The sequence below is a fragment of the Coregonus clupeaformis genome, chromosome 31, assembly GCF_020615455.1.
Source record: "Coregonus clupeaformis isolate EN_2021a chromosome 31, ASM2061545v1, whole genome shotgun sequence".
NCBI classification, from domain to species: Eukaryota; Metazoa; Chordata; class Actinopteri; order Salmoniformes; family Salmonidae; genus Coregonus; species Coregonus clupeaformis.
In genome coordinates, this window is record NC_059222.1 from 13,161,982 (window position 1) to 13,222,929 (window position 60,948).

The 60,948-nt window shown below is 45.1% G+C and overlaps 1 protein-coding gene and 1 non-coding gene across 2 annotated transcripts; both read right to left on the bottom strand.

The window, feature by feature from the left end:
- Window positions 1-27,231: 27,231 nt before the first annotated feature.
- Window positions 27,232-27,286, bottom strand: LOC121548120. Its single transcript, XR_005996610.1, has one exon. It is a non-coding gene; the product is annotated as a U7 small nuclear RNA (small nuclear RNA).
- Window positions 27,287-31,213: 3,927 nt separating this feature from the next.
- Window positions 31,214-60,689, bottom strand: hs3st3b1b (heparan sulfate (glucosamine) 3-O-sulfotransferase 3B1b). The gene is made up of 2 exons (XM_041858919.2): window positions 59,800-60,689; window positions 31,214-33,171 (listed from the first exon to the last, which is right to left on the bottom strand). Exons 1-2 carry the CDS (start codon window positions 60,381-60,383, stop codon window positions 32,553-32,555), a joined length of 1,203 nt encoding a protein of 400 aa, XP_041714853.1. The 5' UTR covers window positions 60,384-60,689; the 3' UTR covers window positions 31,214-32,552.
- Between the last annotated feature and the right edge of the window lie 259 nt (window positions 60,690-60,948).

Genomic DNA, 60,948 nt, shown 5'->3' on the forward strand with positions numbered 1-60,948 from the left:
TTTATACTATCCCAGGTATTCCTTAAAGAGGTAGGGATTCAAGTGTCTCCGGAAGGTGGTCAGTGACTCCGCTGTCCTGGCATCGTGGAGGGAGCTTGTTCCACCATTGGGGTGCAACAAGCTCCCAAAGTAATGAATTTGTTCAAAACTGTTCAACTATTGTCTTTCTCTCTCTTTGAGTCAACGACTCACCACACTTTATGCACTGCAGAGCTAGCTAGCTGTAGCTTATGCTTTCAGTACTAGATTCATTCTCTGATCCTTTGATTGGGTGGACAACACGTCAGTTCATGCTGCAAGAGCTCTGATAGGTTGGAGGATGTCCTCCGGAAGTTGTCATAATTACTGTGTAAGTCTATGGAAGGGGTGAACCATGAGCCTCCTAGGTCTCTGTCAACATGAGCCTCCTAGGTTTTGTATTGAAGTCAATGTACCCAGAGGAGCACGAAACTAGCTGTCCTCCGGCTACACCATTGTTCTACCCTTCAGAGTGCTGTTGAGGCTACTGTAGACCTTCATTGCAAAACAGTGTGTTTTAATCAATTATTTGGTGACGTGAATATATTTAGCATAGTTTTATCTAAAAAGGATAACTTTTTTAATGTTCCACTGTACAATAAAATAAATAAAATAACTTAGGAGGATGGCTCTCCCTTCCTCCTCTGAGGAGCCTCCACTGATACTCAGGTAATAGGACCTCATTGGAAGAATGTACTGTAAGTATGGGAAAAGTGTATCTAGCAAACAAAAGTACAATTCAATTGAAGTTAAATAAAAGGTTAGATAATAAATGTGTGTAAATGAAGATTATTTACACTAGATATACAAAAGTATGTGGACACCCCTTAAATTAGTGGATTCGGTTATTTCAGCCACACCTGTATAAAATCGAGCACACAGCCATAAAATCTCCAAAGACAAACATTGGCAGTAGAATGGCCTTAATGAAGAGCTCAGTGACTTTCAACGTGGCACCGTCATAGGATGCCACCTTTCCAACAAATTAGTTCGTCCGAATTTCTGCCCTGCTAGAGCTTCCCGGTCAACTGTAAGTGCTGTTTTTTGTGAAGTGGAAACATCTAGGAGCAACAACGGCTCAGCTGCAAAGTGGTAGGCCACACAAGCTCAATGAACAGGACTGCCGAGTGCTGAAGGCGCATACTCGGTTGCAATACTCACTACCGAGTTCCAAACTGCCTCTAGAAGCAACATCAACACAATAACTGTTTGTTGGGAGCTTCATGAAATGGGTTTCCATGGTCGAGCAGCCGCACACAAGCCTAAGATCACCATGCGCAATACCAAGCGTCAGCTAGAGTGGTGTAAAGCTCACCGCCATTTGACTCTGGAGCAGTGGAAACACGTTCTCTGGAGTGATGAGTCCGAGGGACAAATCTGTATTTGACGGATGCCAGGAGAACGCTACCTGCCCCAATGCATAGTGCCAACTGTAAAGTTTGGTGGATGAGGAATAATGGTCTGGGGATGTTTTTCATGGTTCGGGCTAGGCCCCTTAGTTCCAGTGAAGGGAAATCTTAAAGCTACAGCATACAATAACATTCTAGACAATTATATGCTTCCAAATTTGTTGCAACAGTTTGGGGAAGGCCATTTCTGTTTCAGCATGACAATGCCCCGTGCACTAAGCGAGGTCCATACAGAAATTGATTGTACAGATCTTTGTGGAAGAACTTGACTGGCCTGCACAGAGCCCTGACCTCGACCCCATCGAACACCTTTGGAATGAATTGGAACGCTGACTGCGAACCAGGCCAAATCGCCTAACATCAGTGCCCGACCTCACAAATACTCTTGTGGCTGAATGGAAGCAAGTCCCGGCAGCAATGTTCCAACATCTAGTGGAAAGCCTTCTCAGAAGAGTGGAGGCTGTTATAGCAGCAAAGGGGGGACCAGCTTCATATTAATGCCCATGATTTTGGAATGAGATGTTCGACGAGCATGTGTCCACATACTTTTGATCATGTAGTGTATCTGCTATATACATCCAAGGAGTGTTGTTTTGGTTGGAGCTGGGTCCCCATGCAGCCCTGTCTCTGTCAACATGGGAGTAAATGAAGACACCACTGACTGACGACCAGAGCAACTAAACTAATATTTACAGTGCTTAGGTCCCCCTGGCTCAACCAAGCTTGCCAGCCAGCCGAACCAGGTGAGAGAGAACACCGCCTCCACCGTCTCTCTCCCCAGGAATGCTAGGGGGTACAATCACAATGTTGATCCAGACTGGGCTGTCATTCAAGGGGAAGAGGGTCTGGAAGTCCCGGGTCCTCTGTCCATGTCTTACGTCCCCCGGTCCTCAACAGCTGCTCCCCCCCGTAGCTATGGGACCCCAGTGGTGTTCTTTAAATAGCCTATGCAAAAAGTGTTTTGTTTCATTTTTGTTGGTTAAATTAAGTTTGAACTGTCTTTTACATTTTGTGCTCCGTATGTAGTTTAAGGTTAAAAGTAGGCCTGTTGTAATAGAAATAACATTAGCCTGTTGCTGTCATTTGTTGGGTAGGCCTACGGTATGCAATCGTCTTTGTTGGTCATAGCTGCAATATAAGCCTGTTCAAAACTGTAATGTTGTGTTTGCCGCAATATAATAGAATTGAAGGTAGGCCTGCTATGCTACTCACACTCAAACCATGAATAGTAAAAACCAAAGAGGGCAAGATGCTAAACTTAATTGAATGCTTCAATATAATAACCTGTTCGTATTTTCCCTATAAACAATAACTGTACTTACTTTTGATATTACCCAGTTAAGCAACATTTGTGAAGGTTAGGTGTTGTATGGCTATTATTAAGCTTAGCTAGGCTACTGCAGGCCTATGAAGGCAGTGCGCACCAGCGCTCCAACTGACTCCGACAGTTGAACTTGAGGTGAGGAAGAATGTTTTAGGCCTACCAGAGTTACTCCTTTAATCTAACAATGTAATACTTATCTTTATAAAAAATATTCTGATAGAAACATTTACGAATTATCCTCCTTCTGTACACCTATATCAAATCAAATCAAATTGTATTTGTCACATGCGCCGAATACAACAGGTGTAGACCTTACCGTGAAATGCTTACTTATAAGCCCTTAACCAACAATGCAGTTTTAAGAAAATAGAGTTAAGAAAATATTTGTATAGCAGTAGTAGCCTATCTGACAAGTATAAAGAAATCAATGTTGATGTCGGGAACATGGCACCGGCATATCTCAATCTTTCTCTTGGTCCCTCTAGGGCTAGGACTAAGCTTGTCTCCCTTAACATTCATTTTTTCAATATTAATATCATACAGTGGACACCTAAGCCTATAGGCCTATATGCATGCAATGCCCTGATGCATTTAGCTCTCAAATCTCCTACAGCTAAACCGTGAGGTAGACAACTATTGTTTCAGGAAAGTAAAAACCAATAAAACAGTAGACTCTAAAGTTTTGAAGATGCTACACATCGAAACACAATAAATGTTTTTTTTTTTTATTTCTTATAGGCAGTTTTTAAGGACATGTAGTAACTGTAGATCATTTGGCCAATGTCGCTTGTTTATTGATGGCGCTGGTAGCGCCCAGTTTGAGGTTTCATTCTCTCTCTCTTTCTACTCTCAGATCTGAATGGGTCTTTCCAAATCGAACCAGCACGGGTCTGTTTGGGTCTGTTTTCCACTGTCCATTCGGAACGGGTCTGACTGTCCTTGGGTCCATTCGGAATGGGTCTCCATTAAATAATTGATGCATATCGGGTCGGGTGGGAAAGCCACAGATCCCTTTCGGAATGGGTCCAAAATGTTGAAGACCTCTAGTATACAGTCCATTCAGCCTCAGTGTAGTCACCCTCGGTGTCACGCCCTGGCTCTGGGGACTCTAGTATGTTGAGCCAGGGTGTGAGTTTTCATTTGTTTTTCGTTCTAGGTTAGTATTTGTAGGTTGGCCAGTGTGGTTCTCAATCAGAGGCAACGTGTATCAGCTGTTGCTTGTTGTCTCTGATTGGGAACCATACTTAGGCAGCCAGTTTTCCCACAGTGTTTGTGGGATCTTGTTCCTGTTTAGGTTTGTGTCTGAACCGAGGACGTCACGTTATCGTTTATTGTTTTGTTCGTGGTATTACTCAAATAATAAAGATATGTTCACCTTCCACGCTGCGCCTTGGTCCTCTGTTCCCGACGATCGTGACACTCGGCTTACCTTACACTACGACTTCTGTCACCTCCCTCTCAGGTGTGAGCTGCAGCCTTGGCGTTTTATGCAACTCTTCACTTATTTATTGTCTTATTTATTTATTTATCTATCTGGGCCTGATGATTTCTTCTCTCATCTCTCCGTACTCCCTGTCTGCATCCCAAATGGCACCCTATTCCCTATTATTATAATAAATAGTGCACTACTTTAGACCAGAGAGCAGTGCACTATCTAGGGAAAAGGGTGTCGTTTGGGACGCACTTTCCCTCTCGTCTTCTCTTCTCTCTGTACTCTGCTCTCCTCTTCTGGTTTCACAGCGTTCAGGGATCTCTCTCTCTCTCTATTATATTATTAATGTCTGCTCAGGCTACAGCAGTAATCCTGACTGACACTAAAAGTCTGTCTAGATTTAGCGTCATTAAACTTTTATTATTAAATGTACAGTCGAGCTCTCTCGCCTTCTCCCTCTCACTTTTGTTTTCTTTCTCTCTCTCAGTCTCCAGCTCTCTCTCAGCACTTTTCATCAGGATTCTGCTAGCCCCATTCCCTCATTACCGTACGCACGCACACAGTTCAAGACAAGATGGACATCCTCCTGCCCTCTGGGCTAATGGGAGTGTTTACTGTGATACCTCTAGACTCTGTGCAATACACTGGCCAGGCGGACATGTCGCTCAGGCCAACATGTCAACGGATACAGTAGCTGAGGAGGGAGGTGGGGGAGAAGTCACCCGTTGAACACACATCAGCTGCTGTCCACACTCTGTCCAAGGAACTGTTTTGTCCTCTCTCTTCCTCAGAATCCTGTGGGCCACACATGGGTCTGTGCTATCTGGGATCCTTGGGACATCCCTACCCAATTGAAGTTGAAATGTGAAATGGTTAAGGTAAGGGTTATGCTTTAGGTAAGGGTTATGGTTATTGTTAAGGTTAGGGTTAGGGGAAGGGTATAGGGTTAAGGTTAGGGTTAGGGTAGGGACGTCCCAATGATCCCGGATAGCACTAACCGCCACGTGTCAAGGAGATGACTGTCTGTCTCACTGTCTCCAGGCTGGTAATCACATTTTTATCAATTTAAACAACATGAAAAAAATACAAAACAAAATGACAAAATAATGAACAAGACAAGTAAGATGTGTGGCTGTCTCTATCTCCAGGCTAAGGATTTTAGTCTGATGAGGTCTGTCTGTCTGGGCCCTGGATTACACTGTCAGACTTGATGTTAGTGAGCCGAAAGGACAACAATGGTTTCCTTGTTTCCTTGTCCATTCTGATCAAATCAGTCTTATGGTAAAACATGTCCTATTCATTCACGCAGGATCCCCCTGACATCCTCAAACCTTGTTTAATGATTACGCTATTAGCATGTAGGGACATAAAGCTAGGACTAGCTACCACATCCTGCTGGAGAATATACCACACAAGCAGCTGCCTTGCCCACGGCCAGGACCGACCGGCACAGAGAGGAAAGCCATAATGGAAAACATGAAAATAATCATCATGGCTGTGGGGAGAGCGAGAGAGAGTGAGAGAGAGAGAGAGAGAGAGAGAGAGAGAGAGAGAGAGAGAGAGAGAGAGAGAGAGAGAGAGAGAGAGAGAGAGAGAGAGAGAGAGAGACTAAGGGAAAAATAAAAAAACATCTTGGAGGGAGGCAAAAACACTTTATACAGTACACTCGTCACTCACTCCTACTGCCTCAAACCAGCCATTTGTATGGAGGAAGAACCAGATTATGACTTTGCTATGTGCTCATTATATTTTATGACAGTGCTGGTATTCTTCTTTCCCTGCGGCAATCTTCTTTCATATTTGAGCGACGACACAGAAAACAATCCTTCTCTTTCGATTAAAAACCCACTGAACCATTCTAGTGAGTAATCTGACGATAAGGCGCCTTTGGCATGGCCCAGGCATCTGTATCTGTTCATTCTCTCTGGCTTGATGAGAAAGTAGCAGGGGCAGATTGGAGAGGGGGTTGATCAACTTTCAATGCTCATCGACGTAGATTCATCATGCGTTAAGTGCCAGCCACTGTAGCAGTATTAACAGGCTGTATAAACAACCTTCTTATCAGGGAGAGAGAGAGAAAGGCTCTTTAATTGGCTGTCAGGGTGATTTCTCTGTGAAACTCCTGTAGTATCAAGAAAGGAGGGAGGCAGACAGGAAGGGAGGCGGGCGGTCAGGGAGGCTGGGAGTCAGAGACGGGCTGATAACCCTGTTTACAAGAGCAACCCACCATTTATTACCTTCCTTTATTCCTACACCTTCTCCTCCTCCTCCTCCTCCACCTAATCCTTCTCCACCTCCTCCTCTTCCTCTGCCTCCTCCTCCCCCACTCTAGTGTGCTTCACCAGGGAGAAGTCAACATGAAAATGGCCTGAACCACAGGAAGGAGAACAATACTTACACTAATGGATGGATGGGATATGTTTTTTAAGGCTTCTTCCTCCTTTCTTTTCTCTCAAAAAAATTTTCTCTCTCTTTTTCTTGTTCCACCCTTTCCCTCTTTCTCTCTCTTGCCCCATCCCTCCATCTACAGTAACTCTCTCTTACACCCTCCCTATCTTGTGTTCTCTCTCTCTGCTTCTCTCTGTCTCTCCTCCTTCATCGGACCATCCTTGACTGCTCCAGCTCTATGTGGGACCCTCACCTCCCTGTCCTCCCCTGCCTCCCCCATCCCTCACCTCCCTGTCCTCCCCTGCCTTTCCCATCCCTCACCTCCCTGTCCTCCCCTGCCTCTTCCATCCCTCCCCTCTCTGTCCTTCCCTGCCTCCCCCATCCCTCACCTTCCTGTCCTCCTCTGCCTCCCCCATCCCTCACCTTCCTGTCCTCCCCTGCCTCCCCTATCCCTCACCTCCCTGTCCTCCCCTGCCTCCCCTATCCCTCACCTCCCTGTCCTCCCCTGCCTCCCCTATCCCTCACCTCCCTGTCCTCCCCTACCTCCCCATCACTCACCTCCCTGTCCTCCCCTACCTCCCCCATCCCTCACCTCCCTCATCCTCCCCTGCCTCCCCATCCCTCACCTCCCTGTCCTCCCCTGCCTCCCCCATCCCTCACCTCCCTGTCCTCCCCTACCTCCCCCATCCCTCACCTCCCTCATCCTCCCCTGCCTCCCCCATCACTCACCTCCCTGTCCTCCCCTACCTCCCCCATCCCTCACCTCCCTCATCCTCCCCTGCCTCCCCCATCACTCAACTCCCTGTCCTCCCCTGCCTCCCCCATCACTCACCTCCCTCATCCTCCCCTGCCTCCCCCATCACTCACCTCCCTGTCCTCTCCCTACCAGCCACTTACACTCTTGTAAACTTATTTCCCCTCAACCTGTAAAATATGCATGCCAGCACATCTTCACTCATTGATGTGTGGGCTTTTTCTCTCACAGCGAGACTTTTATACAGGCTACTAACCAACCAACCCTTTGACACCCATGAAAAGCATCAACCTTCTCTCCCATCTCTCCTCCACCCTTGTTAGCCCTGCTTAAAGGGCAGGTTGGCATTTATTGAGATGACTCATCTACTGGAGGCAGCTATGCAGAATGGTCACTAGTTGGCACAGCCACAAAGTAATACAATCTGTTTTTAAACCTAACCCTAACCCTAACCTTAACCGCACTGCTAACCCTAATGCCTAACCCTAACCTTAAATTAAGATCAAAAATATCATTTTTTTTTTCATGAATCTTTACAATATAGACAATTTTGACTTTGCAGCTGGCCCATCTAGTGGAAATGGTTCAGTTCTGCCTCCAGAGCAAGATTCATGACGGTAAACTTCAACCTACGCTTAAAGGACGATGAATGCTGTAACACCATACTGTGCATTTGCTTTAATCGCTCAGTATGTAGAGTACATGCATGTTCACACTACGCTCTTAGTGTGTCTGTGTTTGTCCTTGTCAAGCTCATGTTACTTTAGGGGTCAACTCAGTGCAGACAGTTGCTTGCATTGCAATGCTACATCATACCATACCGTAACACTACCAGATCTAACAGCCATTTCATAATGTCAGACACAGCACTACTGTTTCTCCATTCATACAGTATATGCTGTTGTATATTTGCAGTTGAATTGCATAACACACTGTCTTTAGTTTGAAACCCTGGAATAGAGTAATCATGAAGCCAAGCAATTTCATAAAACAGCATTAACCCATCTGATTGTTGTCTTCCAACAAGCATGACAAAGCCAGAACAAGCCCTAAAGACTGAGATGAACGTTTGAACCAGGTTTGGAAACACTGGACTAATTTTGACTCATGAAGCATTATTGACTCTCTACGACAATCATATAAGGCACATTTTAGCACATCATACTGAATTGGCAGTCACGCTATTGATATGACTTCAGACAGGTAGGACTAGGAATGGGCAAGAGGCTGCTCAATGAATTGAGCTAAGGAGCTCATTTCACTCCCATGTTTACGTTGTGTTCATAGCATGTCACTCACATGCAAACACACACACACATGCAGTGTGTGAGGTGTAGGACACATACACACAGGGCCTCTGCCCCCCATTTGCGGGAGATGAGTCTCGATGGGCAATATACGCTAGACAGATGTCAGCAGCTTATTACCGGGGACAGCCAGCAACCCCCAGGGCTAGAGAAAGGCTATGAATAAAATTATTACACTAATGCACTGACCTTATAACTGTAAGTGACGTTGAACCGTTCAAACGTTGCACTGATGCAGGCAAGTGATTTTTTAAAAGAAAGAAGAAAAATACCGGCAAAATTGCCTCAGTCTTAAAAATCCATCCATCCCCCCCATTCAGAATCACCCACCAGCCACTAGCTACCACCACGGACATGGTTGTGTCTCAAATGACACCCTATCCCCTATATAGAGTGCATTCAGAAAGTATTCAGACCCCTTTACTTTTTCTACATGTTACGTTACAGCCTTATTCTAAAAATCTATTGTGATGTCACGAGAGGCTGTGTCCTGGAGGGACGTTACATCCCCCTGAGGTGGCTGCAAACCCAGACAGCTATGGCTCCATCTGCTGGTATGGTCGGGAACTCCACCCCTCTATGGCCAATCTTCCCACGCAGCTGAAACAAATGAGGAGCTGATGAGCTGAAGGTTTGGGAAGGGAAGAGACACAGTCTCCAACCTGGGCTCTCTGGAGGACAAGAGTGCTGCACGTCCACTTCCATGAGGAATATAAGGATTTTGAGATACTTACCTTTGGGAAATACTCACCTTTGGATATATGCACCTGTGGAAATACGTGAGAGACATTTGGAAGGACTTTTTGCTGGGTTGGCCGCTAGCTGCAACGTGGACTACAGTAAGGCTGGGGAAAAGTTATCTGAGCGAGTGAGATTTATGATTTTGGATGTGGAAGAGACATCCCTGAACTGTTAACCCTTAAAGAGCCACAAGAGAACAGAATTTTGTTATATTTTCGTTAATTTCCCAAGACCTATAATAAAATCCTTGTTTTGTTTGAACCTTGTCTCCTTGCACTACTTGAGCAATCCCGCTGAAAGCTGTGTAGCCTCTCGTGACATCACAGATGGTGGAGAATACAGGCACGCTCAAGCGTTAATAGTGCATGTCAGAGGAGGATACCGAAGGTTTGATCACCCAGTTTTCCAAGTTGGCCGTAGGCTCCCCGCCGACTGAAATGGAGGACATATTGAAAGCCCTTGTTGCTGGCCAGCACGCCCAGATGCAAGCAAACGTGGCTCTCTTGGAGGAGCAAAAGAAAGCCAACCTTCTGAAGGCAGAGGAATTGCAGTTGCAGAGACAGAGGGTGGTCCAAAATACCCGCCCAATAAAGGCAAGTGACTTTATATCTAAGATGGGAGCTACCGATGACATTGAGGCATACCTGCATGCATTTGAGGCCACGGCCACTAGGGAAGCCTGGCCCAAGCAACAGTGGGTTGGTCTGTTAGCCCCCTTTCTAACCGGGAATCGCTGAATGCTGTCCGGGACCTGGGCCCTGACCAGGTTACTGACTATGATGCCCTGAAGTCTGAGATCCTCAGCAGATATGGACTCACAAAGTTTGGTATGGCCCAGCGCTTTCACAGCTGGACCTTCCAACCAGACCAACCTCCTCGGGCGCAGATGCATGAACTTGTCCGAATCGCAAGGAAATGGCTGGATCCGCAGAGGAATACAGCAGCGGCGGTGGTGGAGGCCGTTGTGGTGGATCGTTACCCTACGCGCCCTGCCTTATGAGGCAAAACGGTTCATCAGTCAACAGGCCTTGACCACGGCTGATCTGACCGTGGAAGCTGTGGAAAAGTACCAGGCCACAGCGGAGATGCTGAATGCTTCCCGAAAAGACCCCAGGAGTGCGGCCCCACCACAAATGGGAAGAACCCGTCCAAAGGACCCCAAGGTCTCGAACCCAGCCACGTCAGGACTTATCCCGGCTCCAGGGGGAGCCAAAAACCAGGCGGGGCCAAGAAGAGTACACCAGGAGGGGGAAACTCGACAGTGTTACCGGTGTGGGGAGATGGGACATATCTCCTGGCAGTGTGGGAAACCAGCCGATGAACCTATGCCCACTGCGGAGTCCTCCAGCTCAGCACCCACACACCGTTTTGCCTCGCTCTTGGGAGTCGTAGATGGCGGCCCAGATCGACCCCCCACCTGCCCGGTAACTGTGAATCACCATGATGTGGAGGCCTTACTGGATTCTGGTAGCCGGGCCACCCTGGTGCGTAAGGATTTGGTGGGCCCAACGTGTCTGACCCCCGGGGAAAGTCCTCCCAGTTTCCTGTGTCCATGGGGACACCAGAGAATACCCCATTACTGAACTTACAATGACCAGCACACGGGGAACCATACACACGACGGCGGGGGTGGTTGATTCCTCCCCGTCCCTGTCCTAATTGGACGAGACTGCCCAGCCTTTTACCCACTCTGGAGAGAGTCTCAGGAGAGGATAACCCGAGTACCTCGGAAACGGAGAGGCAAGACTCATCCTGGGAAGGCTCCGGTGCAATCCTCCGAGTTACTCACTCCCGCCCGGGCTCTGATAGGGATGGCAGGTGCCCAGACCGACACAGAGACGGAGCTACAGAATCTGGACAAAGAACTGTCTGGTCTGAAGGGGACCGCTGAGAGGTATCGTTTGTTAAAGCAACAGTTAGACATGAAGACAGAAGAGTTAGATATCCTCCAGGCTAAACTCCAACAGAGCTCCTTCCTAAGCAACAGGAGGAGCTGGAGAGGCTGCGCAGGACCATCGAGGAGTGTGAGGAGACCCTGCGCAGTAGTAAGGAGGTCCAGAAGAAGGCAGAGGAGAAGTACAAGGTGTTGGAGAACAAGATGAAGAATGCGGAGGCAGAGAGAGAGAAGGAACTGAAAGCTGCTCAACAGAAGCTAAACTCTGCTAAAACCAAGGCTGATGCGTTCAGTAAGAAACTCAAGGAGAGACAACAGGAGGCTGAGTCCCTGGTCCTAGAGTTGGAGGAGTTGAAGAGAGAGCAGTCTGGCAAGCACCACGGCAATGCGGACGCCTCTCCCGGCGTGATGCCTCTTCGCTGCCTTTACCCGACGAGGACGTCGGTCCCGAGGAGGGGGATGTGTGATGTCACGAGAGGCTGTGTCCTGGAGGGACGTTACATCCCCCTGAGGTGGCTGCAAACCCAGACAGCTATGGCTCCATCTGCTGGTATGGTCGGGAACTCCACCCCTCTATGGCCAATCTTCCCACGCAGCTGAAACAAATGAGGAGCTGATGAGCTGAAGGTTTGGGAAGGGAAGAGACACAGTCTCCAACCTGGGCTCTCTGGAGGACAAGAGTGCTGCACGTCCACTTCCATGAGGAATATAAGGATTTTGAGATACTTACCTTTGGGAAATACTCACCTTTGGATATATGCACCTGTGGAAATACGTGAGAGACATTTGGAAGGACTTTTTGCTGGGTTGGCCGCTAGCTGCAACGTGGACTACAGTAAGGCTGGGGAAAAGTTATCTGAGCGAGTGAGAATTATGATTTTGGATGTGGAAGAGACATCCCTGAACTGTTAACCCTTAAAGAGCCACAAGAGAACAGAATTTTGTTATATTTTCGTTAATTTCCCAAGACCTATAATAAAATCCTTGTTTTGTTTGAACCTTGTCTCCTTGCACTACTTGAGCAATCCCGCTGAAAGCTGTGTAGCCTCTCGTGACATCACACTATCTACACACAATACCCCATAATGACAAAGAGAAAACCGTTTTTTAAATAAAATTTAAAAAAACAGAAATACTTTATTTACATAACTATTCAGACTCTTTGCTATGAGACTCGAAATTGAGCTCAGGTGCATCCTGTTTCCATTGATCATCTTTGAGATGTTTCTACAACCTGATTGGAGTCCACCTGTGGTAAATTCAAGATCCAAGATGGCGTAGCAGTGCGGTCGTGTTCTCTGTTGTGTGTCCGTGTAAATAGCCAGTTTTTTGTATTTTTTTCTATTTTACATATATATTTCCCTATCACACTTTTCATCCTTCTACTAAATATACTTTCCTGCAACCCGCCTCACTCAATGTGGAACGGATTCTATTATTTACTCACCTTTATCTAGAATCTCCAGTTGAAACTAGCTAGCCAGTTAACTAGCTAACTAGCTACTTGCTATTAGCCACCGTTAGCGGTTTTCACCCAGAACATCAAATTTTCTGCCGGAATAACTGAATCACTGGACCTTAACACCGGATTGCAACTAGCTAGCCGCAACCAAATGGATGTTGCTGTAGGCTAATCACCACTGCCCCCGAAGCAAGCACCAGTTAGCCTTGAGATAGCCTCGAGCCAGGCCCATATCCCAGCTATCTACCTCTCTGTCTACCGGACGGGAGTAGCCAGCTAACTAGCTACTTGCTATTAGCCACCGTTAGCGGTTTTTCACCATTGTCCGTTGCCTGCACTACCTACCAGCCAGCTCTAGCCTGGACTATTATCGGCCAGTCTGCACTGTCTGCACAGCGCGTTATCGACCCAAAACATATCGGATTTTCTGCCGGAATCACTGAATCACTGGACCTTTAACACCGGATCATCGCAACTAGCTAGCTGCAACCAAATGGATGTTGTTGTTGGCTAATCAGCCTTGAGCTAGCCTTGAGTCAGGCACATCTCCCGGCTATCTACTTCTCTGTCAACCGGATGGGACGTCCTAGAGTCGACACGGAGCCCCGCCGATCAATCACGACTGGTCTGCCGACGTAATCGTCTGTGGTTTCAACAGGCTTCCCGTTGCGACGACCACGAAGATCCATCTGCTAGCCCCGGCCCGCTAGCACACGCAAACAACAGCCGTGCTTCCTGCTAGCCTGTGCTGTAGCACCAATTCGAACTGCTCTCGGGCTCACATATTGCTGTTCACTGGACCTTATGATCACTCAGCTGCACAGCTGATGCCTGCTGGACTGTTCCTTTACACGGTACCCTGTCCTGTTTATCTGTTTAGCCTCAGCCCAAACTTTCATCGCCATTACCAGTTGTTGTCTTAGCTCTCTCTAATAACACCTGTGATTGCTTTATGCCTCTCTCCCATGTCAATATGCCTTGCCTAATGCTGTTCCAGTTAGTTCTTATTATACAATTTCACTGTAGAACCCCAAGTCCCTCTCAAACTGCCTCAAATAGCTCCTTTGTTCCACCCCCCATACACACCGAGACCGGCTCAATCGGTGCCTCCAGTGATGCTATCTCTTTCATTGTTACCCAACACTTAGGTTTACCTCCACTATACTCATATCCTTCCATATCCTTGTCTGTACATAATGCCCTGAATCTTTTCTACAATGGCCGGAAATTTGCCCCCTTTATTCTCTGTACCCAACGCACTAGAAGACCAGTTCTTAAAGCCTTTAGCCGTATCCTTATTCTAGTCCTCCTCTGTTCCTCTGGTGATGTAGAGGCTAACCCCTGCAGCCCCCAGTATCACTCCTACTCCCCAGGAGCTATCATTTGTTGACTTCTGTAACCGTAAAAGCCTTGGTTTTTTGCATGTTAACATCAGAAGCCTCCTTCCTAAGTTTGAGTTATTCACTGCGTTAGCAGTCCTCTGTAGCTCAGCTGGTAGAGCACGGCGCTTGTAACGCCAAGGTAGTGGGTTCGTTCCCCGGGATCACCCATACACACAAAAAAATGTATGCACGCATGACTGTAAGTCGCTTTGGATAAAAGCGTCTGCTAAATGGCATATTATTATTATTATTATTAGCACACTCCGCCAACCCTGATGTTCTAGCAGTGTCTGAATCCTGGCTTAGGAAGGCCACCAAAAATTCAGAAATGTCCATCCCCAACTACAACATTTTCCGTCTAGATAGAACTGCCAAAGGGGGTGGAGTTGCAATCTACTGTAGAGATAGCCTGCAGAGCTCTATCATACTATCCAGGTCTGTGCCCAAACAGTTTAAGCTTCTACTTCTAAAAATCCACCTTTCCAGAAATAAGTCTCTCACTGTTGCCGCTTGCTACAGACCCCCATCAGCCCCAAGCTGTGCCCTGGCCACCATATGTGAATTGATTGCCCCCCATCTATCCTCAGAGTTCGTACTGCTTGGTGACCTAAACTGGGATATGCTTAACACCCCGGCCATCCTACAATCCAAACTAGATGCCCTCAATCTCACACAAATTATCAAGGAACCTACCAGGTACAACCCTAAATCCGTAAACATGGGCACCCTCATAGATATCATCCTGACTAACTTACCCTCTAAATACACCTCTGCTGTCTTCAACCAGGATCTCAGCGATCACTGCCTTATTGCCTGCGTCCATAACGGGTCCGCGGTCAAACGACCACCCCTCATCACTGTCAAACGCTCCCTAAAACACTTTAGCGAGCAGGCCTTCCTAATTGAACTGGCCCAGGTATCCTGGATGGATATCGATCTCATTCCGTCAGTAGAGGATGCCTGGTTGTTCTTTAAAAGTGCTTTTCTCTCAATCTTAAATAAGCATGCCCCATTCAAAAAATTCAGAACTAAGAAGAGATATAGCCCCTGGTTCTCCTCAGACTTGACTGCCCTTGACCAGCACAAAAACATCCTGTGGCGTACTGCATTAGCATCGAATAGCCCCCGCGATATGCAACTTTTCAGGGAAGTTTGGAACCAATATACACAAGCAGTTAGGAAAGCAAAGGCTAGCTTTTTCAAACAGAAATTTCCATCCTGTAGCACTAACTCCAAAACGTTTTGGGACACTGTAAAGTCCATGGAGAATAAGAGCACCTCCTCCCAGCTGCCCACTGCACTGAGGCTAGGAAACACTATCACCACCGATAAATCTAAAATCATCGAGAATTTCAACAAGCATTTTGCTACGGCTGGCCATGCTTTCCACCTGGCTACCACTACCCCGGCCACCAGCTCTGCACCCTCCACTACAACTTGCCCATGCCCCACTCGCTTCTCCTTCACACAAATTCAGACAGCTGATGTTCTGAAAGAGCTGCAAAACCTGGACACCTACAAATCATCTGGGCTAGACAATCTGGACTCTTTTTTTCTAAAAATAGCCGCCGAAATTGTCGCAACCCCTATTACTAGCCTGTTCAACCTCTCTTTCGTAACGTCTGAGATCCCAAGAGATTGGAAAGCTGCCATTGTCATCCCCCTCTTCAAAGGGGGTGACACTCTAGGTCCAAACTGTTACAGACCTATATCCATCCTGCCCTGCCTTTCGAAAGTTTTTGAAAGCCAAGTTAACAAACAGATCACCGACCATTTCGAATCACATTGTACCTTCTCCGCTATGCAATCCTGTTTCCGAGCTGGTCATGGGTGCACCTCAGCCACGCTCAAGGTCCTAAACGATATTATAACCGCGATCGATAATAGACAGTACTGTGTAGCCGTCTTCATCGACCTGGCCAAGGCTTTCGACTCTGTCAACCACCGCATTCTTTTTGGCAGACTAAATAGCCTTGGTTTCTCAAATGACTGCCTCGCCTGGTTCACCAACTACTTCTCAGATATTCAATGTGTCAAATCGGAGGGCCTGTTGTCTGGACCTATGGCAGTCTCTATGGGGGTGCCACAGGGTTCAATTCTTGGGCTGACTCTTTTCTCTGTGTATATCAATGATGTCGCTCTTGCTGCTGGTGACTCTCAGATCCACCTCTACGCAGACGACACCATTTTGTATACATCTGGCCCTTCATTGGACACTGTGTTAACAAACCTCCAAATGAGCTTCAATGCCATACAACACTCCTTCCGTAGCCTCCAACTGCTCTTAAACACTAGTAAAACTAAATGCATGCTCTTCAATCGAACGCTGCTGGCACCCGCCCACCCGACTAGAATCACTACTCTCGACGGGTCTGACCTAGAGTATGTGGACAACTACAAATACCTAGGTGTCTGGTTAGACTGTAAACTCTCCTTCCAGACTCACATTAAGCATCTCCAATCCAAAGTTAAATCTAGAATCGGCTTCTTATTTCGCAACAAAGCCTCCTTCACTCATGCTGCCAAACATGCCCTCGTAAAACTGACTATCCTACCGATCCTTGACTTCGGCGATGTCATTTACAAAATAGCCTCCAACACTCTTCTCAGCAAATTGGATGTAGTCTATCACAGTGCCATCAGTTTTGTCACCAAAGCCCCATATACTACCCACCACTGTGACCTGTCTTGTTGGCTGGTCCTCACTACATATTCGTCGCCAAACCCACTGGCTCCAGGCCATCTATAAATTGCAGCTAGGCAAATCCCTGCCTTATCTTAGCTCATTGGTCACCATAGCAACACCCACCCGTAGTATGCGCTTCAGCAGGTATATCTCACTGGTCATCCCCAAAGCCAACACCTCCTTTGGCCGCCATTCCTTCCAGTTCTCTGCTGCCAATGACTGGAACGAACTGCAAAAATCTCTGAAGCTGGAGACTCTTATCTCCCTCACTAACTTTAAGCATCAGTTGTCAGAGCACCTTACCAATCACTGCACCTGTACACTGCCCATCTGAAAGTAGCCCACCCAACTACCTCTTCCCCATATTGTTATTTATTTTTCTAATTTGCACCCCAGTATCTCTATTTGCACATCATCAATTGCACATCTATCATTCCAGTGTTAATACTAATTGTAATTATTTTGCACTATGGCCTATTTATTGCCTTAAATACTTATAACTTGTTACATTTGCACACACTGTATATATATTTTCTGTTGTATTTTTGACTTTATGTTTTGTTTTACCCCATATGTAACTCTGTGTTGTTGTTTTTATCGCACTGCTTTGCTTTATCTTAGCCAGGTCGTAGTTGTAAATGAGAACTTGTTCTCAACTGGCTTACCTGGTTAAATAAAGGCGAAATAAAAACATTTTTGGAAAGGCACAAACCTGTCTATATAAGGTCCCACAGTTGACAGTGCATGTCAGAGCAAAAACCAAGCCATGAGGTCGAAGGAATTGTCCGTAGAGCTCCGAGACATGATTGTGTTGAGGCACAGATCTGGGGTAGGCTAACAAAAAATGTCTGCAGCATTGAAGGTCCCCAAGAACACAGTGGCTTCCATCATTCTTAAATGGAAGAAGTTTAGAACCACCAAGACTCTTAGTAGAGCTGGCCGCCCGGCCAAACTGAGCAATCAGGGGAGAAGGGCCTTGGTCAGGGAGGTGACCAAAAACCCGATGGTCACTCTGACAGAGCTCCAGAGTTCAATGTGGAGACGGGAGAACCTTCCAGAAGGACAACCATCTCTGTAGCACTCCACCAATCAGGCCTTTATGGTAGGGTGGCCAGACGGAAGCCACTCCTCAGTAAAAGGCACATGACAGCCCACTTGGAGTTTGCCAAAAGTCACCTAAAGACTCTCAGACCATGATAAACAAGATTCTCTGGTCTGATGAAACCAAGATTGAACTCTTTGTCCTGAATGCCAAGCGTCACATCTGGAGGAAACATGGCACCATCCCTACGTTGAAGCATGGTGGTGGCAGCATCATGCTGTGGGGATGTTTGTCGGTGGCAGGGACTGGGACACTAGTCATGCTCGAGGGAAAGATGAATGGAGCAAAGTACAGAGAGATCCTTGATGAAAACCTGCTCCAGAGTGCTCAGGACCTCAGACTGGGGCGAAGGTTCACCTTTCAACAGGACAATGACCCTAAGCACACAGCCAAGACAACGCAGGAGTGGCTTCGGGACAAGTCTCTGAATGTCCTTGAGTGGCCCAGCCAGAGCCCTGACTTGAACCCGATCGAACATCTCTGGAGAGACCTGAAAATAGCTGTGCAGCGACGCTCTCCATCCAACCTGACAGAGCTTGAGAAGATCTGCAGAGAAGAATGGGAGAAACTCCCCAAATACAGGTGTGCCAAGCTTGTAGCGTCATACCCAAGAAGACTCGAGGCTGTAATCGCTGCCAAAGGTGCTTCAACAAAGTACTGAGTAAAGAGTCTGAATATTTCTAAAAAACTGTTTTTGCTTTGTCATTATGGGGTATTCTGTGTAGATTGATGAGGGGGAAAACAATTGAATCCTTTTTAGAATAAGGCTGTAACGTTATCAAAATGTGGAAAAAGTCAAGGGGTCTGAATACTTTCTGAATGCACTGTAATAGTGCACTACTGGGGCCGTGGGGCTCTCGTCAAAAGTAGTGCACTATATAGGGAATAGGGTGCCATTTGGGACCTAAGCCATGTCTCTCTCCATCTTCATCCTGCCTAAGAGAAAACCCCAGAACGGGCCTGATTTCCATGCCAGGGCCTGGAGAAGGAGGGCTTAGGAGTTTCCACCACTAAACCACCTCAAACAGACCCAGACCCAAGCTTGGCCCCAGGGACATGGGAAGGGGCAGATGAATGCTGGCCCTCTAAGCTGCCAGGCAGGGCTGCTCTCATCAGGCTTGATTGGACTCAGAGTGGGTCCTGGATGGGCTAGAGGAAGTGGGAAGGCAGGGTGATGATTTCCAGATTTGAGGAGAGGAAAGTGGCTATTCACTATTCAGTGAGGAGGTCTGCATTAGAAGAGAACTGGAGTTTTTTTTTTATTGAAGTTCATCTCACTCTGACATTACCCAAACATGGAAGGAAAGATGGTCTATTTCCCCCGGGGACTCGATACAGAATGTTATCATGGAACACGTGCACACATACACACATGCACAAACATAGACACACACAGACACACAGGAGAGGAGTAGAGAGCTTATGAAGATACATTAATTGAGAAAGAAGGTACGGCCTTAACACTCCCATAGACTTCGGGAACCTGACTTCCAAATGTTATTTCGTCTATCTTCTTCCACATCTGATGATACTCTAACGCCTGGTGACAGAATGATAACCATTCAACAAAAAGCACTGTTGGAGCTGAAATGAACTGATGAAATAAAAACAGAGGGACAGAGATGCTTTTTGCTGGACTGGCCCCCGATTGACTGAGCATGAGATATTGCCTCATCTGTAAGTGAGTGTTTTAACCATTAGGCTAGATACCCTCTGTCTCTCCCTCACACACACATACAGACTCATGCAGGGGTCTAATGCTAATAATCACACATTAGATTAGATGATTCTCGCTCATATACCAAACTAGGCTACAATCAACTGTTCTCAGGGAGGGTTTCTCATCAGATTGGAAATTGAAGCCATCCATCTATCTGTGGAAGATGCGGCATCCAACAGGGAGAGACAGTATATTGTCCATCCCTGGTGATACTGTGTGTGTGTGTGTGTGTGTGTGTGTGTGTGTGTGTGTGTGTGTGTGTGTGTGTGTGTGTGTGTGTGTGTGTGTGTGTGTGTGTGTGTGTGTGTGTGTGTGTGTGTGTGTGTGTGTGTGTGTGTGTGTGTGTGTGTGTGCGCGCGCGCGCGGCTGGATCCTTGTGCATTCTACATTATTGATGGACGTCAGTCGGTGTGTCTCTGACCACATTTAAGTGTCTCCACAGGGGGTCTCACAGGAATCACAACACATGCACATGCTCATCCACACTCTTCACCCACGCTGACTCTCATCGAACACACACACACACACCACAGGCAGGTGGCGGCTCAACGACTCCTACTGTTTATCTTCTTTCCAGTGTCTCCTACGTGTTTATTGTCTGGGTTTGTTCTGTCTTCTATCGCACTAACCTGTGATGGCTCAAAGCCTTGTTCTGTCTTCTATCTCAGTAACCTGTGATGGCTCAAAGCCTTGTTCTGTCTTCTATCTCAGTAACCTGTGATGGCTCAAAGCCTTGTTCTGTCTTCTATCTCAGTAACCTGTGATGGCTCAAAGCCTTGTTCTGTCTTCTATCTCAGTAACCTGTGATGGCTCGAAGCCTTGTTCTGTCTTCTATCTCAGTAACCTGTGATGGCTCAAAGCCTTGTTCTGTCTTCTATCTCAGTAACCTGTGATGGCTCAAAGCCTTGTTCTGACTTCTATCTCAGTAACCTGTGATGGCTCAAAGCCTTGTTGAGCTACAGTATACAGCTCCTGTGCTCGACGTTGACCATGTACCTTTATCTATTCAGCTATTCAGCCACCATCACCACTGAGACGTACACTTACGGTTCACTGGAGGAAACATGGAAAAGTATTATATAGACACACATGCATGCACATGCAGTACACACTTACTTATACACACACAAACAAAACACTAACACAGACACACATGAAAATAAACACTCATGTTCTGATCACACTAGCAGCCGAAGACAGGACTGGCAGGTGTATCAACAGCTAAGTTGGACATCCTGTCTTGTTACTATAATCGTCCACTTCCAACTATATTTTCTTCAAACTTTTTTCTCCTAAAGCGTTCTCTTTGTTCAGCAGTGCCCACCTGCCACCAACCTATATTTATGTTTCTTCTAACGTCCCCCTCTAAAGGATGATGGGACGGCTTCACTTTGCCACCATGTGAAAGGCAGCTGCATGAAGGGGCTTGCCACTTCCTGAGTCTGAGTGTAACAGAGACACATCCTTTCATATCAGCAGGCTGCACCAGTGGGTACAGTAACAGTATAGTACACTACACCTTTCAGTACACCTGTCAGACTGACTGACTGACTGACAGAAAGAGGAGGAAGGAGAATAACTGGAACAGAGACAAGACCAGGCGTGAGCTGGGGTGAGCTGGGGTGAGGCCAGCGGAGGCAAAGTGTCACTGAATGATCTTGTAGATGCCAAACTGGATACGGTGTTGTTCATAAAGCTCCTTAACCCTGCATGGCTTAATCAGTCATTACCTAGTGTAGCATTACCTCTCCTCCCCTCAGGTGTGCCAGCTAATCTCCTCCAGTACCTGCGGTGATAAGATGAGAAGATAGACTTCCTCTCCTCTTGCTCCCTCCGTTTCCTCTTTTCCTATTAGTCTACCTGTTTCTCTGACAGCTGTGGACCAGCCTGTCTCAGCATGTTTGACATCTGTCAGGCTGAAAAGGGGGCACTGGAAGGGTGGAGGAGTAGAGGGGGCTCATTGATATAAAGGGGGTTTTAGTAAATGGGGAGGACACTGTCTGTATGGATGCCTGCATGGCTGGTGGGTAGATTAGCAGTGAGCAGGTATCATTCAGCCTGTTTGTTTCTAGAGAGCGAGAAGCTAGTTCTTCCAGGAAGAGGCTGAACCTAACAACATACTGTATCTGTCTCATTGGATATGACTCTCCCTTTATTTCTCTTCACTCATTCACAGCCTCTCTATTACTTTTGTTCTCTCTCCTTCACTCTCCCGCAATTTAAATGGATATGCATGCATTTATAATCATAACGTGTATAACATATCTGAAAAACACAATTTAAAATGTAATGGTAGACACCACCAATCCACTCTTTCTTAACCAAAGGAGGCGCAAATACTTATAAGCAAGCAGTTGAGGTGGGCTTGCCTTGCATGTATGCAAGGAAAACCATCCCCCTTCCAGCCCCCATTTCCCTTCATATGGATAGTGGCTCCATGTTGAGCTCTAAAAGGATAGCGGGGCCAGTGGGCTAAATTATTGATGGCCCCCCTGCAGCCCCATGGCCATGTTCCATCCATTGTGACAAGACTGTTTAGATATTGTGCAATTGCTTTGCAGCTTGAAGTTAATAAGATCAAACACACCGCATATAGCAACCCGCTCTGGAGACGAGATGGGGTGGTGTGGAGGGGATGAAAGATTGAGGGGGGGTTGAGAGAGAAGTGAGAAAAAAGGGCAAAAAAAACAGCGAAGAGAGGTAGAGAGAGGATGGGGGCTTGGCTTTGCGTGTCTAGGGCCGCCAGGTGTCTAGCTGAGCTCTCAAGATCCAAACCTCCCAACCTCACAACAGCAACAACAACAACAGCAGCAGCCAGCAGCCTATCAGTTGAACCCTGGATGGATACAGCCCGGAGGGCAGCGGTGACAACAGCAAGCTAGTATCAGCCATCAGCCGCCAGGGGAACACGGCAATTACAAACCCTGCCTTTCTGCTGCTCCAGCGCCAACGTTAATTACACCAGTCAAACTGTTTCCTCTACAATGATGATGACCTGGCAGCCTGCCCTGCCCTGATGACGTCTGACAGTCCCATGCCAAGTCTGAAATGGCACAATATCCCCTTGATAGTACACTACTTTTGGTATTCTATTCCCTTTATAGTCCACTACTTTTGGTATTCTATTCCCTAAATAGTCCACTACTTTTGGTATTCTATTCCCTATATAGTCCACTACTTTTGGTATTCTATTCCCTAAATAGTCCACTACTTTTGGTATTCTATTCCCTATATAGTCCACTACTTTTGGTATTCTATTCCCTATATAGTCCACTACCTTTGGTATTCTATTCCCTTTATAGTCCACTACTTTTGGTATTCTATTCCCTAAATAGTCCACTACTTTTGGTATTCTATTCCCTATATAGTCCACTACTTTTGGTATTCTATTCCCTATATAGTCCACTACCTTTGGTATTCTATTCCCTTTATAGTCCACTACTTTTGGTATTCTATTCCCTAAATAGTCCACTACTTTTGGTATTCTATTCCCTATATAGTCCACTACTTTTGGTATTCTATTCCCTAAATAGTCCACTACTTTTGGTATTCTATTCCCTATATAGTCCACTACTTTTGGTATTCTATTCCCTATATAGTCCACTACCTTTGGTATTCTATTCCCTATATAGTCCACTACTTTTGGTATTCTATTCCCTAAATAGTCCACTACTTTTGTCCAAGAGTCCACATGGGACTCTATAGGGAATATAGGGAATAAAGTGCCATTTTGGATGGAAGTCCCTGTCCAAAGTTCTCCCTCTCTCTGTCTGTCACCTGTGAACAACAGGTTAATCAGGTTAGTAACCATTAGTTTAATCATACAAACTGCTGTGATTCAGCTGGAGGACACTGGTTGTGTGCCAACACACACACACACACACACACACACACACACACACACACACACACACACACACACAACCACATCCTGTTTCTCTTTCTCACTCCTCTCTCTCACGTCTTTCATTGCTCCTCTTGTCAGACCGAGCAATTATCCAGATCCAGACTTGTTAGTGTTTATGATGATGTTGATGAGAGACCTAGCTCTGCTTGTGACGTGTCACTACCTGGGGACTGGGGGAGAAGGGGAGAGGAGGAGAGGAGGAGGAGGGGAGGAGAGGAGGAGGAGGGGAGGAGGGGAGGAGGGGAGGAGGGAAGGAGGATAAGGGGTTGGTAAAGAAGTGGTGCTGCTTTGCTCCTAGATTGGCTTACATTGTGTCTTCTATTGTGTCACCTATTGTTGGTTTATATGCTATTCATCTAAATACATTTTCCAGCAAGAATGAGTGCTTCAGCGGAACAGTGCAGCGGAAAGTACAGTTTTGTTCCACCATGGTGGGTAATTTGGGTTTAGCTTTCCATGTAGAACAATAGCCTGAAGCGATGCAACTCTCCAGAGCAAAGAAGAGCTGTGATTGTTGCCACCTGCTCTTCACTGTTGGTCTGTGTCTCAAATGGCACCTTATTCCTTATGGGCGCTGGTCAAAAGTAGTGCACTAAATAGGGAATAGGGTGCCATTTGGGACACCATCATTGTCTACCTGTAAGGTCTTGGGGAAGGTTGACTCATCCACACAGTCCTGGGCTATACATGTACAGTACGTATTCTAGGTGCCCACATGAAAAAAGACTATAGCATACTATAGTATAAATACATTAGTGTTCACTGTAGTGTTTTTGAGGAATAAAGTCCTAAAAAACACTACAGTGAATACTGTAGTATTTACTATAGTATACTGTAGTACAGGAATTAAATCATCAACATGTATTGATCATATATTTTCTAATGCTGCAGAGAATTGTTTGAAAGCAGTATCCAAATCCATTGGATGTAGTGATCACAATATAGTAGCCATATCTAGGAAAACCAAAGTTCCAAAGGCTGGGCCTAATATAGTGTGTAAAAGGTCATACAAGACGTTTTGTAGTGATTCCTATGTTGTTGATGTAAATAATATATGTTGGTCCGTGGTGTGTAATGAGGAGCAAACAGACACTGCACTTGACACATTTATGAAATTGCTTATTCCAGTTACTAATAAGCATGCACCCATTAAGAAAATGACTGTAAAAACTGTTAAATCCCCATGGATTGATGAGGAATTTTAAAATGGTATGGTTGAAAGGGATGAGGCAAAAGGAATGGCAAATAAGTCTGGCTGCACAACCGATTGGCAAACGTATTGCAAATTGAGAAATCATGTGACTAAACTGAATAAAAAGAAGAAGAAATTACACTATGAAACAAGGATAAACAACACAAAGAATGATAGTAAAAAGCTTTGGAGCACCTTAAATGAAATTTTGGGAAAAAAGGCAAACTACTTCATTGAATCAGATGGCTCATTCATCACAAAACCAACTGATATTGCCAACTACTTTAATAATTTTTTCATTTGCAAGATTAGCAAACTTAGGCATGACATGCCTGCAACAATTGCTGACACTACACATCCAAGTATATCTGACACAATTATGAAAGACAAGCATTGTAATTTTGAATTCCGTAAAGTGAGTGTGGAAGAGGTGATAATATTATTGTTGTCTATTATTGTGGTCCTCTGTAGCTCAGCTGGTAGAGCACGGTGCTTGTAACGCTAAGGTAGTGGGTTCGATCCCTGGGACCACCCATACACACAAAAAATAAATGTATGCATGCATGACTCTAAGTCGCTTTGGATAAAAGTGTCTGCTAAACGGCATATTATTATTATATTAACAATGACAAGCCACTGGGGTCTGACAACTTGGATGGAAAATTGCTGAGAATAATAATGGACGATATTGCCACTTGACACGACTTCCGCCGAGGCTGCCTCCCCTCCTTGTTCGGGCAGGTTTCGGCATTCGGCATCACCAGCTTACTAGCTACTACCGATCCATTTGTCATCACTCCATTTGTGTGTAACGAAGGAATAAACGCTGTATTCGGTGATTACCCTCCGCGCCTGACACTCATCACACCACTTCTATTTGCCATATTTTCAATTTAAGCCTACATGAATGTGTGTGCACCCAGGCTTGGAGGGAAGCAAAAGTCATTCCGCTACCTAAGAATAGTAAAGCCCCCTTTACTGGCTCAAATAACCGACCAATTAGCCTGTTACCAACCCTGAGTAAATTATTGGGGGAAAAATTGTGTTTGACCAGATACAATGCTATTTTACAGTAAACAAATTGAAAACAAACTTGAAATTGAGCAAGTTGAGGAGACTAAACTGCTTGGAGTAACCCTGGATTGTAGACTGTCATGGTCAAAGCATATTGATACAACAGTAGCTAAGATGGGGAGAAGTATGTCCATAATTAAGCGCTGCTCTGCCTTCTTAACAACACTATCAACAAGGCAGGTCCTACAGGCCCTAGTTTTGTCCTAGACTACTGTTCAGTAGTGTGGTCAGGTGCCACAAAGAGGGACTTGGGAAAATTGCAGTTGGCTCAGAACAGGGCAGCACGGCTGGCCCTTAAAAGTACACGGAGAGCTAACATTAATGACATGCATGTCAGTCTCTCCTGGCTCAGAGTGGAAGAGAGATTGACTTCATCACTGCTTGTTTCGTAAGAGGTGCTGACAAGCTGAATGTACCGAGCTGTCTGTTTAACTACTATCACACAGCTCGGAAACCCATGCATACCCCACAAGACATGCCACCAGAGGTCTCTTCACAGTCCCCAAGTCCAGAACAGTGTAATGAATACTCAGGTAGAAAAAGGTGTAGATTCACACGCAGAGCGCGGCAGCTGTTTATTACGCCTTCGCAGAAGGCAGGAATCGTGGTCACAGGCAGGCAATGGTCATACACAGGTAGGCAAACAAGCAGGTGAAACAAAACTAGGACTGAAGGCTAAAACTGGTTCTCACAAACGAGCTAGGGAAAGGCTTAGTAGAGTCAAAATGAACAATACCTCACAAGGCACAAACAGAAAGAACTGAACTAAATAAGGAGCTGATGAGACCAGGTGAGTAACTAACACAGGTGAAATCAATGAACAAAAATGAAAGACAGGGCTACGTTCAAGAACACAAAGAAACAGGGCTACGTACAAGAACACAAGGTGAACTAAGAAAACAAATACAGAACCTTACAAACAGACTATAGGAGGCGCACAGTACTACATATAGCCATGACTACATGGAACTCTATTCAACATCAGGTAACTGATACAAGCAGTAGAATCAGATTTTAAAAAACAGGTAAAAATACACCTTATGGAACAACAGGGACTGTGAAGAGACACACACAGGGGTATAGACACATGCATACGCACACATTGTGATATTGTTGTATGGTGGTATTAGACATTTTATATTGTAGATATGTAGTGGTGTAATAATGTTATATGATGTGCTGTTTTATATTTTGTTTTATATGTAATGTAAGTGCTTTAATATGTTTGGACCCCAGGAAGAGTAGCTGCTACCTTGGCAGTAGCTAATGGGGATCCCTAATAAATACAAATACAAATACTGTAGTATTTACAGTTAACTATAGTATAAATACTGTAGGTAAAGGAAACTGTAGTATATACTATAGTAATTAATGTAGTGTTTCTGCGGATTGTAGTATTTACTGTAGTGTTTTTGTTTTATAATCTTTGAGATAGAAGTGGTGGCTTTCTCCTTGAGGAAACCTACTGCAGAAATACTAAAAGAGCTAATTTTCCATAACCTGTTGGTAGGTAGGACTGGGGTCTGAACGAATAGTTCAGAACTTCTGCTCATTTCTATAACCTGTAGGGTACACAGTATATGGTCTATACTTGGCATGTAGGTTTCTCACTTATGGGTGTCACAAATTGGGATATGGGGGTAGGGTCTATGCAAATTAAATACTGTAATAGCTAAAAAAGTGCTGTGTTTTTGCGGACTGTAGTGTTTCTGCTGACATTACTGTATTATTTACAGTGTTGGGGAGTAGTGAACTACATGTAGTTGAACTAAATTCAAATCTAGGTAGTGTTTTTTGTTATGTAGCGGTGTAGCCAACTACTGGAACTGCACACAACATTTCTAGCAAAAAGAAAAGAAAATATCGGTGAAGTAGGCAATAATTGTATTCTTTTTCGGCATCAGACCTGCCTAATGGGCTAAATTACACATTCTGTTAACATATGACACCAAAATGATCTGTTCTTGCAATTTGTAGTCTATGACATTTCAGATTGACATATGATACTTTTTCATGAAGTAGTTTGGATGTAGTGAACTACTTTTTCAATGTAACTGTAGTTAAGTAAACTCAGTGGTGTAAAGTAACTAATAAAAATAATTGTAAGTACTACTTAAGTTGTATTTTTGGGTATCTGTACTTTACTATTAATATTTTTGACAACTTTTACTTTTACTCTACTACATTCCTAAAGAAAATATGTACTTTTTACTCCCATACATTTTCCCTGACACCCAAAAGTACTCGTTATATTTCGAATCCTTAGCAGGACAGGAAAATGGTCCAATTCACGCACTTATCATGATAACACGTGGTCATCCCTACTGCCTCTGATCTGGTGGATTCACTAAACAAAATTATTTATAGCATTTACTTTTGATACTTAAGTATATTTAAAACCAAATAATTGTAGACTTTTACTCAAGTAGTATTTTAGTGGGTGACTTTCACTTTTACTTGAGTCATTTTCTATTAAGGTATTTTTACTTAAATATGACAATTGGGCACTTTTTCCACCACTGACTAAACTATATTTTTTATTAAGGGTAGCTTAACTTCTTTCAGTGTGAAATCATTGGTAGCTTGGTAAACTATCTTTTCAGAGTAGCTTCCCCAACACTGAATATTTAGTAGTGTTTTCTTGCAGACAATACTGTAGTATTTACTATAGTATTCTACAGTATATTACACCATTCTATAGTAAGTACTACACATGTTAGAGGGATACTACAGTGTGTAGTACGGTATTGTACAGTATACTACAGTTTACTACAGAATTCTATAGTAAGTACAGTAGTATTCTATTGTAAACTGTAGTATTTTTTAATGTGGGATTTCATGGGAAAGTGTGATGGAGCGTAAAGAACTCCCCTGGTTTGGAACATAGTTCCAGCGTGTCAGCATCCCTGTCAGAACACAACCAGGTAAACACAGCACCTCTGAAAGGGTAAATAGGGCCCTGTTAAGACATGGAGGTGTTCCATATACACGCATCCACGTGTGCGCGTGCGTGCGCACACATGCACGTACGCACACACACACACTTAAATAAACAGCCAGGGAGGTAGAGGTGTATCTCATTAGTCCACACTAGGAACTAGGACAGTGTGTTTCTTTCACAGGGGGTGGAATCAGACACACCACTAGACCCAAACCTCCCACGCTGCTCTGTGTCACCCCACAACCACAAAGGCCCACTAGTTCCACAACCACACACATACAGAATAACATACACACACAAATTCACACCCACACAAAAACACACATTCTCATGTACACACACCCCACTCATACGCACACTCGCATGCACGTACACAGACACACACACCTCCCAACCATTGTGGATGACACAGCATGCCCTTGGTCTGCTTCAGACCTCTAACTACCAGTAATCAGACATTTTCCAGAAAGCCTCCATTTTAGAGGAAAGGTACACCACAGGAAAAGTACCATTGATCCAATTGTGCAATGTCTGAGTGCTCTAGGAACAACTATTTACTGTCTGAGTGCACTACTAACAAGTATTTACTAGCATATTTACTCTAATTGCTAGACTAGCACTTTTTGCATTTCATGTGGAGAGAAATACAGATCATTACTTTCTTGTATGTTCTTTTGATGGGCAAAGATTCCATATTCTAAATGTTTTGAATTTTAAATGTTCATACTCTGACATTGATAATTTCATATTATTTTAATATTTTCACATTGAAATTCAAAAGATGAACTTAGAAAGTTAGAAAGTGGTAAAATATATAATTTTTTTATTTATTTCTTCATACAAAGAAATAGTATGAATGTTCAGTATTTAATTATCTAGAAACATCTGTTCCATTTTGCTCTTTCACTGTGTAAAATTAATTCATTTGATGTACATGATACCACAAAATACTTGATTTACATGTTCTTTTTAAATTTTATACATACACAATCTGCTACACATCTAAGTATTAACCATATTATATGCGGATGGGAATAGGACAAACATCACTAACATTTGTAGATCTCTAAAAGGGTTGAATAAAACTAAACCAGAATGGATGCAGCAGCATGGACCGTGACCATGAGTGCACATTTTTAAGATAGCATGCGTCCCAAATGGAACCCTATTCCCCATAAAAGTGCATACTTTTGACCAGAGCCCTAAAGGCCATTGTCAAAAGTAGTGCAGTAAATAGGGAATAGAGTGCCATTTGGGAGGCATGCTATCTTAAAAATGTGCACTCATGGTCACGGTCCATGCTGCTGCATCCATTCTGGTTGAGTAACACTATTCTCTTAGTAACATGAACAAGATGAGAATTCCAATGCATTAGGGGAGACCGGAGGCAAATGTAACAGGGGGTAACTGCCCCAGTCTCCCCTATTCCAACCATTACAGGGAGAAAGATCAACATTATTCCAATTCAGAATGTGATAGCTTGTATTCACATGGTTTTCCTGCTCTATATAAGACCATTTTAAATGCTTTCAACAACCATTGCACTATAAGGAGAGAAGGGGAGACTGAGGCGTTGTATGATAATTCAAAATAAGTGTAAATTCCTTGGTAGAAAAAGCCACTATGTGAATAATGGACCAGTAAAATTTTAGGACAAGCCCTACCATCCACCTACCATAGCATGCTACCATCCACTAGTTTGAGGTAAAAACCATGGGCCCTGGTCACATATAATACACTATAGGGAATAGGGTGCCACTTGGGACGCAGAATTAGCCCTCTTATCCTCTAAAGAGCATAGTATGACTTTGAAGTAGCCACTACCTGTGAGGGAATGGGCCAGCATGTACATCGCCGAATGATAACTACAGACTGTCTCTTGCATATAAAACAATTCAAATAGAAAGACAAACAATAACAAAGAAGCATTGAGAGAAAGAAAAGGAAAAAAAATATCAAAAGAAAAGATAGTGACTCAAGCTGGAGTGTAGCCTGGGTAACTTGATATCTGAGCTCCATACTCTGAAAAAGTCTTTTATTTGGCAGCAAGTAGGAGCGAATTGAGATCCAATATGAAACTATGAAAGAAACAATGTTAGGATGACGGGTTGAGTAAGGCAAACTATATAGACCATAGCCATACCATAATGAAGTCTGATCATGACAACGGTGATGTTCTGTTCTGTATCTCTGCCCGAGGCCGTTCCCGTAGAGAGCACTTCAGAAACTCTCCTCCTTCCTTTGATCTGTGGACACGTCCCAAATGGCACCCTGCTCCCTACATAGTGCACTACTTTAGACCAAGGCCCAAAAGTATTGTCATTTGACATCTGTTCAAAAGCAGTGCACTACATAGGGAATAGGGTGCCATTTGGGACTCACTTCAAGATCTGATCTGAGGCCTGCCGATCCTGTTTGATGATGGTGTGTTCCAGTGAAGCAGAGCGCTCAGTGGTTTTCTATCATCTCTATCTTTATGCTCTGTATCAGACAGATGTATATGCCACTGCTAGCTCCTAGCTCAACTCAGGCCAAGCGTATTTACTGTGTCCCCAATGGCACCCTATTCCCTTTATATTGCATTACTTTTGACCAGGGGTCACAGGGCTCTGGTCAAAAGCAGTGCACTATATAGGGAATTAGTGTGCCATTTGGGATGCATTCAAGGACTATACTACAGTCCTCCTCTTACCCAGAGCATCCTCCCCTCTGTCTCTTCAACAAATCAAAGTCTCTCAGAGCAAATTTAATTGTATGACCTTTGGCTCTGAGCCAACAGTGTCTTGTAATGAGAGCAAGAGTATAGTGGAGAGGAGTATAGTGGAGAGGAGACCTGAATCGATGGGCCTCAGTAACGTTATTCCATTAGCATCATGTCAACATGGAGCCCTATCAAAGTGATGTGGTCAGAAATAGGATTTAGGCTTTTGGTGGATGGGCCATTCATTAGAACAGGCTGTAGGAGCCCTACAAGAGGGAGGCCAGACGTACCCTTTAACCATGTCTGACACAATGAGCAGCAATTAGGCCAATTGATCCACCTGTTATTGAATGAAAGGGACATCAGATCATCTGGTTAGGCCAATGACAGGGCAGGAGATCAGCTGGTTAGACCAAAGGGACAGTAGAATAATGGGATGTGGATAGGGGTAACCCACATTATGAAGCACAATACTTGGATGGAACAGAAACTCATAGGAGTAACTAGACAAGGAGCAATGTGAGGGGGAAGGGTTTGATTATGGCTATTGAACGTGAAAGTGATTATGAATGTTTAAATCAGAATGCACATGAATGGGTTTTTCATCACTGTTCTGTGAACACTATACCTTTAAAACGATGCCTTTATCAATATCCTTCTATTCTTATTTCAGTCACCAATTATTACTTATCTGCATTTTAGCTCTACTGAGTTGACGAGGGACCATTTTAGCTCTACTGAGTTGACATGAGGGACCATTTTAGCTCTACTGAGTTGACATGAGGGACCATTTGAACTCTACTGAGTTGACATGAGGGACCATTTTAACTCTATTGAGTTGACATGAGGGACCATTAAGGGAAGAGTAAAGAAACAAAATAAAATGTGGAATGTTAAAAAAAAAAACTACAAACTAAATGTGGGTCAGATGTTATGTATGTACAATATGGTTAGGCAGCTTAGTGAATTAATTGCTTAGAAATAAAAATAAATTATTATAAAATAGATTTCTGTACATTTTACATATATATAGCAATATCTCCCATGTCTTTTTTTGCCATTCATTGAATTACAGAGAAGAAAATAACAAACAATGTGTCCTCCCAAATTCACATCCATCAATCCCAACCAAAGTTATGTCCTGTCATCTGGTAGAACTTCATGTTGAAAGGCCTGTAGAAGTCCCGTAGCCTCTGCACCACTTCTGGGTGAATGTTGGGGTGGGTCCGCCCTTTGGTTTTGCCCAGGCAGTGGGGCTTGCTGCTGCCCTCAGCCTTCTTGAGGCAGGGAAAGCCCTTGGTCTGGTTGAAGTAGAAGTGTTTGTCTGTGATGATCCTCTTGAGCCCCAGGAAGTCCTGCACCCGGCCTAGCTCTCCGGCCGGGTCGCTGATCAGACGCTCCCCACTCACAAACAGGATCTGACCCATGGGGAAGTACTGCAGCCAGTTGTCCAGGTGCTTGGCATAGATGCCTATCTGGATGGCGCTCCAGGACGTGTCGATGAGCCCCGTAGTCCTGTTTTTGAAGGTCAGGCTCTCGAAGGTGGGAATATCGGGGTTCTTAGACAGCGTCTGCGTGTAGTCAGAGATGGCCCTGGTGACGGGGTCCCTCACCACCACAATCAGCTTGGTGTCCCGGGACATGGTGGAGATCCGGGCCGGGGCCTCTCTGGTCACAAAGTAGCTGGGGGTCTTCTCCATGGTGATCTGGCCCTCCAGGGTCTTGGGCATCAGCTCCCTGAGGAGAAGAAAATAGGACAGGGTTAGAAGAAATTCTATGACTCATGACTCTTAGAACTATGAACTAGTACATTTTTAAAGCAGTCAGAAATACACTTTGATTGAGAAAGAAAGAGGGGGGGGGGTAGGAGAGAGAGGGGGGGCAGGGAGAGAGGGAGAGAGAATGGAGGAGCGAGAGAGAGAGAGAGAGAGAGAGAGAGAGAGAGAGAGAGAGAGAGAGAGAGAGAGAGAGAGAGGGAGAGAGAAAAAGATAGGGGGGGCGGGGGAGTGGTTAGGAGGAGAATCTTGCATAATGTAATATATCTTGCATAATGTTATCAACCAGATGGAGAGCATTGTGTTCTACAATCAATGAGTCAGTCAGTCAGTTAGTGTAGGCCGCTTGGCCTTATTACAGGGCTCACAACCTATTACTACAGGCAGCCTTCCAACATAAACACCACTCACTAAAAACATACACACAGGCTAGAGGCCTTCACATCGCTTGTAGTCATACAGCTATATTCCTCAGTAAAAATCCACCTACAAGAAAATGCTGTGTAGTGTAGAACTTACAATCAAATTCTGTGAAAAAACATTTCACTGTGCTATTTCATCATCTGATCAACAACACACAGAGAAGTGCCCTGTCTCATCTCTCCTGTCTGTCTGTCTGTCTGTCTGTCTGTCTGTCTGTCTGTCTGTCTGTCTGTGTGTCTGTCTGTCTGTCTGTCTGTCTGTCTGTCTGTCTGTCTGTCTGTCTGTCTGTCTGTCTGTCTGTCTGTCTGTCTGTCTGTCTGTCTGTCTGTCTGTCTCTGCCAACCATCCTAATGGTCCAGTGACGCTGGGTTTAAGTCTTAATCCACCCTGCCTCTTTACACCATTAACCGCTTAGGCAGCAAAGCACAGCCTAATTTGCCTTTCACTGATTTAGCTAGAGCCCTCTGTGGTGTGCCCATGGCGGAGTGCTTCAATAAGCCCTGGAGCTGTCTGAAAGGAGACTCAACAAGTTTCACTTTAGCCAATGTTTCTAGCAGGGCCCGGGCCAGCCAGTACGGCTGTGGTAGTCGGAGTGAGACGGATAGGTTACATACAGAACCTATGATCAAGAGGCATTCGAATGAAAAGTGAACGTGCTCTCCGCTGCCAAGGCGGTTTCGGGTTTCAGAAATGCAAGCCAATCATAGAGAATGGATTATGGCGAGGCGATAAGAGGGGCTTTGACGGACAACGGGACACAGATCCTCTTTCCCTCCCTGGCGGAGAGCCCCTGGAGCCTCTGGCAGGAAACCCTGTACGTCTCTGATGTCTTCATGTGATTCTGGTTCTGATACCCACTAGCTGGAGGTGAGGTGAGGGGTCCTATTATAAACCGGAGATTACAGAAACTTGCACTCATGCATGCTTACGCACGCTCGTTAACACACACACACACATACACAGCCTTGATACACACAACCCTGCAGGACACATACGTATAAATACACACTAGAAGACTGATACTATCTTGCATGAACCCCAGTGCAAACAAGGCAGATAGTTAGCGAGAAAGCAAGGAGGAGGAAGATAATAAGAGAGAAAAAGAAAGAAAGCGAGAGGAAGGAAGGAGAGAGAGAGATAGGGGACAATAGGCTAAAGGGAACCTTTATCTCCATGAGTGTGTGCACCCTGATAGCCTGCCTGTATGGGTTATCTATGTATCAGGCTGTGTTGTTGTGCAGGGGCAGAGTTACACAGCCATTGTAAAATACCCTGTCCCTGCACTGTGTAATCCCACCATGACTGTTTACACACCCTAACTGCTGTAAGAGGCACTGGCGCTGTCATATAGACCTAGGCTTACCATTCTTTGTCCTACAGTTCCTTCAGTTCTACGTCCTCCTCAGTTCTGCTCTAGAATCTAGTTCATGTAAAACTACTGCACCTCATGGTTAATTCATGGGCATGTACTACTGGCTGGCTCTCCTTTAATGCACTACTAGTCACGTTTTATAGTGGAAATTGTGAGGCAAGAATCGCTTTCTGAGAGAGGGAGGGAGAGAGAGAAATACAGACAGAGAGTGAACTAGAGAGAGAGACAGACAGAGTGAGAGTGTGAGAGAGGGATCAAGAGAGAGAGAGATAGAGTGAGAGAGAGAGAGAGTGAGAGAGAGAGAGAGCTAGAGAGAGAGAGTGACAGTGAGAGAGAGAGAGAGAGAGAGAGAGAGAGAGAGAGAGAGAGAGAGAGAGAGAGAGAGAGAGAGAGAGAGAGAGAGAGAGAGAGAGATGAAATAAAGGAGAGAAAGCCCAGGGTGATGTGAGGTAACTAATGAAATGGTTCATGGACATTTCTTGACAGATATGTATGTGTAGTATCAACAGAGTCTTTCAAGAGCCAGCCAGTGATCTAATTATGATCATATCAGCTTGATTGCTGACACTTCAGAAGAGGAGGAGGGAGCAGAGGAAAGAACCGAGGCTTCTTCCAAAAGCTCATTAACTGCCTATTGAAATCAAAACAGGGGGATGCACTGAATCTCTCTCTGCAAGAGCATGACATATCTCTCCTAAGCAAAACCATTATTAGATAGAGAAGAAAGGAGTGTACGCCAAATAGACTGATTATACACACACACACACACACACACACAAACACACGCATCCAAGCTAACACACGCAGGCATGCATGTGCGCGTGTTTGGATTGCACTCCTTTCTTCGCTCACACACATACTACTGTTTCTTCAAGAGTGTTGATCCCACTTAAAGTGTTTATACAGGCTTCTCGAATGTCTTCAAGGAATATAAACCAAACAAGTCAGCCTTAAAATACAAAGCATTAGTCACTAATTCGCTCTAGAAATAACGGTGATACTGCCTGCAACCTTCTTGTATTTTGTAGTGCTAACATGCTGCATAAATTGCCTAGAAGCAAACCAACACAGAACCAGCACACAGCTCTCGTTCTAATCCGATTTCTAAGTGACAATGGGGCCTGGCGATAGGGAGGGATAGGGAGGAATAAGGAGGCAGATTGAGGTAGAATGTGCATGCTGATAGATTATGGTGATCCTAGCTCAGGGAATCCCTCTTGTGAATCAAGTGTTGGGGGTTGGGATGGATGGAGGGAGAGGGTAAAAGGAGGGCAGAGTTGGACAGAGAGAGAGGGAGCGGGAAAACGAGACCCTCTAAACAGACCCGCCAAATCCACCACAAGAGAAGAAGAGAAGGCCTTCAATAAAAACCTCCCCCTATGACTTTACCCACTCCTCTCTGAGAAGAGTGCCAAAGATGCAGAAAAGGGAGGGAGTAGAATAAAAGAGAAGAAGAGGAGGAGTGGGGGGGGGGGGGTGCTCCGTTCAGTGGGAAGAGTAGCTCTTGGTAGGAACAATGCCTATTATGCTCTATTTTGATTTATGAGGTAGTGCTTTTAAAGGTTCTGTCAGCAAACAGGCAATTCTGTGACAACAAGACCCTCTTTTTCCCTGCTTTCCTTTCAAATTGAGGGCATTGTCCTTTGGCGGCGGGGTGAAGCAGGCAGTGGCCGGGCCATGGGGGCGGGGGTAAGGACTGGGGTAAGGGTGGAGGGGTGAGTTGGGGGCTGGGTGCCTATTGAGGACTGATTGGAAGCACTTCTCGATCACTCTCAGCTTTGAGTGAGAGGAGCTTTTGGAGAGCTCTAGAGTGGAACGTGTGCCTAGAGATTATCCCCTGGAACACTCAGCTGCCCTCCCTAAAGACTCCAGAGGTTCCACGAGCTCTAGGGCCTTCCACTGCCTCCGCCTCTCTCTGCTCAATGCCACATGGGATAAACGTCTTTACTCTAAACAGCCAACATCCATCTATGTTGTTGGTCCCTTACAACACATAACGACTTAAATTCGTAACATATAGTACCAATTCGATTCGTAGCATATCATGCAAATAAAAAATTAAAATAAACATATCATATGAAATGGATGACGTAGTATACAATTTGATGACGTAGTACACAAAAAAGAGGGACCACTTTCGGCTCGTGAGCATCGCTTTCAAAATTAATGGCGGAAATTATGCAAAAGTTTGAGAGTGCATTATGATATTCCTATTACAAAAATATTAGATATCTTAAAATTGCATGACAGACATTTAACATTTGGGTAAACTGCCCTTGCTCTTCACATCGGAACACACAACAGAAAGCCAGGTTTGTATGGGTTTGCTCTCTCTCTCTCTCCCCCCTCTCTCTCTCTCCCCTCTCTCTCTCCCCTCTCTCTCTCTCTCTCCCCTCTCTCTCTCTCTCTCCCCTCTCTCTCTCCCTCCCCTCTGTCTCTCTCCCCCCTCTCTCTCTCTCCCCCCTCTCTCTCTCTCTCCCCTCTCTCTCTCCCCCCTCTCTCTCTCTCTCCCCTCTCTCTCTCCCCTCTGTCTCTCTCTCCCCTCCGTCGAAGGGTTTTCTTTCCAAGTTGAAAGGGATGCCAAAAACAGCGATAAGACACAAAGCAGAAGCCCTCTTTGCATACCAACTTCAAACGGGGGACTGGAGTGGCCCTGTGGCCTGCGTTTAACGGCCCACATCCCATCAGAGATACAGTAAATACACTCACAGGCACGTACGCACGCACACACACACACACACACACACACACAGATAAACGCAGACAAGACAGGGGTTATTTCTGTCTCTCTACCTCCTGTCACGTTTAATTGGACGATAAGAGGCTGCCTCTGTTTCCTTTGAACGAGTGCATCTGTAACAGCCGTAACAAAATGACCACCGGTTTGTTCAAAGACAGAAGAGAGTAAAGTTGCCTTGTTATGGTGTTCCCTATTTGGTGTCTATATGATACTGGTGGCATTGGGTGTATGTCACTGCATGTAAAGTCTTCCTTGCTCAAGGTGTCTATCCCTCGTAGGATCATTTGTGTGAAGGCAAATCAAGAGAGATAGTTCTCGTCCACTAAGGACAGGAGAGACTGATGCACACCTTAAGTTGTTGAGCAGACCTACTCCCCATAGAGATAACACCAACACAAGACACACACAAACAGCTTATGCTCTAAGTATCTGTAGAGCTGTTGAAATGAACACGAAGAAGAGAGGTCAAAACAAACCAAAGCTAATGGCCCAATCATTTCCAGACCTTGAGTACTAAAGCTAGGGGATAGCTAAAACCAAAGACAGTCTCCTCTCCATGTGATTCACCTCAACATGGCTCACCAATGCTGAGTCACCTATACAATCAAATAAATATAATTATTCTCAGAATTCTACTGTTGTGAAAAAGTGAAAAACTTCTGCCCATTTAGAGCACTGAGTTGGCCCAGTTGGTAATACTTCAATTGTAACACTTTCTGAACTTATTAAAGACATCCTGAATAGCCACTACAAACACTTACCTCCTCTCCCAATACTCTATAGGCTATTGATCAGGGGCAGTCCCCAAACCCCAGGCAGTCAGAGACCAGCCTGGAGATCTGAGAGAAGCTAAGTGACACTTCACAAGAGGAGACAGGGAGAGAGGGAGAGAGGGAGGAAACGGGGGGAAGAAGCACTGAAAGACTCTCTTTCTTCTCTTCCAACCTCTCACCCAAGGTCTTCAGATGAACAGGAGTGGAGGAGAGATGTGGCTACAAAGTCTTCAGCTAAAAAACAAAGACTCTTCTGCGGTGTAAGATAGGCATCTTGAGGCCCACTTGTTCCTTGACTGGGCACAAAGTTTGGAGGTTGTTGTGAATTAGACCTATTTAACCCCTGTTCTAGACAACTGACTGACTAGCAATTAAGTCTGGGCTCAAAGTGGTCTATTGAGTATTCTATTGGTGCCCCTGTCTCTGTTCTGAATGCATAAGAGAGACTCATTCTGCATAGTTAGACTGAGGACACATTAAACCTGGTTGTTTTCATAAACACCATTTATCAATGCATGGATGATGAAGTATATTATATTTTACTGGTTTTTGTAAGTCTAATCTCTGACTGGTAAATAAACACATTATGAAGCCTCTATAGGGTGCTAAAAGTAATATACTACAGTCTGTTTGTAACTGTCCAGCAGGAGAAGCTAGTCTGTCTATGAAATGGGATTGAAATACAAACACACAGACCCACACTGTGGAGGATGTTGAGGAGAGGAGAGGAGAGGAGAGGAGAGGAGAGGAGAGGAGAGGAGAGGAGAGGAGAGGAGAGGAGAGGAGAGGATGGTAGGTTCTGGTATGTGGCCACTTAGAGTTTCCTGACAGCTCATTTCCTGTATGAAAAGATCCAGGGATCTCCTCTTAACCTAAGGGCCAGGAGTGAATGTGCGTGCATGCATTCTCCTAATTGTGTGTGTGTTGTGTCTGTTTGTGACTGTTTGTGAGTAAATAACTCATGCTGACTGTGTGATGAACCCTATTTGATACTAAAGGAACATTAAGCCTTGAGAAGAAGCCCCTCTTCAGATTGTCAGGATGCTTTCCATCCAGGCCTGGAGTTACACATTAATAGACCTCACTGAATAAATGGTGTCACTGGATCCCTGTAAGATGTCGGGTTGGATGGTGGAACACGCACACACAATCACATACACACACAAACACACAGGCACACACATTGATGGAGGGTGGAAGCCCCTGGAAGAGACCGTTTGAGCGGTCTACTGAAGAAGGGAGATGAATAAAGTAGACAGACACTGACCTGGCTGGCTGGCATAGCCCAGCCTCTCTCAACCCTCTACCGTCTACAAGAAGTAAGACTCTCAGAGCATTGTAATTAAATAATAGACTTTTGGCTTCAACGTTAACAAACAGTTAACCTAAACAGCTCCATACATCACTGGGAGAAATATGTCAACAAAGTGCATTCTTATAAAACATGTTTTACTGCTAGTATCTGTGTGAGATTGGCCCAGGTCCTGTGGTTTGATTTGGTCCAACTCCATGGTTTTAGTTTAGGCTAAGGACCAGCCTGGTTCTTTGAGGGAACATTGGACACCAGCAAAGAGTAAATAAACAGAAACTAAACGACCCAAACAGAGTGAGAGATTGTATCTCAGGCAAAGTGTCAAAAAGACACGCCAACACTGTACTACTGTAACCGCCAGCTTTAGATACTTGGTTGTGTTCCAAATGGCACCATATTCCCTTTATAACGCATCTCTTTTGACCAGGGACTGCTCAAAAGCAGTGCACTATAAAGGGAATAGGGTGCCATTTGGAATCCAACCATTCTCTCTGTTTTTAAAATGAAAACACTTAACTGAGGTTAAAGTGCTCCAGATACCTTTCTCACAACCACAGTGGTTCCTTCGTGATGGGTTACCATCCCCGCAGCATGACACACACAAATCACTCATTTCAATAACTCTCAATTTGCTACATGGTCTGTTTTTAGTTTATTTGTTGCTATTCAGTACCTCTGAAAGGGAAAATAACAGTGAGAAAGTGGCTTATTTCTCCTCGGAGGGCCCACATCGAGGTACGTGCCTGTGGCCATGCAGGGTGAGCAGAATTACTGAGTGTTAATAACAGGACCATGGTGCAAGGAGAGGCAGCTCTCCATGTGGTATAAATAAAACAGTGAGCATGGTGGGGGAGTGGGGTGGCGGGGCGGTGGGGGAGTGGGGTGGCGGGGCGGTGGGGGTAGAAAGTGCCGCCTTCACTTCCTCCTCTCATGCTTTACACATTCTGCCAACCTAGGGTAGTGTCCCAAATGGCACCCTATTCCCTATGTGGGCTACATTGGGAAAATATTATAGCAATGGTCAAAGTAGTGAAGTACATAGAGAATAGGATGCCATTCGGGATGCACCCCTAGTCCCTACCCTGAGCTGCTGCCATTTTCAGTAGTACTTTCCACTGAAGAGGGAGGAATGAAGACTAGCTATGCCAAAAGGGCCATTTTATTTCACAATTCCTTTTAGAATGATGAAGGTCCCATTGGTTCCTTGGGTAACACAACACTACACCTCATAACTTTGATTGACGTGATACAAGATAAGGTATACCTGACACTGCATTAGTGGGCCATGCCAACAAGTAAATCTACTCCGGGCACACAGGGTTCCGCTGCAGGTGCACACACACAAACACTAGCTGCAATCCAGTGCTGGCTCTGTAGCACCGATCCTGAGTTTGCTTAGTGCTGGTAATCCTCTGTGATCAGTGTGTTAGGTTGTGTTTGCTGTGGGTGTTTGCTAAAGGTGTTAGCAGACCGCTGGTGACCCCTGAGGCAGCCACACACTCCAGCATCGCCATCACACCAGTCACCCTGTAGACTCAGGCCTCATCAGTATCATGGTGTCATTCAGATAGAGCTCATTCAGATGTGTGTGTATGTGGGCGTGCGGCACCAGAAGCAGTAGACACACACATTGTGATTTACAGGCATTTGACTCTCTGATCTAGATACATATATGACTCTCTGATCTAGATACAGCAAGGGTGAACAAAAGATGAAACAGACTATAGAAGAACATATATGTCACCACCCCCATCCCCTAGACACACACACACTGGTGTGAAAAAGTGTTTGCCCCCTTCCTGATTTCTTATTTGTTTGCATGTTTGTCACATCAGTTTCAGATCATCAAACACATTTAAATATTAGTCAAAGATAACACAAGTGAACACAAAATGCAGTTTTGAAATGAAGGTTGTTATTATTAAGGGAAAACAAAATCCAAACCCACATGGCCCTGTGTGAAAAAGTGATTGCCCCCTACAACCTAATAACTGGTTGAGCCACCCTTAGCAGCAACAACTGCAATCAAGCGTTTGCGATAACTTGCAATGAGTCTTTTACAGCGCTGTGGAGGAATTTTGGCCCACTCCTCTTTGCTGAATTGTTGTAATTCAGCCACATTGGAGGGTTTTCGAGCATGAGCTGCCTTTTTAAGGTCATGCTACAGCATCTCAATAGGATTCAGGTCAGGACTTTGACTAGGCCATTCCAAAGTCTTCATTTTGTTTTTCTTCAGCCATTCAGAGGTGGACTTGCTGGTGTGTTTTGGATCATTGTCCTGCTGCAGAACCCAAGTTCGCTTCAGCTTGAGGTCACGAACAGATGGCGGAACATTCTCCTACGGGATTTTTTGGTAGACAGAAGAATTCATGGTTCCATTTATCACAGCAAGTCTTCCAGGTCCTGAAGCAGCAAAACAGGCCCAGACCATCACACTACCACCACCATATTTTACTGTTGGTATGATGTTCTTTTTCTGAAATGCAGTGTTACTATTATGCCAGATGTAATGGGACACACACCTTCCAAAATGTTCAACTTTTGTCTCGTCAGTCCACAGAGTATTTTCCCAAAGGTCTTGGGGATCATCAAGATGTTTTCTGGCAAAAATGAGACAAGCCTTCATGTTCTTTTTGCTCAGCAGTGGTTTTCGTCTTGGAACTCTGCCATGCAGGCCATTTTTGCCCAGTCTCTTTCTTATGGTGGAGTCATGAACACTGACCTTAACTGAGGCAAGTGAGGCCTGCAGCTCTTTGGATGTTGTTGTGGGGTCTTTTGTGACCTCTTGGATGAGTCGTCGCTGCGCTCTTGGGGTAATTTTGGTCGGCCGGCCACTCCTGGGAAGGTTCACCACTGTTCCATGTTTAAAGCCATTTATGGATAATGGCTCTCACTGTGGTTCGCTGGAGTCCCAAAGCTTTAGAAATGGCTTTATAACCTTTTCCAGACCGATGGATCTCAATTAATTTATTTTTCATTTGTTCCTGAATTTCTTTGGATCTCGGCATGATGTCTAGCTTTTGAGGATCTTTTGGTCTACTTCACTTTGTCAGGCAGGTCCTATTTAAGTGATTCCTTGATTGAGAACAGGTGTGGCAGTAATCAGGCCGGGGTGTGGCTAGAGTAATTGAACTCAGGTGTGATAAACCACAGTTGAGTTACGTTATAACAGGGGGGGGCAAACACTTTTTCACACAGGGCCATGTAGGTTTGGATTTTGTTTTCCCTTAATAATAACAACCTTCATTTCAAAACTGCATTTTGTGTTTACTTGTGTTATCTTTGACTAATATTTAAATTAGTTTGATGATCTGAAACATTTAAGTGTGACAAACATGCAAACAAATAACAAATCAGGAAGGGGGCAAACACTTTTTCACACCACTGTATATACAGTATATATATACAGTATATATATATGTATATATATATATACAGTATATATATATATATATATATACAGTGGGGAAAAAATTAAGAGACGACTGCACATTTTTCTTAAATCAGCATCTCTACATGTATGACAGCCATTCCATTCCAGTGTCTGTTGAATTCCAACACAGGCACACCTCTTTCTACTGAATTAGGTACTGATTAGGTGATCACATGAACCAAATCTTATTTAACGAGGGAAAGTATAAATACCACTGCTGTGGTCCTCACTATCCTCTTGCAATAGGACCAGCTGGATGGCAAAAACAGTGCTAATAGTACCTCAAAAGTAATATTAATCAAAAAATAACTATTGACCATGCCAAAAGAGTTGAAAAGGAATGTTTTGAGTGAGGAAAAGAAGGGTTAAATTCTGGCTTTACTGGCAGAGGGATACAGTGAGCGTCAGGTTGCTTCCATCCTTAAAATTTCAAAGACGGCGCTTCATAAGAACAAGGTCAAGCAGCAGACATTGGGGACAACAAAGCTACAGACAGGCAGAGGGCGAAAATGACTCTCTACTGACCGGGATGACCGCCAACTCATTCGAATGTCACTCAACAACCGTAGGATGACATCAAGTGACCTACAAAAAGAATGGCAAACGGCAGCTGGGGTGAAGTGCACGGCGAGGACGGTTCGAAACAGGTTCCTAGGGGCAGGACTGAAGTCGTGCAAAGCTAGAAAAAAGCCCTTCATCAATGAGAAGCAAAGAAGAGCCAGGCTGAGGTTTGCAAAAGACCATAAGGATTGGACCGTAGAGGACTGGAGTAAGGTCATCTTCTCTGATGAGTCCAATTTTCAGCTTTGCCCAACACCTGGTCGTCTAATAGTTAGACGGAGACCTGGAGAGGCCTACAAGGTACAGTGTCTCGCACCCATTGTGAAATTTGGTGGAGGATTGGTGATGATCTGGGGGTGCTTCAGCAAGGCTGGAATCGGGCAGATTTGTCTTTGTGAAGGACGCATGAATCAAGCCACGTACAAGGTTGTCCTGGAAGAAAACTTGCTTCCTTTTGCTCTGACATTGTTCCCCAACTCTGAGGATTGGTTTTTCCAGCAGGACAATGCGCCATGCCACACAGACAGGTCAATCAAGGTGTGGATGGAGGACCACCAGATCAAGACCCTATCATGGCCAGCCCAATCTCCAGACCTGAACCCCATTGAAAACTTCTGGAATGTGATCAAGAGGAAGATGGATGGTCACAAGCCATCCAAAAAAGCCGACCTGCTTGAATTTTTGCGCCAGGAGTGGCATAAAGTCACCCAACATCAATGTGAAAGACTGGTGGAGAGCATGCCAAGACGCATGAAAGCTGTGATTGAAAATCAGGGTTATTCCACCAAATATTGATTTCTGAACTCTTCCTAAGTCAAAACATTAATATTGTGTTGTTTAAAATGAACATGAACTTATTTTCTTTGCATTATTCGAGGTCTGACAACACTGCATCTTTTTTGTTATTTTGACCAGATGTCATTTTCTGCAAACAAATGATCTATATAACAATATTTTTATTTGGGAGAAATGTTGTCTGTAGAATAAAACAAAAATGTTATTTTTACCCAAACACATACCTATAAATAGTAAAACCAGAGAAACTGATCATTTTGCAGTGGTCTCTTAATCTTTTACGCAGCTGTATATACACAGTATATACAGAACCAGTCAAAGGTTTGGACACACCTACTCATTCAAGGGTTTTTCTTTATTTTTACTATTTTCTACATTGGTAGAAATACATCAAAACTATGAAATAACACATATGGAATCATGTAGTAACCAAAAAACTGTTAAACAAATTCAAAATATATTTTATATTTAAGATTCTTCAAAGTAGCCACCCTTTGCCTTGATGACAGCTTTGCACACTCTTGGCATTCTCTCAACCAGCTTCATGAGGTAGTCACCTGGAATGCATTTCAAATAACAGGTGTGCCTTGTTAAAAGTTAATTTGTGGAATTTCTATCCTTCTTAATGCGTTTGAGCCAATCAGTTGTGTTTTGACATGGTAGGGTTGGTATACAGAAGATAGCCCTATTTGGTAAACAACCAAGTCCATATTATGGCAAGAACAGCTCAAATAAGCAAAGAGAAACGAAAGTCCATCATTACTTTAAGACATGAAGATCAGTCAATACGGAAGATTTCAAGAACTTTGAAACTTTCTTCAAGTGCAGTCGCAAAAACCATCAAGCGCTATGATGAAAATGGCTCTCATGAGGACCGCCACAGGAATGGAAGACCCAGACTTACCTCTGCTGCAGAGGATAAGTTCATTAGAGTTACCAGCCTCAGAAATTGCAGCCCAAATAAATGCTTCACAGAGTTCAAGTAACAGACACATCTCAACATCAACTGTTCAGAGATGACTGTGTGAATCAGGCCTTCATGGTCGAATTAAGATTTTTGGTTCCAGCCGCCGTGTCTTTGTGAGACGCAGAGTAGGTGAACTTATGATCTCCACATGTGTAGTTCCCTCCGTGAAGCATGGAGGAGGAGGTGTGATGGTGTGGGGGTGCTTTGCTGGTGATACTGTCAGTGATTTATTTAGAATTCAAGGCACACTTAACCAGCATGGCTACCACAGCATTCTGCTGCGATGCGCGATCCCATCTGGTTTGCACTTAGTGGGACTATCATTTGTTTTTCAACAGGACAATGACCCAACACACCTCCAAGCTGTGTAAGGGCTATTTGACCAAGAAGGAGAGTGACGGAGTTCTGCATCTGATGACCTTGCCTCCACAATCACCCGACCTCAACCCAATTGAGATGGTTTGGGATGAGTTGGACCGCAGAGTGAAGGAAAAGCAGCTAACAAGTGCTCAGCATATGAGGGAACTCCTTCAAGACTGTTAGAAAAGCATCCCAGGTTAAGCTGGTTGAGAGAATGCCAAGAGTGTACAAAGCTCTCATAAAGGCTGTCACGGTCGTCAATGAGCGAAGGAGACCAAAACGCAGCGCGTTGAACGAACATGACTTTATTAGAGAAAAGTACACGAACGACAAAAACAATAAACCAAGACGACTAGTGAAGTCCACAGTTACAAATACTGTACAGGAACAAAAACCCACAAAACCCAGGTGAAACCACACAGTTTAAATATGGCTCCCAATCAGAGATAACGAGCCGACAGCTGACACTCGTTACCTCCGATTGGGAGTCATATGACTAATCAACAACCTAGAAATGAACCCAACAGAAAGGCAAACCTAGAAATACACACAACAGAACTACCAACATAGAAATACACCCAAATACCCAACAAAACAAAATACACCCTGGCTCAAATATCAAAGTCCATAGAGCCAGAGTGTCACAGTACCCCCCCCTAAAGGTGCGAACTCCGGGCGCACCAGCATACAGTCTAGGGGAGGGTCTGGGTGGGCGTCTGTCCATGGTGGCGGCTCTGGCCCAGGTCGTGGTCCCCACCCCACCTTAGTCACTATCCGCTTCCGTAGCCCCCTCCACATGACCACCCCCCAACTAAACCCCACTGGATTAAGGGGCGGCACCGGACTAAGGGGCAGCACCGGACTAAGGGGCAGCACCGGACTAAGGGACAGTACCTGACTAAGGGGCAGCACCGGCCTGAGGGGCAGCACCGGACTGAATGGCGGATCCTGGCTGGCTGGCTCTGGCGGATCCTGGCTGGACGGCTCTGGCGGATCCTGGCTGGACGGCTCTGGCGGATCCTGGCTGGCGGAAGGCTCTGGCTGATCCTGTCTGGCGGAAGGCTCTGGCTGATCCTGTCTGGCGGAAGGCTCTGGCTGATCCTGTCTGGCGGAAGGCTCTGGCTGATCCTGTCTGGCGGAAGGCTCTGGCTGATCCTGTCTGGCGGAAGGCTCTGGCTGATCCTGTCTGGCGGAAGGCTCTGGCTGATCCTGTCTGGCGGAAGGCTCTGGCTGATCCTGTCTGGCGGAAGGCTCTGGCTGCTCCTGTCTGGCGGAGAGCTCTAGCGGCTCCGGTCTGGCGGACGGCTCTGAAGGCTCATGGCAGACGGGCGGCTTTGCAGGCTCAGTACAGACGGGCAGTTCCTGCGGCGCTTGGCAGACGGACAGTTCAGACGGCGTTGGGCAGACGGGCAGTTCAGGCGCCGTTGGGCAGACGGGCAGTTCAGACGGCGTTGGGCAGACGGACAGTTCAGGCCCCGTTGGGCAGACGGCAGACTCTGGCCGTCTGAGGCGCATCGTAGGCCTGGTGCGTGGTGCCGGAACAGGAGGTACCGGGCTGAGGACACGCATCTCAGGGCTAGTGCGGGGAGAAGCAACAGGGCATGCTGGACCCTGGGGACGCACCGTAGGCCTGATGCGTGGTGCCGGAACTGGAGGTACCGGGCTGAGGACACGCATCTCATGGCTAGTGCGGAGAGAAGCAACAGGGCATGCTGGACCCTGGGAACGCACATAACGCCTAGTGCGGAGAGCCGGAACAGGGCATGCTGGACCCTGGGGACTCACATAACGCCTAGTGCGGAGAGCCGGAACAGGGCATGCTGGACCCTGGGGACTCACATAACGCCTAGTGCGGGGAGAAGGAACAGGGCATGCTGGACCCTGGGGACGCACATAAGGCCTAGTGCGGAGAGCCGGAACAGGGCATGCTGGACCCTGGGGACTCACATAACGCCTAGTGCGGAGAGCAGCAACAGGACGCACAGGACTCGGGGAACACACAGGAGGCTTGGTGCGTGGTGTAGGCACTGGTGGTACTGGGCTGGAGCGAGGAGGTGGTACCGGAAATACCGGACCGTGCAGGCGTACTGGCTCCCTTGAGCACTGAGCCTGCCCAACCTTCCCTGGGTTGATGCTCCCGTCGCCCGACCAGTACGGGGAGGTGTAATAACCCGCACCCGGCCTATGTGGGCGAACCGGGAACACCATGCGCAAGGCTGGTGCCATGTACGCCGGCCCGAGGAGACGCACTGGTGACCAGCTGCGTGGGACCGGCTTCATGACATCCGGCTCAACACTCAATCTAGCCCGGCCGATACGTGGAGCTGGACTGTACCGAACCGGGCTATGCCTGCGTACAGGAGACACCATGCGCTCAACTGCGTAACACGGTGTCTGCCCGTACTCTCGCTCTCCACGGTCAGTCCAGGGAGTAGGCGCAGGTCTCCTACCTGACTTCGCCACACTCCCTCTTAGCCCCCCCCCAAGAAATACTTGGGTAGTACCCACAGGCTTCCAGTCTTGCCTCCGTGCTGCCTCCTCATATCGCCGCCTCTCGGCTTTAGCTGCCTCCAGCTCTTCACGAGGACGGCGATATTCTCCCCGGTTGTGCCCAAGGCCCCTTACCATCCAGAATCTCCTCCCATGTCCATGAATCCTTTATGGGTGGATATAAATCCTGTGTAGGTGGATCCTGTTGCCGCTTGACACGCCGCTTGGTCCTTTTATGGTGGGTTTTTCTGTCACGGTCGTCAATGAGCGAAGGAGACCAAAACGCAGCGCGTTGAACGAACATGACTTTATTAGAGAAAAGTACACGAACGACAAAAACAATAAACCAAGACGACTAGTGAAGTCCACAGTTACAAATACTGTACAGGAACAAAAACCCACAAAACCCAGGTGAAACCACACAGTTTAAATATGGCTCCCAATCAGAGATAACGAGCCGACAGCTGACACTCGTTACCTCCGATTGGGAGTCATATGACTAATCAACAACCTAGAAATGAACCCAACAGAAAGGCAAACCTAGAAATACACACAACAGAACTACCAACATAGAAATACACCCAAATACCCAACAAAACAAAATACACCCTGGCTCAAATATCAAAGTCCATAGAGCCAGAGTGTCACAAAGGCAAAGGATTGCTACATTGAAGAATCTCAAATCTCAATTATATTTTGATTTGTTTAACACTTTGTTGTTTACTGTGTTATTTTATAGTTTTGATGTCTTCACTATTATTCTACAATGTAGAAAACAGTAAAAATAAAGAAAAACCCTGGAATGAGTAGGTGTGTCCAAACTTTTGACTGGTACTGTATACATGTATTTTCTGTGTACACATATAAAAATTGCGGACCCCCTGCAGTACCTCAGCAGACCCCCGGTTTAATAACCCTGCTGTAGCTCAGCTGGTAGAGCACGGCGCTTGTAACGCCAAGGTAGTGGGTTCGATCCCCGGGACCACCCATACACAAAAATGTATGCACGCATGACTGTAAGTCGCTTTGGATAAAAGCGTCTGCTAAATGGCATATTATTATTATTGTATCTTATTAGTGTATTTCTTTTACACATTATCAAATTGTTCTGGTGGAGATTAGTGGAGGTAAAGGTGCACACCCTGCTGCAGTGTAAATCAACATAGTCCTGGGATTTGTCCACCAGTTCCCAATGCTCCACTCAACTCTGCTCTCTCTTATAGGAACACCCTGCATATTAACTTCAACACACAGAGGAGGAATATGGTCCAGGTTAAAATGATTTCTCTGAACTTTTTACTTTAAAAGTTCAGTTTGGACAACTGCTATTGTACAGCTTTATAATTCTGAAGGGGAAGAGTACGAGCTCCAAACACCCAGTACCTTTGATCAGGAAAGAAAAGAAAAGATGGAGTAAAAATAGACAGAGTGGAAAAGAGTGAGAGAGAGCCAAAGGGAGTTTGGCCCCGAGTGGAAAAGAGTGAGAGAGAGCCAGAGGGAGTTTGGCCCCTGGGTTTCGCTGGCTGTGTTGCCTGGAGCTGAGCTGTTCTCACTGTTCTCCTCTGAGGCTCATTTACACACAGAGAGAGCGAGAGTGAGAGCAAGAGTGAGAGAGAAAGAGAGAGAGTGAGACCACTCAGGGCTCCTAATGAGCTGTGCTCTTTTATGGCCGAGGGTTAATAGAACACGTCAGGGGGCCTCCTAGTCTCCTCTACCGAACTCTTACCCCCCTCTCACAGCCCCAGCCCTGGTTCCATCCCCATCCACTGCCACACCCACCCACACCCTAACGGGGACCTCCGAGACGTAAAACCTGGACAAGTCCAGGTTTAATGTCATCACTTTCTTCTCCTCCTCCCCCTCCTCCACTTTTACGCCCACCCCTTTCTAACCTATCACTCTCTCATCTCTTAATATCTGGGGGAGCGATGCCAACAGAACACTGACTGACAATGGTGTTGGAAGGAAAGTTGAGTAAGTAGGAGGCTAATGATTAACAAAGCATATATGAATGCTTGTGTGTGTGTTTTTTCTCTAACTCTAACTCCAAGCCTGTGGGCTCTTTTTAATGTGCCAAACAGTGTTTATTTAGCAGCAATGAATGACCGTTAACTCAGGAGGGAGGTCTGCTATTGCTCTGACATGTGTTCCCACATTCAAATTATCACCTCGTTAAATAGGACCCAATTCACTAGTGGCACAGAAGGAGGGTCTGTACACAAGGGGGTTGAGGAGAGAGAAAGAGAGAGGGGGAAAACATCACTATCTCAGAAGACCATAGCTTCTTTTCTTCTTCTTTTTCGATTATTTATTCTTCTCCCAACTCTTTTCATCTTTGCCTCCCTTGTCTTGCTTTGACTCCAGCTCTGGGGGGAATACATAAATTATTTCTCAAAAGGGAGAACAAAAATGGCATCAACAGACACACAAGTGTCTCCTCTCCTCCGCCAGAGTGAATGAATGAGCGCATACAATAGTCCAAGTTTTTCAAATGTAATTTTGTGTGTGTGCGCGCGCGTGCACTGAGTTCCTGTATCCATAGTTCTAGCAGTAGGTTCCTGCTGTGGCGGCCATCTTCCCCCCACTGTTGTAGGTAGTGCTGAATGGGCCACTCACATGGGCCACCAGGCCACCACAGTGCTGCGCTAGCTAGCTGCCACTCCCCTTTCCACAGGTCACCCCTTTCACAATTAGCTGGTGGTAATTTGGGGATGAATGCTCAAAGCTGCCTTTCTCCAGCATCCAGCCCCCACCTCCAGCTCATCCACCCCCAGTCTCTCCCCATTCTCCCCTCCATTCGGTAGGGCCATGCCAGCTTAGGCAGCGGGGAGTGAGGGCCTATTCTCGCCTTCCGTGCTGACCACTCGTGGTCACTGAGGCCTGCAGGGAGACCCGCCCAGGATCGGGCGAACAGAGCACGACATGTGACACTATTCTTATTTGCCAATAGGCGGAGCGCACAGCTGAAGAATGGAGAAAGGAGGTTCATAAAAGAGGGGGGGGAGGCAGCCAGGGCGGAGGGTTGAAGCCTGACCATAGAGAAAATAATCTGCTCTTATTTGGGACCGCTGGGGAAGCTTACCCAACACAGAGGAATGGTTTCGAGTGACTTGTTTTTATGTTTGCGGCTCCCGCCCTTTGAGGAGAGGATGTCAACCTGCTGTCAGCGGTACGGTTGGCTGGCCGGCCATGTTGGACCCTGAGGAGGGGAGCTGTGGAGGGAAGGAAGGCCAGGGCAAGGATACAGGAAGTCATCACAGCGCCAAAGTATCAGATCGCTGCAGAGTCAACATTCCGCTCTAGCTATAACTACAACATAATAGTGTCCATCTCCAGTTGGGGGATTTCACCAAAGATTTCAGATACTGTACTGTCTGTCAATAACTTTATCAGACAAAACTCTTATAGTGAATATATTTCCTATCTCACAGTTGGACAGTTGAAAAGTAGGGTTCCTTAATTCAGCATGTTGGTTTATATATCGACATAACAAATCATGTTTTCCTGTGTTGACAGGGGATACTCTCAGCAGGTTAGTCTGTAAATCAACATAACTAACTATATTTCCCTGTGTGGACTGGGGGAGTGAAAAGACTCAGAATACCCAATGGGACCTAGGGTTCAGCAGCCCTGTAAGGTCCAACAGCCCTGTAGGGTCCAGCAGCCCTGTAGGGTCCAGCAGCCCTATAGGGTCCAACAGCCCTGTAGGGTCCAACAGCCCTGTAGGGTCCAGCAGCCCTGTAGGGTCCAACAGCCCTGTAGGGTCCAACAGCCCTGTAGGGTCCAACAGCCCTGTAGGGTCCAGCAGCCCTATAGGGTCCAACAGCCCTGTAGGGTCCAACAGCCCTGTAGGGTCCAGCAGCCATGTAGGGTCCAGCAGCCCTATAGGGTCCAACAGCCCTGTAGGGTCCAACAGCCCTCTAGGGTTCAGCAGCCATGTAGGGTCCAACAGCCCTGTACGGTCCAGAAGCTTTTTTCTGCTCTGCAGATGGTCAGCACACAGAGCCTGTCAGTCAGCACACTGACCCCCAGTCAAAGGCCCTTAACCCATCTAACCCTTCCACACGCTTCACCTCCAATCAGGCCTGACTAATCAATACACACTACTCCCTAAGGACCCAGGGACAAGGCTCTGTGTCATCTGTGTGTGTATGGTGTCCGTCTCTGTGTGTGCTGAGCATTCTTTTGACTTGAGAAGAAAATGATGGTGTTTCTCAGCTGAATATAAAAGCCCTAAATCATCACAGGAGAAGACTTTGTGAAACTGGTTCACTGACTCCTTCATTCTCCATTTAGTCTCAATTTTTTGGACAACACACATTCAATTGACATTTTGTTGTTGATCATGTTAGTTTGAACTTTGCCAGTGTGGCACTACAACCAGGTGGCCTTTCTGCCATTCTGCCTGCCAGTGAGAGGAAGGAGGGAGAGGTCAGTGGAGAGCAGAGGATGTGTAGGGTCACTTCACCTATATGGAAACAGGAGTGCTCCTGGAGTGAGGAGATAATAAGAGGAGGCATCCAACCAGAACTGTCCTTGACACGGACAGAAGCCCGTCTGGTCTCTGGAAGCAGGGGGCTGGACCGGCCGGCCCATAGATAACAACTTTACACTGACCGACTTCCTTTCGCAACCATCTCCAGTTTGATAGCGTAACAGGATTTTTTTTGCCCCCTCTGAAACTCCCCTTTTGAACAATGCTCCACTTGTCCCTTTGTTGTGGTGGAGCTTCTAAGCAGGCCCTAGCTAGCTAACCGACATTAGCTGCCATTAAGTGCATTTTTTTCTTTGGTTCTTTATCACGGGGTGGATGGATACAAAGGTTCACCGGCCCACAAAGACACCCCACTCAGGGATGGCGCCATTTCAGTCCAACTACTCCTTTAACAGAAGACTGAAGCATAACCTTTGATCAACCACTGCAAACAAAACAGCAGCCAGATTAACCTAATATGGCTGAGAAAGCCCATCCACGTTGGTGATCTTTTGGGGTCTCAAGGATCAACTATTTCAGCTTACATATTACATTAAACATCCCTCAATCACTAATGTGTAATAACAAAGGTGACAGTTTACAAGTACACCAAAAGTATGTGGACACCTGCTCGTCGAATATCTCATTCCAATATCATGGGCATTAATATGAAGTTGGTCCCCCTTTTGCTGCTATAACAGCCTCCACTCTTCTGGGACGGCTTTCCACTAGATGTCGGAACATTGCTGCACGGACTTGCTTCCATTCAGCCACAAGAGCATTAGTGAGGTCAGGCACTTTAGGCCTGGCTCGCAGTCGGCGTTCCAATTCATCCCAAAGGTATTTGATTATGTTGAGATCAGGGCTCTGTGCAAGCCAATCAAGTTCTTCCACACCGATCTCGACAAACCATTTCTGTATGGACCTCGCTTTGTGCATGGAGGCATTGTCATACTGAAACAGGGTAAGGGCCTTCCCCAAACTGTTGCCACAAAGTTGGAAGCACAGAATCGTCTAGAATGTCATTGTATGCTGTAGGATTAAGATTTCCCTCCACTGGAACTAAGGGGCCTAGCCCGAACCATGAAAAACAGCCCCAGACCATTATTCCTCCACCACCAAACTTTACAGTTGGCACTATGCTTTTGGGCAGGTAGCATTCTCCTGGCATCCGCCAAACCCAGATTTGTCTGTCGGACTGACCACTCCAGCCGACGCTTGGCATTGCACATGGTGATCTTAGGCTTGTGTGCGGCTGCTCGGCCATGGAAACCCATTTCATGAAGCTCCCGACGAACAGTTATTGTGCTGACATTGCTTCCAGAGGCAGTTTGGAACTTGGTAGTGAGTGTTGCAACCGAGGACAGACTATTTTAATGCGTTACGCGCTTCAGCACTCGGCGGTCCCGTTCTGTGAATTTTTGTTGTCTACCACTTCGCGGCAAGACATTTCCACTTCACAATAACAGCACTTACAGTTGACCGGGGCAGTTCTAGCAGGGCAGAAATTTGACGAACTGACTTGTTGGAAAGGTGGCATCCTATAACGGTGCCACGTTGAAAGTCACTGAGCTCTTCAGTACGGGCCATTCTACTGCCAATGATTGTCTATGGAGAGTGCATGGATGTGTGCTCAAATGTATAGGCCTGTCAGCAATGGGTGTGGTTGAAATAGCCGAATCCCCTAATTTGAAGGGGTGTCCACATACCTTTGGCCATGTAGTGTATCATAAGCACAATCATTTACCACATATTTTACATGTCAACAAAGGAGTGCTGAACTTTCCCCAAGCCCTTCAGTTCAAGGCAAGACTCCACATTATGTTCATGACAAAAAGTTTGAATGTCAGAAACTCAAGAGAAAATCTTCTGGGGAGAATGATGATTATGCAGTGAACAAGCACAGATCGATCATTCCTCAGTTATTCACACAAGAGTGACAGACTCCATATATAGAGCTTGAAATGTAGGAGCCTTGCGACAATAAGTGTTCAGAACTACTTCTTAAACCATAAAAACACTCTTAGGGAGGAGCAATGAAAGAGTACAGTACAGCACTGCATTGATCTGACAGGCAGCTGAGATGAGAGCCCATGACACATCAGCAAACCACAGAACCAGAAATTATATATCAGAGCCCCTTCATGACCAATACATCTATATGGAATATGAACACAGAAAGAGGCAACACCACCGCAAACTGTCAGAATGACAGAGATTTTAAATCAACTCGACAAAAAGGCTAAGTTGTAAATAAAAAATAAATAAAAACGTTGACATGACAGAAGCAACAGGAAGTTCAGTGCAGTAAAATGGCAAGAAATAGAGACTGAAAAGGTGTGAACAATTCATTGAGAGCTAATGAAAACAGTCCAACTGAAGGGACCAGCCAACTCATCGGCATTCCGATCACACTGTAGCAGGTGCTAACAGTACCTTTGGAACTAATAAGGCAGAACCATAGAACTAGGAATTAAGGATATCTATGGGTAGAACAACAATGAGTGATCCATGTTCTATTCCAGAAAGTATAACACTGATACTTTCAACTGACAGGGCATATAGTAACTTCCTTCTCAATTGAACTGGTTGGTCCACACAGCACAGACTGCCCTGACTCGCTCTCTCTCTCACTCCTAAGGGGCTGTTCATGCATGACCTCACAGTGGAAATGTGCACCTCCTGATACAAAGCGCCTCCTTGCTCAAAATCATGAATCTTGTGTTTGTCTTTGACACCAAATAAAAACTGTCAAAGTACATCAGAGAATCACAATAATACTGTTATCACTGCTCTATTCTCTCCTCCTCTTTTATTTTCTTTCTCGCGCTGCATTTAGTTAGTGGAATTCCAAGGCTAATTTTGTGTGACCATTGGCCCGCGGAGACAAAGATGGTGCAAACTAGCCAGAGAAGAAGAGTGGAAGGCACAGTAGTATTGTGCAAATAAACATCATGGCATCACAAGATCGCTTTACACTATTGCAAAATAATTTATAAATTACCCACACATAATGCAACAATAAACTATGACTTAAAGGAAAACTCCACCCAAAAACTATTGTTTGTATTTGTTTCATTAGTCCATTGTTGATTTAGTTCCAAAATGTTTTTCATGTCAGCAAGTTTTCAAGATATATAACTTTCAAAATACATCCAGTATGATCTCTCTCTCGTATGGAAAGTCCAGTATGTGACACTAATGGGAAAGTTAGGAGTATTAACGATGAAGTATGATTTAATCTGTTTCGTTTATCTTCTCCTTTAAGAAAACAAATAAGGCTTATCAACACTTTCCATGAGCAGCATGCAGGGAGAACTACAGCCAGCTGGTTCGCTGCGACACACACACTTTACATTCAGTAGGGTTTGGGACCTTTTTATTGACCCTGCTTGTCTTACTGTTAAAGCATCCAGACTGAGTTTCACATCATAAAGTTACATAAGAGCAGGACAGACAGAGGGAAAGCAACAAAACAACTCTTCACTTTGTTTGTGTGGCGTTTGTGTCTCCGGCAAAATCACCAGTGCCCAGATATAGAATTTCAGTGTGGCATGGCATGTCTGACACAAAACGTGTGTGATTGCATGAGAGGAGAAGTCAGTACAGCTTACTGAAAACATGAGATGCTTTCTGACAAACTGGTTTAGATGGAAAAGCTCAGATGAACTTTTCAGTCAGTTGAACAGCGTGTGTGTGTGTGTTCGTGAATGTGTGTGTGTGTGTGTGTGTGTGTGTGTGTGTGTGTGTGTGTGTGTGTGTGTGTGTGTGTGTGTGTGTGTGTGTGTGTGTGTGTGAGTGTTAGTGTGAGTGTGTTGGCCTATATACTAAACATACATTTGTTCACAGATCAAATTACACTGTGTTCCAATATTGTTACTATTGTCCCATCAAATGATAAGCCAAAAGTGAGGCTTGGCTGGAGGGTATGATTTCTTGAGCAGATTTGAGGGATAACCAGAGGCCTAAGAAAAGCCTGGAGAATACTTAATAAAGCCCAGCCCCATTCTAGATACAGATATGGGTTTATGGGCCACACAGCCAGGATCCCAGATAAAACCTTGGTGCATGTGTGTTTATTTTATCCGTTCCTCACACAGTGCCCGCCAGCAGGCAGCCGTCGCGTCATGTTTTCTCTGTAAATAGCGGTCAGGGAGAGGGTTGCAACATCGACCCAAAAGAATCCACTGCAGCCATTGTCCTCATTACCGTTATCACTAACTGCTCAATGTTCCATTTTACCCATGTTTGTTCTTTCTAAAAGTATGCAATGATGAAGAGGAAATTGGGTTCATGGGAAATCTAAATAAAATGAGCTATAATTAGCGCCTACCATTTGGATAACTTATTTCAGCCGAAGTGTGCACAGTTTAATAAATAATTGTAAGCTACGGCTATCAAAGCCAATTCAAAAGCTCAAGTTGGATCCCTGAATAATATATTCGGCATAAAGACAGTGTCTTTATTTTGAATCAAATCCATATAGCCCAATACCCCCTCCAAACACACAGGTTTCTCATTCCGCTTTTCTTTCATTTCACTGCTCTACTTTAGTTGGGGGCCCTCAAATGGCTCGCATATTTAACAGCCCGGCTCTTTACACACAGCACCAAATCCGGTTATTCAGAGGGGCATGCAATCCAGAGTTGTTTTTATCAACTTGTCAGATGAGCTATTAGTTCTGCTCGCCGTCCAGGGACAAGAGATGGAGAAACTCTACATAAACTAAAGCAATGTCCCTGGGGTTAAAGCAAGGAGGAAACCAACCACTATGCATGGTCCCTGATTTTGCTGCAAAAACCTTCAACAGTTAGGCTATTTTCTGCATTTCACTGAGATATTACACTGAAATGAAAAATACAAATAGGCTGGCTGCATTTCATGCATTGATTTCATTCTTTTAAAGTTTTCATTTGACTAATTTATTCAGGTAAACGGATTAGGTTACATAATGACCCACTCATATTAATTCGATATATGAGTTGCCATTGCTGAGTTGTCGTTGACTAGTGGCCTGCTGAATATAATACTGAATATGACATCTAAATGTTATTAGGCCCTACTACTTTTATAGGCTGTTAAGAAAATCCACCATGAGGTAGAGGCCTAAATATTTATTTTAGAAGGCACACTTGCTATGCACGTTGTTTATAATGTTTAATCATGCATTAATAATATAGGAGAGGGTGGGTCATGTATTTCCAAATATTGATCAAGGAATAGCTCACATACTGTTGGTGGGATTTTGTATGATTTATTATTTAATTAATTCTGGGGTACATTTTTCTAACATTGTCCTACAGTAGCCTACTTAGCCTAGTATATTAGTCCTCCTCCCACTCATTATCCGTAAAAAATGTAAATGACTGGTATAAAGGTTAGTTAGTAGTATACCCTCTTAAGAAATGTTTTAATCTTTTTTTTTTTTTATGTTGTTCTCCGCGCAGACCAGTGCTATTGTGTTGTAGATTACTGTTCCTTTCGAGTGCATTTATTATGTATAAGTATTGAAGGAGCGAGCTAGGACAAATCCGCTTAGCTTAGAATGTATTTAAGCTTAACATTATTGTTTCCAACTCAAATAGGCCTAACTATAATAGTAAGTATAGCCTGACATTCCATATTTATTTACATTTAAAGTTGGAAATATACTAAATGTAATTGATAATTAAAGTAATCAAGCACATCTTATTTCTAATATATTAGGCCTATATAACATCCAATAATAGGCTAATAATACTTTTTCGATCTCGAATTCAATACATTTTCCACATTAATCCACACCTTGCACATTGCCTGACCTTTTCAGACTGTACTATAATAAACGCATGTAGACCTATTAGTAACTTATATTCAGTTTATAATCAACTAATTTTTTATTTTTTATTTAAAAGTTAAACTCAGTTTAACAGCGCTGAAAAGTAACCCGTTAACTTGCAGTATTGCACTGTGTCCAATAGAGACCACTGCACGACGTGGAAACGGCCCAGCCCACATTATACTGAGACCGTGCATGTTCATTCAGGCATAGTCTAGCCTACTACCGGATCATAAACTGGAGAAATCAAAATACAAACGTATGCATTTGTTCTCACTTAATGCTATTCAATGACCCTACAGTTTTACTCATGTTTGAATACTCGATCATATGTCCACGTTGACGCGAAGACTGCTTGGAGTTTGGAAAAGCACTATACTATACTATATTTGGAATATCAATATACAGAACAAAAAATCGATTGGAATAATAGTCTGTAACTGTAGCTTATAGATATTATATTTTCTATTGAACTTAGCCTAAATATGGTCACTGACGTTATGCAGAATAAACTTCTGTTGCAAATAGCAAATAGGATATGATCTAGGTCTATTATTATTCATTATGGAACTAACTAAATTGACGTTTTGAACATATTTCGTTTTATTTGATAGATTATTAATACAAATCGTAATATAAAAACGTACAGATAGAATTATCCTGAATTATAGTATCGAATCCTTTACATACACTGCATTGTTTAATTATATACTGGTTATAGCTTTGTGATAAATAAGATAATACAACTTTTCCTGTGATTTTAATATTATCAACTATGCTAGTCTAAGTGAATATTAGACTGTTATAATGCAAAGAAACCCTCCACCGTTTGCAATGGGATATAATGTTTGTGGAAGATATAGGTAACGAAACGAGAAGCAATAGGCTACCATGGACAACTATTGGAACTTCAGCTCTAATAACTGGATGAATAGCTATGACTGTCATGCATATTCTCTCACCGTTTCTTGTATAGTGCTGGTTCATCTATGGGAATCATTGATATATGTCTGATAGCCTATCATCTTTAATGCACATTGAATGTGAGAGCATATAATGTAGATGTATTTACCTGTACCACTCCAGTCCATTCTCGTAGTTACGGTCGAAGAAGTGCGGCTCCGCTCCCACAGCTCTGATGTCTGGATGCACGCGGAGGAACTCGAGCAGCGCGCGCGTCCCTCCTTTCTTTACCCCGATGATGATCGCCTGCGGCAGCTTCTTGCTCCCTGAGCCGTTGGAGAAACTTGACATCGCACCCGGCTCAGGAGCTCTCTGCCCCTCGCCCCTCATCTCGTCCCAGTCCTCTGCTCCTCTGTACGCGTCTATATCGTTATTGAGCAAGTCTCTGGAGGAGGTCCGGACAGAGGGTTCGTCATAATCGGATTCTATATCCACCCAGGGTTGGGGTCTAGGGAGCAGTCGGGACATGAGGTCCACTCTGCCGTTATTCTCTATCCTTTTACCGACCACGGACCCTGTCTCCTTTCCCCGGTAATTGTCCACGACCAAACTTGGCATGGTGGCACAGTAGCCCACGCAGGAGTAGAGCATATATACCCAGAGTAAAAACATGATGCCGAGCAGAAAGAGTTTATTTTTCACCGGGCTGAATGAGATCGCATACAGATTGTGACAAACCAGGCTATATTCCATAAGCCTTGCGATTGCATACCATATTCCAGCGACACATATTGCCAAAACCACTCACTCCCAATGGCACCTCAAGTAGCCTCGCAAAATGCACATGCCATTCACCTAAAACGAAAAAATTAATAAAGCAAGCAAATAAACTAAAGCGGATGATGCATCCACGGGTGCAAAGTCATTGCATGCTATAATAGTTATTCACCAGAGCCACAGGAAATAATTCGGAAATTGATTCGAACGACTGGTGCACTTCAGTGGTGCTACTCCAAACACCAGCGGTCTCTCTCCACACGCATCACCGTTGCCAACCCTTCGAACATCTGCTAGTTTTGAGGCTTCTCTCGACGACTAGACCTTTTACAGAGCGAGGGGCGTACCGATACGTCTGATTGACAATCACCATGGCCAATTGACGCACGCAAGCTAAATAATTAGTTGTTGTTGATAAAAACGGACCTATCACAGGAGAATGTGGGAGGGCGCTCGCGTTGGGATCCTCGCCATAGAGATGAAACGCTCTTATTGGATGAAGAGATAAACGGGATTCTATATAATCACTAGGGAAATTCTA

What these genes read in the sequence shown, in the direction of transcription:
- hs3st3b1b (XM_041858919.2), bottom strand. Translation starts at nt 60,383, where the DNA reads ATGGAATATAGCCTGGTTTGTCACAATCTGTATGCGATCTCATTCAGC. An exon ending in AATGGACTGGAGTGGTACAG is followed by an intron (nt 33,172 to 59,799) that starts GTAAATACATCT and finishes TCTTCTCCTCAG; the next exon opens with GGAGCTGATGCCCAAGACCC.